At 39.5% G+C, this 72,089-nt stretch overlaps 1 protein-coding gene and 1 long non-coding RNA gene across 3 annotated transcripts; one reads left to right on the top strand and one right to left on the bottom strand.

The window, feature by feature from the left end:
- Positions 1 to 12,338: 12,338 nt before the first annotated feature.
- Positions 12,339 to 18,095, bottom strand: LOC126199178 (uncharacterized). Its single transcript, XR_007540125.1, has 3 exons — positions 17,973 to 18,095; positions 12,729 to 12,974; positions 12,339 to 12,507 (listed from the first exon to the last, which is right to left on the bottom strand). It is a non-coding gene; the product is annotated as an uncharacterized LOC126199178 (long non-coding RNA).
- Positions 18,096 to 18,172: 77 nt separating this feature from the next.
- LOC126199177 (2-oxo-4-hydroxy-4-carboxy-5-ureidoimidazoline decarboxylase-like) lies at positions 18,173 to 71,618 on the top strand. Of its 2 annotated transcripts, none has more exons than XM_049935949.1 (4): positions 18,173 to 18,313; positions 52,150 to 52,419; positions 61,793 to 61,934; positions 71,341 to 71,618. In XM_049935949.1, exons 2-4 carry the CDS (start codon positions 52,200 to 52,202, stop codon positions 71,516 to 71,518), a joined length of 540 nt encoding a protein of 179 aa, XP_049791906.1. In that variant the 5' UTR covers positions 18,173 to 18,313; positions 52,150 to 52,199; the 3' UTR covers positions 71,519 to 71,618. The 2 variants fall into 2 exon arrangements, with proteins under 2 accessions (XP_049791906.1, XP_049791905.1); XM_049935948.1 differs by lacking the exon at positions 18,173 to 18,313 and adding an exon at positions 24,882 to 24,903.
- The last annotated feature ends 471 nt before the right edge of the window (positions 71,619 to 72,089 follow it).

Here is a 72,089-nt window from a genome sequence, read left to right as displayed (position 1 = left end):
TTACAATTTCACCGGTTAATTCTTGTCTGTTGGGTGTGATAGCTAAACTTGTATCATCGGCAAAAAAGTACCAGCTTTGCACCTTCGTGAATATAGAATGACAATTCAGTAATATACAGGGTGATTCAAAAAGAATACCACAACTTTAAAAATGTGTATTTAATGAAAGAAACATAATATAACCATCTGTTATACATCATTACAAAGAGTATTTAAAAAGGTTTTTTTTTACTCAAAAACAAGTTCAGAGATGTTCAATATGGCCCCCTCCAGACACACGAGGAATATCAACCCGATACTCCAACTCGTTCCACACTCTCTGTAGCATATCAGGCGTAACAGTTTGGATAGCTGCTGTTATTTCTCGTTTCAAATCATCAATGGTGGCTGGGAGAGGTGGCTGAAACACCATATCCTTAACATACCCCCATAAGAAAAAATCGCAGGGGGTAAGATCAGGGCTTCTTGGAGGCCAGTGATGAAGTGCTCTGTCACGGGCTGCCTGGCGGCCGATCCATCGCCTCGGGTAGTTGACGTTCAGGTTTCATAACTAACCTTTTTCGTAGGACTCTCCATACAGTTGATTGTGGAATTTGCAGCTCTCTGCTAGCTCTGCGAGTCGATTTTCCTAGGGCTGCGAACAAATGCTTGCTGGATGCGTGCTACATTTTCATCACTCGTTCTCGGCCGTCCAGAACTTTTCCCTTTGCACAGACACCCATTCTCTGTAAACTGTTTATACCAACGTTTAATACACCACCTATCAGGAGGTTTAACACCATACTTCGTTGGAAATGCACGCTGAACAACTGTCGTCGATTCACTTCTGCCGTACTCAATAACACAAAAAGCTTTCTGTTGAGCGGTCGCCATCTTAGCATCAACTGACGCTGACGCCTAGTCAACAGCGCCTCAAGCGAACAAATGTACAACTAAATGAAACTTTATAGCTCCCTTAATTCGCCGACAGATAGTGCTTAGCTCTGCCTTTTGTCGTTGCAGAGTTTTAAATTCCTAAAGTTGTGGTATTCTTTTTGAATCACCCTGTATATTAATAACAGCAGAGGATCCGAGACCGAACCTTGCGGCACCCCATTCTTGATTGTTCCCCAGTTTGATAAATGTCCAGTTTTTTTGCATATTATGTGAACTGCGAAATTGTTAACCTCTTAAATATGTTACTTACACGAATTTATTCCAGAAATGTCATTACAGTACATTAATTGTTTTTTGGCGTTACGTTTTTTTTCCGTCAGTGCATTTTCTGTTCACCGTGAAACACGCTATACAAAATATTCGAGACAGGTCAAACACTTATAACGGAATAGGTTCCACGCCACCGAGGAGAACTTTCGGCTACCGACGACTCAGACCAGCAGATGGCTGACGCCCGCGTTTTAGGCATTTGCGGAGAACAACACGTGCGCTAATATCCTTGCAGGTTGGGGGAAGGCGGGGCAGAGCAGATCAGCAGGCGAGGCACAAATAAGCGAACGCAGTACCAGGTCCTCACGGGATTCCTCTCAAATTTTTATCGAGAACGTCGCAAGATGCGCCCTCTTTTTTGTTCACGTTTATCAAGAATCTGTTGCGCAGAGAATAGTTGCTAGTGACTGCGAAGGAGTGCAGGATATCCCTGCTTTACAAAAAGGGTAAACGAGCAGTGTGGCTGGCGTCCGCTTGCTGCTGGATGCTAGGGCATATTCTGGAGCGCAGGCGTTGCGACATTCCTGGACGATGAGTAGTTTCTCTCGAAGAGTCAGCAGGAATCCAGGAAAACGGTTCCGGTTTAGACGCAGCGTGATTTGACGCCTCGCAAACAGTAGATGCAGCTGAACAGGTAGGTAGCGTCTTCCTGGATTTCCGAAAGGCGTTCGACACTGCACCACCTCGTCAACCACTAACCACTGCCGTGTTGGCAAACCTGTGACTGACTCGAGGAATCTACACTTCTAAGCGATTGCCTGGGGTACGGAACCGGATCCAGTTGCTGCTAACGGCTTGCAGGGGCAACAAAAACAAAATTTTCAGTATTTCGTATAAATAGTGACCGAATTCAAAATCTAGAATGCTGACACAATCTACCCCTTTAGAGGGATGACCTTATGTCAAAAGTTCAAGACGGCAAGACAAGTACCTATAGCCATAAACTTTATATAGCCTGCATGTTGAGGCGGCGTAAATCGTCACGCGCAAATCCAATATCTGACAATGAGAGCACTTGGGTGACTTGCGACAAGCTTTACATTTAATTTCAAACCCTTGTGAAACTTTTTATCGCTGACAGCCTCCTCCCCAAAAATAGATTACCGGAAAACAGTTTATCGCTTACGCCGTTTTTGCTGTCCATATACACACAGCAAAAAAAGTTTTGCATCACCTCGGTTCCGAGACTTCCGGAACCTTTGCAGAAAATTGGAATAGAGATCAACATAAGCATCATTCCCGCCCTTTTTATTGCTCATGCAAACCACACATTGCATGTTATACCACCATCAGCGAGACCTTCAGAGGTGGTGGTCCAGATTTCTGTACACACCGTGGCACGTCCTCTTGCATTGTCGTGACATACTATCCACAAGTTCATCAAGGCACTGTTGGTCCAGATTGTCCCACTCCTCAACGGCGATTCGGCATAAACCCCTCAGAGTGGTTGGTGGGTCACGTCGTCCATAAACAGCCCTTTCCAATTTATCCCAGGCATGTTCGATAGGGTTCATATCTGGAGAACATGCTGGTCACTCTAGTCGAGCGATGTCGTTGTCCTGAAGGAAGTCATTCACAAGATGTGCACGATGGGGTTGCGAATTGTTGTCCATGAAGACGAATGTCTCGCCAATATGCTGCCGATATGGTTGCACTATCGGTCGGAGGATGGCATTCAAGTATCGTACAGCCGTTACGGCGCCTTCCATGACCACCAGCGCGTAAGTCGGCCCCACATAATGCCACCCCTAACCAGCAGGGACTCTCCACCTTGCTGCAGTTGCTGGACAGTGTCTAAGGCATTCAGCCTGACCAGGTTGTCTCCAAACAAGTCTTTGACGATTGTCTGGTTGAAGGCATATGCAACACCCACTGGAGAAGAGAACGTGTTGCCAGTCCTGAGCGGTCCATTCGGCGTGTTGCTGGGTCCATCTGTACCGCGCTGCATGGTGTCGTGGTAGCAAAGATGGACCTCGCCATGGACGTCGGGAGTGAAGTTGCGCATCATGCAGCCTATTGCGCACACCTTGAGTCGTAACACCACGTCCTGTGGCTGCTCGAAAAGCATTATTCAATATGATTGGCGTTGCTATCACGGTTCCTCCGAGCCATAATCCGTAGGTAGCGTTCATTCACTGCAGTAGTGGCCCTTGGGCGGCCTGAGCGAGGCATGTCATCGACAGTTCCTGTCTGTCTGTCTCTCCTCCATGCCGGAACAACATCACTTTGGTTCACTCCGAGACGCCTGGACACTTCCCTTGTTGAGAGCCCTTCCTGGCACAAAGTAACAATGCGGATCGAACCGGGGTATTGACCGTCTAGGCATGGTTGAACTACAGACGAGATGACCCGTGTACCTACTTCCTGGTGGAATGACTGGAACTGATCGGCTGTTGGACCCCCTCCGTCCAATGAGCGCTGCTCATACATCTCATACATGGTTGTTTACATCTTTGGGCGGGTTTAGTGACACCTCTGAACAGTCAAGGGGGCTGTGTCTGTCATACAATACCTACGGTCAACGCCTATCTTCAGGAATTCTGGGAACTGGGGTGATGCAAAACTTTCTTTGATGTGTGGTAGTAAAACTGCCGCATAAAGCACGACGTTTTAATATATTTCTTTTTTACTAGCAGCTGTGGTGGTGGTTGTTGGACTAAACAGCTGAGGTCATCAGTCCCCCAACTAGTAGCTGTGTTGCAACGCATTTTAACGGCACTAACGACATATAAAACTGAATGTAGCTGCAGAATTGTATCTTTGTACAACAGATGATTCAGGAAATATGACGTCAGAATCATTGTGACGCGTGAAAAACCAGCTTTTGCTTAAAAGGGAGTGCAGATTCCTCAGATTGTACTGACAGTCAAGGCTCACAACGACCCTCAACAAACTCTACACATAATTTCAAACATTTCCTACACTTTTTCTCCTTTACATGTTTAACTCAAATATTTGACACATTAACTCACTTGTAAAGTAATGTGTGTTATATACAATACACGTTCCATCGATCATTTGAACAATTCTTTCATCGAAATGATGTAGGACGAGTCATTTTACAGAATATGTATACATGGTTAGTGGTAACATTAACGAACACGTTATTTTTACTCCTTCTAATGCAATTACACTTAAAAGCAAGTTTATTTATTTATTTATTTATTATTTATTTTTTACAAGCTACCATTTTTAAATAGCAATTTGACCATGGAATAGAAGTTTGTCGCTTCATATTGAGCTCTTTCCTGAGCGACTGACAGCTTTATTAATGGGTAATAAAGGTAATTATTAGTTCTAGTGTTGTAGGCACGTATATGATTATTCTTTTCAAATTATAATGGATTATTTACTACGAATTTCATTAGCGAATGTGTGTATTTTCAAGGTGAGGTTAAAATGCCTAACTCCTCGAAGTGGTACCCAGATGACGACCACGAGTGACCACCACGTACTATCCTTATCGTGCAATCCACACTTCCTTTCTGAGAGGTGAATCACACCAGAAAATTATTTCATAAGACGTTACTGAGAGGAAATACGCAACATATGGCAAGAGGTTGAGTCGTTTCTTTCCGAGACTGACAATTATTCAAAGAGCAATATTAGTTGAACCTAATTGTTAGAGAAGCTCGTAATGTGGTTCCTTCAGTTCAACGGTTTTCATCAATTTTTTTGTGCTAAAAATTTTGCAGCAGTCTATCCTATTTAGTGACTACTGTTTATGTGTTATATCGATTGCTGGTATGACTCTGTTTGCTGTTCATGCCGGTATTTAAGTAACGGAACACATTACGTTCTGTTAGTCGGCGGATGTTCCACAGAAACGAAAGTAAGATGGAGTGTGCGACGCGGAAGCTCAGCGCGACCTCTGATCAGTCTCTGGATTGAAGACCACAACAACAACAATAACAACAAGTACAAATTAATTTTTTTTTTTGTATGCATTTTCTTAGCTTTCCTAGTCTGTGACTTCTACATTTTGCTCCCATTGGAATCGGGATATTTGATACATCTAATTTTTCTAGTGGAGTTAATATTTAGTGTTTTACCCTTTATACATACTCAAGTGACTCACATGGTGCAAGCCCAAAATTTTCCTGTTTTTGGGTTAATCAGTTCGACTGCATTATCATGAACCACCTTACTTACTTCCATAGGGCCTTAATATACCGAAAAGAATTTATGACTGTGCACGTTGTTTCTTCGCGTCATCTTCACTGAAGATGAATTCAAGTTCTCTTAATATCCCTATAAATGCCTGTATATTATCTCCAGCTCTGCCAACTAACAACTCCTGATAACGCAAGGGTAACTTCATTGTGCACACACGTATCAGTTCCCATCACTGTATGGATTGTCTAAACACTGATTCTTTTTCGCCATTTCTTCAAAAAATCTAACTAGCTTCTTTTCTCCCGAATTTTCAAATGACGTCTTCTGTAACACTTCACTTTTTTTTCTATTTTGGGGTTCCACAGACCAGTATCGCTCCAAGAACGCAGACTTGAAATGTTCATACGACTGACTCTTTGCAGCGACTCCTTGCATCGTTTCTGCTATTGTGCCTTTCGTATGACCACAAATGAAATCACGTTATGTCTAAGTGGCCAATGTTCTGGTAAACCGATTTGGAATTGCTGTATAAACGTGCCGGGATGTAAGCTGTTCCCGTTTTCCTTGTAATTTTGGAATTTTCTCACTGTCAAAAAATGATCATTGTCAAATTTTTCTGTTGCACCATTTGGTGTTTGTGTTTTCGCAACGTTTTCCTTTGTTTGTACTACCACATTTGGATACTGTGACGACATATTTGAGTCCCATCTAGCATCGCATCTACGCAGTGGTGTGCAATTATCTAAACCATACCGTTCCTCATGTATCGGACTGGAAGATTTGTTTAGATTACATTAGATTAGATTAGATTAATTATTCATTCCATAGACCCATAAAAGAAGGAATCCCCCTGGGTGTGTAACATGTCAGATAAACACATTACAAAAACGTAATTAGAAAAACTTGAGTTTCATTAATTTTAATGATCCTCAGTCAATAAACAGTAAAATTATGTACATGAATTAAATTTAAACTTCTAATATTTACAGGTTTAATACTTACATCTGCTTTCATTAAATCCATCATTCAGACATTTGCTAGTTTCTTGGCTAGTACAACCAAGTATTGTCAAAAATTAAAGTAAATTATTCATTTCAGTGATCCTCAGTTAAGAACAGTCAGATTATGTACAAGATTTAAAATTAAACTTCCACTATTTACAGACTTAAGACTTACATATTCTTTCCATACATCCATCATTCACACAGTAGGTAGTTACTTGGCTGTTACAACCAAGTATTGTCAAAAATTAAAGTATAATAAATTTTCATTAAAATGGTCTACTGCACTTGTTGAGAAACTCATGGATGGAATAGAAGGAGTTGGCCACCGAAAATTCTTTTAAATTATGTTTAAATTGTGCCTTGTCTGAAACTAAACTCTTAATGGTTGCTGGTAACTTATTGAAAATATGCGTTGCTGAATACTGGACTCCTTTCTGGGCAAGAGTAAGTGATTTTAAATCTTTATGTAAATTGTTCTTATTCCTAGTATTGATACTGTGTACTAAGCAGTTAGTTGAAAAAAGAGATGTATTATTTACAACAAACTTCATTAAGGAATAAATATACTGAGAAGCTGTGGTTAATATGCCCAATTCTTTGAATAGGTTTAGACATGATGTTCTTGGATTTACACTACTCATTACTCTTATTATACGCTTCTGTACTCTAAAACTTTTTTCTCTGTTTGTGGAGTTACCCCAAAATATGATACCATATGACATAATGGAGTGAAAATGGCCCAGCATTTAAATGTGCAGCAATTTGCGGAAGGGTTGCACTTCTGTCACACTGAACGATTCTCTTCAGTCGGCGTTGGTCCCGTTCATGCTGGATCTTTTTCTGACCGCAGCGATGTCGGAGGTTCGATGTTTTACCGAATTCCTGATATTCACGGTACACTCATGAAATGGTCGTATGGGAAAAGCCCCACTTCATCGCTACCTCGGAATTGCTGTGTCCCATCGCTCGTGCGCCGACTCAAACACCACGTTGCCTCTACTAGTTTCTTTGGCGCTTCAGTCTATAACATGTGGTCAGTATAGTGACACTTTGTCCGTCGTGCACCATCTTTGGCGTTGTAACAGAAGGTCTGTTAACATGGAACACATATAAAGTATAAATAGCCCTAAAAACATAACAGCATTTTAATCACCATAAAATCCTGTACCAGGAGAATCAACAGTACACACTGTCCGGTCACATTAATGTGACGTCAACGGCCACAAACAGACGGAGGGTGACAGCACTGGCAGTGGAGGGTATATAAAATCGTGTCGGGGAACGTGGAAAACAGTGCAGTCGTTGTCGTAATGTGCAAACGGAATGATTTGTCTGACGTCCTAAAGGGCAAGATCATTGTCTTTCGGGTCAAGCTGGAATCATTTCCGAAAAGGCTACGTTTTCAAACTGTTCGTGTGCCGCTGTGATTAAAGTATACTGTGCATGGCAAAATGGCACTATCCAGAACTGGCGCTAAGGCCACCACATTAGTTCAGCACGGACCATCAATGAAAGAGGGTGAATGACGGCTGCAGAGATGTGTACGGGCGAATAGAAGTGGAACTCTTCAGCAGCTGACCGCCCAGACGAACAAAGAGGCCGCCGACAGTGTCTCCTAAACGACCATTGAGCGAAAGTTCCTGTGTGGCAGGTGCCGCCTGGTTCATGCATCATGTTGACTGCTACTCATCGGCCGCGAAGGCTGGAATTTGCACGCCAATACCGCAACCAGACGTCCACAGGCGGTGGCAGGTGGCCTATTCGTATTAATCACGTTTTATGTTCCATCGGGCAGATGGCCATTTTCGTGTATGGCATGAAACGTCTAAAGCAAACACCCTGCGACCAGGAGGGAGTGTTATGGTCTGGGGAATGTTTTCGTGGCATTCCCTGGATGATCTTGTCACTACCGAAGGCACAATGGATCAACATAATTATACATCTATTCTCGGGGACCATTTCCAACACCATATCTAGTTTGTTTTCGTCCTTGGCACAATGGCATCTACCAGCAAGATAATGCAACATGTCACACAGCTCGCAGCATGCGTCTGTGGTTCGACGAGCACCAGGATGAGTCTAACGTACTCTCCTGGCCACCAGACTCTCCGGATTTAAACCCAATCGAGAATCTGTGGGACCACCTCGATTTGGCTGTTCGCGCCACGGATCGTCAACCGAGAAACGTAGCGCAGCTGGCGCAGCATTGGAGTCGCCGTGGCTCCATCCCTTTCACACTCTTACTGACAAACTTCCTACATGTCCGCACTGCGAAAGGTGGTTGTTCAGACTCTTGACAGGTGGTCACACTAGTGTGGCTGGGTCGTGTCTTTCAGACAGTTTTAATAGATTATACCGCACTTAAATGTGTAGAACGAGAAATATTTACAAATGCTGCGCAAAAAACAACCTCGTGTCTAACAACTACAAAAACTGTAGAAAGTGGCGGAACCTGTTTATAGCGGCCCCTAGTGCGCATTACTTCTTATGATTCTAAAATCGGTACGCAGGCGGAAGCACCCGACAAAAACTAGCGTCTGTTCCTTGGTATACAGTCCTCTAGGTCAGCAGTCGGCAAACTCATTAGTCAACAGAATCAACTATATAGGCATGTACTAGTTGTTAACTTAATTATGATACTCCTAAGTTGGCGTTTGTTAAAAATGTCTTCAGTCTGACTGAGGTACATTCACTGAGGTTGTTCCTTGCCAGCTCCCCCATCCACACTCGTGTTGTATGGTTGTTTCGTCTGTCTCTTGTCATTCATCCTCCCGGTATGTCTAGACCATCTCTACATAACTTTCTCAAGATTTGGAGAATACTCAGTATTGTAGAACACTCAGTATAACGTCGTTTATTGAAACTGAACTACTCTTCCCGAGCTATCACTATATACACACAAAAACAAATAACTTGTAGACGACCATTCATCAAGAATGTCAGTGAGGTCCGTCAGAGCTGGTCCTAGCTTGGCGAGGAACTGGCTGTACTGCTGCTGTGCTGGTCTTATAAAGCTGGCGGAGTACTCCAACTTTACCTGTATCTGTGAGGCGACCTCTGCAGAAAAAGGTTCGCATTAGTCTCTAGCAAGTTCTGTTTATTTTGAAGAATTGTTTTCCTCTTGGTTGCGCCTGCAAGTGCTTTTGTATGTTATATGGTACACAGGGGTGTCTTGCGTGTAGTCTGCCTGGCAGGAGGACACCTGTGGCAGACGTAACAATATTCGACACTAAATCTTCTTTCACTCATAAATGCTTCCTAAAATTAATGTAATAAACTCTACATAAAGTTTTAACTCTTATTTAAAACAAGGGTATGTAGAATAAATCTTGATATCATACTTAATAATGATACTATTTATTAATAAAATCACATTGTAATGTATCCATAAAATTAAATCATGGCAGTGATTGACAAACACTAATGTGTAAAATGGACTAGCTCCTTGTAAAGTTTGGGTAAGTCATCTTTGTATGTTGTTATTTTTAATTTTGGCACGATTCTAGGTTCTCATCAATAATGCGATATCTCAATTTACTCTTGGTAAGGTTCATCCTTGAAAATGATTGTTCGCATGAATGTGTAGACTCATTTTAAGTTCGTGGCCCCCAAATGGAGAGGAAAGTGCCCCTAGTGGGGGAACCCTGCAGGGGAGGCAAAGTGTTTCGCACAGAGATGAGCAGCATGGCCACCTCTAGGTGGGTGTGGCATGCGAATGTTTAACTACACTTTTAGAGTTTGGTGTGGAGGCACATTATAGAAACGATGCAATGATACAACTTGACACTTCGTGTTGACATTCTATCTTTGTGGAAAAGTTCTCTCAATAGATCGATTCAGAGATCACACTTAAAGGGAAGACACATAAACACCAACTACTTTTCTTTTTATAATAGACATAAGAAAACTAGTCATACGTAAAAGTATTTTTATTTGATATTGGACAAGCTTATATTTCTTTGTCACTATCATCGACTGTGTCAGTTATTTCTCACTCAGAACTCAGCATCATTATTAAATCGCTTTCCAGATTATCCCTTGTTAGTTTATTAGTAGCATAATTTTCTTATTCTTTTTTCGCCCGTTCATACGCCTCTTTCCACACTTTCTTGTAAAATGCGGAAAGAGGCATACGATCGGGTGAAAGAAGAATAAAAAAATTATGCTACTAATAAACTAACAAGGGATAATCTGGAAAGCGCTTTAATAATGACGCTGAGTTCTTTTGCTGGAGCGTACGCCTCTTTCCGCGTTTCACAAGAAACAGTTCCACACCTCAACGGAATAGATAAGTATTCCTTTCACTGCTTCATTTTGCATAAGCTTCAGCACGTTAAAAATTCTCTCTCTCGGAGCAGAATCCGCCGCCCCCCCGCCCCACTTTCGAAGACATTGTGACAAGCTACCAAGGCGGTGCGGGTGTCAGCGACAGCACGTGGGCCGAGACCCAAGAGACAGTGGTGGCAATTTCACTTACGCCCCCGTCTAAGGCATCATGTTCAATAGACTCACCTAGGTCGCAAAACCGAATTCTGCACACAGAATAGAAGTTTCAATCGCAATGTGCGCGCGCGTCCATACGTGGTACTTTGTGAAAGAGCGGACAAACAGCCGCATGTGGCTGACCCCTATTCCTGGTTCCTTCTAAACGACAGAATTTGCTAGCAGCCAGTTGGAAGGTATGTACAGCGCTGTAGGCAGTGTAAATAGGTATTTCAATCCGGCAGTCGGATTTCGAAACGTTTCTAAATTGCTACAGGGCTTTAACCCTTTGAATCCCGAAAACATGAAAACAAATATACTTTCGAAATTTTTCACAAATGTAGCCTTTACTATTGTAGTAAGCAACGGATACAGGGAGAAACTAGTCCGTTGTCTTTAGGAGGTGGTTTCATTTTGGAACCACTACGAGATGACGTTGCCAGCCACTCTTCATTTCATGTGATACATTTGAAAGCAAATTCAGATTTGTCTTATACATAGTCACACGTCTGTAATATTCTATGCATTCATAATGCCTGAAACAAATTACAGTTCTAAATAACTATCGAAAATAGGCCCGAAATTTAATAAATTTTGTACCGAAACTACATTCTGTCTGGTGGTTTCATTTCGAAACCACTCGTGAAAGTATTATTACAAGTTCAAATTTTCGCTAGAATAACTTTAGATACACTCAGGCTACTTTCACTGTCGATTATATTCTCGACATAGCCACTATAAAAAATAACCGAATCTCACAATCACGTAGCAGAGTCCCGACGCTGGCTGTTGCTTTAAACGCTGACTGTTAACAATGCACTACATTCGTACAAGTACCTCAGTATATCACTACATCTCTGTGTCTTGCAAATACATAGGTGGTTTCATGCTAAAGGCACAGGTACTTAAAAAAATAATAAAATGGTGGTTTTAGGCAGAAACCAGTGGTACTCTAAGGGTTAATTGAGGCGTTGAAATCAAAAAGGGGATATGTCACTCAATTGATGTTCTGAGATATATTGAAAAAACTGTATAATTCTGAACAGCGTTATTCCCAAACCTTATAATTAGTCCCACAGACTCGCAAGGAAGAATGCAATGTTATATCAACAATCTGTAATCATAGGATGAAGGCAACTAATAGAAAATGGTAATAGAAAATGACTGACAGATCCCCTTTTTGATTTAAACAACAAGTCATTGTACTGAAATATTGACTTAAGCGGCGCAGTCTCTCCACTCGGCGTTTTGATATGCCATGGAGTGCAGTAGTTAAGCTTTCTTGCATACCAAAGTTTCCTTGAAGCCAACTTTAACCTGCAGATACAAGCGTATTAGTATCTTAAAACAAAAATCTACATAATTGTAATACCGTAACTCTATTAAATATAAGCCTTGACTAGTTTCCTTAAATATTTTACAAAACGTGGATCAAAAATGCACATAATTCGGGAACGAAATGGTTAATAAAATAATATTACAGTTGTCATGCTAATTACCTTATAATAATAATTTGCTGTCCTTCCAAGATTGGTAATGGAATTTGGGCGTGGTCTCTTTGCTTTCGGAAAGAAGGGAAGAATGTGAGCGAGCACTCAAGTACCCATCCTGTCCATCTTTGTTGGGCGTATTGTTGAATTCTGTCAACAATAGTTCCTTCTCAGCAAGTGAGAACTTCTCAAAACATTTACGCCGGTATCTGTAAACAGAAATTAGCGTATTATTAACCTACATACTCGGCGAATAACATATTTTTGCCTATTTGTTGTATTAAAACTAAAACATAAGTTTAAACTTTGCGTGCATGAAAGGAATTTATATTCACATTTTTGTACAATGTTTCTACACAACTTGCCTCTGCTACAGAATATTACATTATGTACAGAGAATTCAAACAATGGACATTGTATAACTATTTACCTACAATAAGCACCTGTTTGCCTCCTAGGAACAATGTTTCCTTTCCAATTGGCATGATCCAAACCCTTGACCTTCTTTTGTTTAATCACTTTCCTCTTCCACAATTCGGGGCGTCTTATCTTCCTTCTAAATTCATGTAAATCTTCTTCGGACCGAAGCTGTTGTGGATTGGCAGGGGAGCCAACCCCGGGATTCAAGAGGAAGCCGAAAGGCACGCGTTTTGGCTCACCCAGGCAGGCGTGAGGTCTGGAACAGGACAAGGAAATTAGACTTTAGAAAAACGGACGTAGCTGGTGGAATACTTAACTTTAATCCATAAATGGTGAACGTCGCTCTTGACGATACATTAATCACAAGATCAATAGCAACTGATAATGGCGCCTTACTAGGTCGTAGCAAATGACGTAGCTGAAGGCTATGCTAACTATCGTCTCGGCAAATGAGAGCGTATTTTGTCAGTGAACCATCGCTAGCAAAGTCGGTTGTACAACTGGGGCGAGTGCTAGGAAGTCTCTCTAGACCTGCCGTGTGGCGGCGCTCGGTCTGCAATCACTGATAGTGGCGACACGCGGGTCCGACGTATACAAACGGACCGCGGCCGATTTAAAGGCTACCACCTAGCAAGTGTGGTGTCTGGCGGTGACACCACATTAGCCATTTGGAAATCTCACAGCTGATTACTGCAAACCGCTACTGTGCTGCCCTCACGCCTCACGTTCTTTCATGCAATATAGGGACTTGTCTCTGTGACAAGTCCTCTTTGTGCACGAAACGTAATTTCAACACTGATTTTGACAAGGAAAAATCAGTGAACAAGTCCCATTTTAGAACCAAGAGACGCGGAATCGTGTGAAAATCCCAACTACAGTAATAACTCATATACCCCAAATATGATGACAAGTCTCGTTTCTGATCTCAACGCCTCAATTGTTGACAGTGGAGTAGTGAGAAGTTTAATCCTGCTTCACGGATCAAAACGAGCCTGGCGACCCTTATTTAGACTGTTCTCACATGCGTAGCGGAACAGAATTGAGTCGAGTTGTGACGACTACGATTCTACCCTGTAACTAAGTATCGCCAAAATACCCGAAAAGTACCGTGTTAACTAATCCAGTCAAAATCAAGTCGTATCTAAATAGACGTTTCTCCAAATTTTACTTCCCAACACAATATCTGACCGTGCATTTATCCCAGTTTAGCATAGAATAACCATATTAAATAAGATTTAATGACATTGACAAAAAAAATTTGCTTCTAACATCAATAAACAAAAGAATACCAAAGTTGAGTGATGAACCCACAATTTTACATGACTCTCATTCAAAGTAATCACAACCCGTGTGGTTTAACAGCTACCCACCTTTGAATTACCCACTATAAAATGTTAGCACCAATAGCAAGCGAGCTTCCCTGTCATTGGTCGACGTTTAAGAAATTAATGGCGGGCGCCCTTGTTCAAGTAGCAAAACATTACAATACTTCGGGTAAATGTTACGGCACACGAATTTAGACACATACGCTCCAAAAGTTATAAAAAATATACATGCAGCGGCAGTGGATTTAAAATTTTAAAAAAATGGAAATAATTAAAAGGGAAATGGCTACTGCTAATGAAAGTCAACAATGTCTACATAGAACACACCACTTCGTGGAGAACACTTCTATTCTAAAGAAGACAAACGTTATGTGAATGTCAGCCAAAAGGAAAAGAAATTACAAATTAAAATTGTTTGCAATAATTTTGAGAGGAGAGCGCTGCTTTTAAATCTTATCTTGTGTGTTGTGACGATGGTCGCTATATCGACGGCAGCTGGCTGGTCCTGGTGAAACGCTGAGATCTGCTCCCACGGTCGTGTGATTGCAGCTGATGATTTTTCCTCGTAATCGGGCGGGCGGTGGTATTCATTAAGCTGCAAATCTGATTACAGTGGAGTTTTGCAGGCCACAGGCTGGTCGATGTAATTGTTGTTACAGATGTCCGTATGTGCACTGTATTAATGTTTCTGGTGCACACAATTTAAGTTTACTTATGCCACACACAGTTTATAAAACTTGCCGACCGCGAATTCTGTAGAAAGTCAATTCGTATTATGAGTGGCGCGATCGCGAAAAACCGTCCTGGGCGGGAATGTACTCACACACAATAGACAGTTCACATAAGTTCAGAACGACTGTTACTGATTATAGGCGTCCGATAGTTCATTGAAACGCGAATAAATACGTAAGTTCACAGTACTTGGGTGTACGAAAACACAGTCAAAATACAAGCGCAGTTCAATTCACAGACACAGAGCTACAATACCGTCCATTCTCGGTTGCATTGTCATAGTTACTTCGTCTCACGGCACAGTCTCAGTATTTACTTCGCCCATTTTCTATACTCACTATTATCATATCACGTCCTGGTATAAAACAGTCATTGAAAACGTAAATCGCTTGCCACTAAACTCAATCTTCACCAGCTCGTAAAAGTCACGACTCCCACAGTAAAACATGTGTCCGCCTCTCTAGCTACCCAACAACACACCCCCGCTTTGTTGGATCGACTATCGATATTGCTCTCTCTCAATACTATAGCCCGGTCCACACGCAACGATCTGTCTGCGCAGACATCGGTGCAGATGTCTGTACATGCAAAAGATCGCTGCAAATGTGGTGTGTTCACACGACACAAACCCCAATCTACTACTCGCCCGCCATCTGTCGGTGTAGAAAAGAAATATCAGTGGCAAGCGACTACGCTCCCCGTAAACGTCAAACATTTAATTCAGTTATTTTGAAATATAGAAATGGAGGAAGTTCTGTTGTGGTCTGTGTTCGCAACTTGTGTTGCAAAAAACCTTCAGACCAACCGCAGGAAACAGAGAAAGCGGGCAAAATGGTGTAGACAGTGGCTGCTAAAGCGAAAGCAGTTTTCTCACGTAAATTTACTGAGAGAGTTGCAGGACGAACCTAACGACTGGCGAAATTATTTGCGGATGGATGTCGAAACTTATAATTATCTCTTAAAGCTCGTAACCCTTCATATTATGAGAAAAAATAATTGTATGGGAAGGGCAATTTCTCCTCATGAACGGCTGGCGGTAACGTTGACACTCCAATTTCATCTTCAATTGTACTCCTGCTTGGTCTTCGTGTTTCTTGATCACTAAAAAAGCCAAGCAGATCAAAATACCATAACGTTGGCTGGTATACTTCATCTACTACTACACCAGATCTAGATTTCTGAACTTTGGATAACTCAATTAGAGCATTGTATGCTGCAGTCTTTTTGTCTCGGTCACTATATTCTTTACTTTTAATCTTCCACAAACATGGGTACATTGGTGGTTTCTACATATTTCAATGAATTCACTTACAAACTCTCGAGAACACTGACGAGTATCAGCCAATTTAATGCCCTGTGCGCACAAATACAAACACTAGACTGAGCAAACAGCTGTTTCGCGCCAGATTTGCGGCGATCTCCTGTCCACACGCTCCAACTTGTCTGCGCAGATGTGGTTTGAACCCACAGATTTGAGAGGTTTCGCTCAAACCTCCAACTCCAACTTCCAGGTTTGTACACACCTCAGGTTGGTGCAAATCTTCTGTCCACACGCAACGATCTGTCTGCGCAGATGTGATGTGCGCAGACATTTGCGCAGACAGATCGTAACGTGTGGACGGGCCTTATCGCCCACAGTTTATACAACATCAAAGCAAATTACATATATCTTTACACAACTATTTTCTACCAAACTTATTACAGTAAACGATAAACAAAAAATAAATTAAAGCTTTCCACAATCAATAAACACTAAACATATTTATCTACTTACAAAAAAGAAATAATTTCCAGTTACATATTACACCTAGAAAACAACTTTTATCTCTATATTACAGGACAAACGAAAAATGCGCTACAACATCAAAGATATATGAATAGACGGAAAAAAAACAATATAAATATATATCTATCGCAAATAACGATGTCTTCACAGAGTCCACGAATAAAAGTTTCCGGTCAAATAGGTGAAGCAGTGCGTCGCATAATCTGTGTCGCGTGCCGCACAACGGCGGGAGTACTGCAGATTCTGCCCACAGCGGGTAGCGTTCATCTACGTCATAGTGACGTAACACTACGTCATCGTAACGTAAATAACCTAAGTAGCGATAACGTCAAATCTAAATGTAAATACATGTGCACAAACAAAGTGACAGGAGTTATCTGTTACGCTCATCCCAGTTGAATTATTTATTAAGCTGTAATCCCAACAATTTGGGATGGTATTATGTGTTTCAGGAACATAATGAATGTCTGAACAAAGGAATCATACCGAAAGTAAAAAAAAAAAAAAAGCTTTTAGTCAATTTTTTTAAAATCCGATGAATGGTGCATCAATCGTGTCGATAGAAACGTGAAATAATTAATTATTAAGTTGCAATCCAAAGAATGTGGGATATTATTGTGTGTTTCATGTACATAACGAATATCTGAGTGAAGGAATCATAACCGTAACGAAAGTGTCTTGTTATTTTTCTAGCCTGAAATTTTGTTTAAGAATCCGATGAGGAGGTATTGAAAAGAACTGGGGAGAAGAGGAGTTTGTGGCACAACTTGACAAGAAGAAGGGACCGGTTGGTAGGACATGTTCTGAGGCATCAAGGGATCACAAATTTAGCATTGGAGGGCAGTGTGGAGGGTAAAAATCGTAGAGGGAGACCAAGAGATGAATACACTAAGCAGGTTCAGAAGGATGTAGGTTGGAGTAAGTACTGGGAGATGAAGAAGCTTGCACAGGATAGAGTAGCATGGAGAGCTGCATCAAAGCAGTCTCAGGACTGAATACCACAACAACAACAACAACGAATATCTGAATGAAGGCATCATAACCATAACGAAAGTGTCTAGGCATTTTTTAGTCCGATTAATCGTGCATAAATCATGTGGATAAAAACGTGAAATAGGGAGAAATTAAAGTGTTTCGTATTTTTTATAAAGCCAATGAATTGTACATAATTCATGTGGGCAGAAACGTTAAACTGAGAAACTGAAGTTCGAAGTAATTCCGAATGTTGCTGGAAATATTAAACCATCTAGGCCGATTTAATTTTGCTAAGTTAACTAACAACAATGAACAGTGCAGATTCAAGACGCACACAACAGTCGATGCATACAGAATGCACACAACAGTCGATAGGACAGCTCGTGAGACTCATGTGGCGCGTGCCAACGTCATGTTGACGTAGGGCTCTCCTCACCTAGCGGGAAATGAGTGCTACCCGCCCACAGCCGTGACTGCGAGTCCGCCACCGGAGCACGGAAGGAAGGAACGTTTCGATAGCGCGAGTTGTGTCCTGACGCACTGCAGTGTACGGAGCAGGTCGTTCCAGGACTGAGTGGCAAGGCCTGAGGAGGTGCACAGAGATAGGGGGAGGAACGAAGCGTGCGCGTGACCTCAGGCACAGTGTGTGTGTGTGTGTATGTGTGTGTCCTTGCCGCCGGCTGACCCCACGGCCTGGCGGCTGTCCACACGATAAGGCGGCCCTCGGGCAGCGCAGAGGCCGCGCCACACCAACCCGTGGCTCCAGACGTCCCAGAGGTGAGTACTGCCTGCTGCTGCTGCTACTTTTCATCTCTCCAGTACCAAAGCTAGTCAGGCAGACACTGATCCCTCCTGCTCTACAATACCCTCTGTAACTACCGCAACTTAGCGATTGATGTCCCTGTAGCTTGATCCCTTTCTCTCCAAACTAACCAACCAACTACCGCAACTTATGACCACCGGAAGTCGCTCTACTTCGGCCGTTTATGACTCACCTCGTGAAAATCTTGGGCACATCACATTATTTAAATAATTAGGGGTAATACAAAGAAGCGACACGAAATGGGGTCATCGCGTAACAATAGTATTAGGCAGGGCGAATGAAAGACTGAGTATTATGGCAAGGACTTACCTACGTCCAGTGCTTTATTTCTAAAAAAATGTTTGAGGGTACTCCGACATCGGATATAATGCAGTGAAAATTACTTATAACTGAAGCATGGGATACCACCAGTCTGCTTTAGCCATGACGTCATCAACGAGTCTAACTACAAAAATAAAGTGGTATCGGACTCTTCAGTAGACTTTACTTCAGCTTGAATGAAGGTTTACAGTTTCACTTCCGTCATCCACTGATGTTGAACTTCCTGGCTTTTCACTCGCATACGAATTATTGACAGTTTCTGGTTTTTTAGATGCAGGAGAACAAGTAAAATAGTTTGTTAGTTTTCTACTCACCTCTCACCTTCAACTTAACTTACAAGTTGCAACGAAAGACAGGACACACCGTAAAACTTCGCACAACTGACAAGAACGGAACAGCAAATGCAAACGAATGAAGAACAACAAAACAAAGATGGCAATGAATCGCGACGGATCGTGGTAGTGGGACCTTAGAGACATTTATCGGCAGCTCGGCGTTTGAGCGTACGCATATCTGTTTAGCACTACCGTCGCCCACTATTAGCGGGCGAGGGCACTACATGCTTGTCGAACTGGCTGCCAGCGATTCAGTTGTCGAGAACGGTTGCCGCAGCTTCGAAATGCTTGAAACAAGTCAATGGCATCGCTTTTCCCACCAAAAACTGCATTGGTATCGTTCGTATCGCAATTACCAACACGAAAATATGAAATAAAAAATTTACGCCCGTGAAATAAATCTTTGGCACTCTTCCAAGTTCTCAACATCGTAAAAACATTACTTTGCCGACGAAAAAGTTTAGTGGTACGCATCCCCCAGCGTTCCCCCAGAAAAACAGCACTGTCTACATCTACAGACATAATTCCCAGACTACCGTACAGTGCGTGACGGAGGGTACCCTGTATCACTAATAGTCGTTTCCTATCCTGTTCCACTCGCAAATAAGCGGAAGGAAAAATGACTATCTGTATGCCTCCTTAGGAGCCCTAATTTATCGTACCTTATCTTCGTCTTCCTTACGCAAAATGTGTGTTGGCGGCAATACAATCGATCTACAGTCAGCTTCTAATGCGAGGTCTCTAAATTTTCTCAGTAGCATTCCTGGAAAAGAAGTCACCTCTCCTACAGCAATTCCCATTTGAGTTCCCGAAGCATCTTCATAATACTTGCGTGTTGTTCAAACCTGCCGGTTACAAATCTACGACCCCGCATCTGAATTACTTCGGTGTCTTCCTTTAGTCCAACCTGGTACGGACCTCAAACACTCGAGCAGTACTCAAGAATAGGTCACACTACCGTCCTATATGTGGTCTCCTATCAGATAAATCATGCTTCCCTAAAATTTTCCAAATAAACCTAAGATGACCATTCGCCTTCCCTGCCTAAATGCTCACATGCTTGTTCCACTTCATATCACTTTGCAACGTTACATCTAGGTATTTAAACGACGTGATTGTGTCAGGCAGGACACTACTAATATTGTATCCAAATATTACGCGTTTGTTTTTCCTACCCATCCGCATTAAATTTCGTTTTCCTACATTCTAGGAAAGTTCCCTGCGTCTGTAAAGGAGATCACTTGCAAGACTCTAGGGCGACCATTTGTAGAGTAGTGTACTTTTTAACATTGTAGGCACAGCAGCAGACATAGAATAAATTCAGACATACAGTGCAAGCATTATACCAAGATGGTATAGCCTGTAAGGAAGTCAGGGAATTTACGAAGGAATCCTCAGAAGAAACACACGACGTAGTACTCGTAAAACCCTCTTTGACAAATTTGGGAAACCTCTATTCGAAGAAGGCAGTGCAACCATTATGCTGCAATATCTCGCTTAGAGGTCGTGAGAATGAGAGGAGATTGCAGAACATACAGGAGCATACAGACACTCAATTTCCTTCACTCAACACGTGTACGTGATACAACAGAAAATCGATAATGTTAGTCCCAAGCACCCTCAGCCACACATCGTGTACTGGCTCGCTGAGCTTGTGTAAACACTGGTGTGCAAAACCTAAGAACGAAAGTAACTGTAGCATGATGTGTCACTGCCAAGTAACAAAACTCGACGAAATGTGGATCACAGATGGACATTGGATACAGAAAAAAACTGAAAGAAATACGCATTGTGACGAACAGGAGCGACACTTTTACTCAAAGGCAATAACAACATTGAAGTCACCACAATGCTCCCCTCCATATTACAAAATGCGAAAAATGATTCCTAATAGAGTGTGTGATCATCACAGAGAGCAATGCACGCTCTGGGACGTGCCCCCATGCTAGCCACAAGCTTGGTAACAAATTCTTTTGGTAGGCATTCCATCCCTCCACCAGTCAGTTGGCAACTACTGGATAGTCATTGGTGCATGTGGACATGCTACAATAGTACTTCTCAATGCATCCACCGAGCAAGGCGATGCAGTGGTTAGCACACTGAACTCGCATTTGGGAGGACAATGGTTCAAACATGTGTCCGGTTATCCTGATTTAGGTTTTCTGTGATTTCCCTAAATTGCTTCAGGCAAATGCAGAGATGGTTCCTTTGAAAGGGCACAGCCGATTTCCTTCCCCATCCTTCCATAATCCAATGGGACAGATGACCTCGCTGTTCGGTCCTCTCACCCAAATAGCATGACCGACCGACCGACCGACCGACTGACCGACCTCGATGCATCCCACAAGTGCTCGATGGGATTCAAGTCAAGGCTATGGGCAGGCCAACCCATTCACAAAATACCCTCTCATCCCATGGGCTCTTCCAGCTGTGCTGTTGAACGGGGTCACATATTGTCTTCCATAACAATGTAGAAAGGACGGAATGTACCCCTGAAAATATGCGCAGGGGAGTGTCACAATACTGTTGACTGGTGCATGTACCATTTTAAAGGATTTGGAGGTCAGTACATCCACACAACTTTATGCCTCCAAAATCTTTATGGTGCCTTAGACCAACAAAATGATTGTGTTCGACAATGTTCCTGGGTGCATTAAATGTTCCCACCTATTACCATACAGGGGCATGTCCAGAATCATTACTCAGACTAATTCTGCTCTCATTCTAGAAGAGCACATGCCCCCACTCCCTGTCAGTCCAGTCCCTCTCCACTGGGTGCCATCACAAACAGTGTTACCGTATGCAGGTGTCAATTGATCACAACGCACCAGTCGTCAGGCAAATAGACCACCCACATCCAAGTGCTGTGATACTGTGGTATTGCGTGCCTTGCAGTCCTGTTAAATGCATTCTCAATTGCACCCACTGTTTGACATGGACCCCTTCTGCCTCTTGCGTAATGTAACAGTCATCTGCTGCTGTAGTAGGCTGTGGTCAACCACATGCTCTCCTTTGGGCTGCATTGCCTGTGTCTTGGAATGCTCCCCATGCACCTGAAGCAATGCTGTGAGGAATACCAAACTCCTGGGCTACATTTGTCACGCTTTGTCCTTCTTCTAGTTTCCTGAGGAGTCTCCTCGTGGAATGTCATACAGACATTGTCTCCAGGCCCCTTTGCAACAAATAACACAGTCACATTGACTTTGTGTCATGTGTCAACCACCTTACTCTGCACAAATGGGAGACCTCTGGTGACATATTCCCAAACTTTCATTCATTTCCACCAAGTTGTTAATAAGTTATGTTTCTTTATCCATCTCGTCCTTCTAGAAGTGGATGTGGCATTTTGCTACATGTGCCCTCACCACAGCCTCCTCCAAGCATGTGTTACACACGAGGCAGCCAAGAAGCAAACAACTATCAATGCTAACACATGTCCCCTGAGCTATGCAAGTAATCCAAACTGACAGTTATGGCACATAACGAAGGTCCCATAACAGTGAGATGCTGATTGTTGTTTCCTTTTATGTACTTGGTGCCCAAGAGCTTGTAGATAAACTGCACAAAGCAGTGTGCACCACTCACAAATTTGCAGGCAAGCTTGGCCTTAGATATGAGGGGAACAGGGGAACACAGAATAACACATGTGAAACTGAAAAAATAATTTAAATACAGTAAAAAGCAAATCTATAACCAAAAATGGCAGTATGTTCAGAGATACACATCTTTAGATATCTGTGAAATCAAAATCAGTCACCAGGTAACATTCTGTGCTTTATTGCTCCAACATACTCTGATTTTCTTGGCAAAGTGGTCGCAGCATTACTGCCTGAGCCTGTCACTCTCTGCAACAGCGGATCTCTCGAATACATCCAGTGTGTGTGAGGAGCATTGCTGCAATGATGTAATATCAGTTGCCATCAAATGTGTCCAGTTATGCTTATGCCAATAGATACCACAGAGCAACCCATTTGGTTGATTGCTGCCCCCTGGAGTAAGGTGTCCTCAGGGGGGTGCTCATGTTTTATCTTCTTTGAATGCATTGACAAAATGATGGCTGTAGTGGTACACAACTGACCTTTCTCCCTGCTGAACCTGTGGGACTGCATATCTGAGTCATGCATTGCTACATTGTCACCTCAACATTCTTCTAGAACTTACCAGCCATCAGACAAATCTTTCATGCATTCATGAAGAGAATCCTACACCACTGATGGAAGTTCTCTTCCAGATATTCCATTGCATCCTTTCTTCTTCGTTCACATTAATGGTGGGAAGGTATTTGTGTGGGTGGGGGGTGTGCTTCTAAAATTGTTTGTAATGTACACCTAGAGGCCAAATCAATCATGTGCAGACAGTTGCATACTGTTAGGATTAGGACAGCCAGCCCAGGCCCCCAGTTGCTGGAAAAATGGCAGCATTCAGTCCTGAAGCTTTCTGCTTGGGTTACCTGCAAGTCATAACCGGTAGGTAGCAGTCATCAGCTGGTGTTTTGACTGCTGGACACCTCTTTGAGGCAATCATTCTTCTGCTTAACTGCAGTGAGAACACAAGCAAATATAAAACCATTTATTTGAAGAATGCCTTGATCAGGAGGATATATTGACTTTTTATTGGATATGATTTTGTATCTGGATGTGCATGTATATTATTTTGTCATATACATATATACTGTACACTGTCTTTGTGTGCCAAGGAGTGATATGAGGTTGTATAATTGCTATGCCATTTATAACTGGGGGACCAGTGGAAGAAAGTGCTAAAACACAAGAGTATGTTTTGAGCTACTGCATATTATGTGCTTTGTTAAACTTAAAGACAAGAATATAAAAGCAACAAGACAAAACAATTTATATAGAAGACAGTGTTTTCTAGTGTTACAAGTAGAATTATTGGTTATCAGCATGTGGTGCACTGGACTACACAACAGCTAACTTAATTAAACTAACCCTTACTAAATTGAGGGTAAGCACTTTGTTCTGCTGATCCCTTCACTCAGGGTAATTGGTGTGTGAGCATTACTTATTCATCAGCTTGGTCATCAGTATTAATTATATACGAAGACAGTAACTTGTTCTCAAAAGAACAGTTACTGTTGATGACCGTGCAGCTTTTTCCTGAAATAAATGATGACTAACTGACAACCTGAGCTGCAGAGAGGTGTTCTTGTTATACCTCGATGTGGACAGCTGAAAATGTGTGCCCCGACCGAGACTCGAACCCAGGATCTTCTGCTTACATGGCAGACGCTCTATCCATCTGAGCCACCGAGGACACAGATGAATAGCGCGACTGCAGGGACTTATCCCTTGCACGCTTCCCGTGAGACTCACATTCCCAACTGTCCACAAATTCTACATATGTATTGTACCTTATAGACATTTGCCCACCCACTCATTACTCGCGCACGCTTTGGCGATTCCCGTAAGAGTTTGGGCAACCTGTGCGCATTCGCACAGACGAAGGTCAATGGCTGGGTAGCCTTTAACATTATATACAAAGACAGTAACTTGTTCTCGAAAGAACAGTTACTGTTGATGACCATGCAGCTTTTTCCTGGAATAAATGATGACTAACTTGTGGAGAGTTGGGAATGTGAGTCTCACGGGAAGCGTGCAAGGGATAAGTCCCTGCAGTCGCGCTATTCATCTGTGTCCTCGTTGGCTCAGATGGATAGAGCGTCTGCCATGTAAGCAGGAGATCCCGGGTTCGAGTCCCGGTCGGGGCACACATTTTCAGCTGTCCACATCGAGGTATAACAACAACACCTGTCTGCAGCTGAGGTTGTCAGTTAGTCATCATTTATATCAGTATTAATAATTGATTTATCATCTGATGACATGTTTTCAGTGTCCTCTGTGTGCTGCCATACAGTTGATTTATGAAAAGTAAGGACAACACAGATTATATTTTATTATTGGTGAATAGTATTATCTGCAAGGGGGACACGGGTTGTTTAGACAAGTTCGTATTTGCCACACACCTTGGAAGGAGCCAGCCAAAATGTGCTGGGTTTTGGCAAGTACAGTTGTCCAGTGTGCTCTTCAGTGACATCACACCTTGTGGGCCTATACTGTCAGAGGTGCAAATGCCTGGGTGTGCATGTCACTGGCCTATGCAAACTTAATTCTGGGCAAAAACTTGTTGCATTCGCTACTTTTGTCTTTCATAAAACACCTTTCAGTGCCACAATAAACCTATAGCTGAAGGTTGCAGTGTTGCGTTTCTATGTTGTGTAATAGTAAATATAAATGAATTTGAGATTATGCAATGTACCACACAATTTTGGAAATTTTATGGTTAACTAATAGCATACACTATGTGCAATGAATGGGATAATCATATGGCATTATTGGCTTTGAGACCTGGGGTTGTTCAGCCTCCTGGTGCAGGTCTTTCTATTTGAAGCCACTTTGTGACTTACCCGTCAATGACAATGAGATGAAATGCCAGGACAATACAAACACTCAGTCCTTGAGCTAAGAACATCTCTGACTCAGCCAGGAATAGAACACAGAACCCTTGCAGTCTAGAGGCACCAATGTTAACCATTAGACCAGAAACTGCAAACTTGCAATGAAGCATAGATACACATGATGACTGTAAGAAAAGTCCAGCACCCAATTTATATGTGGGAATGTCTAAATGTTGTCAATTATTAGGCTTAATTTCATCCAAAATTACTGCAACAGACAACAAAACATCTGCAATGGGTGAAAATATTTGTGAGCTGAAATTTTTGGATACTCAGTTAAAAATATACATGAATGGACTTTCTCTGGGACTATCATTCACAAAAGAGTTTGACATCCACATATATTCTCCTCAGAAGGAGGGGTGGGGGAACACAGATTTGGACTTCAGTAAAAGGAAAAACATAACTGAATCCATCAATTATCCAGAATTAAGAAACAGGTTAAACTGAGCTTAACAGTGGTACATGCAGAACTGAAAATAGTTGATCAGAACTGAAAATAAGGTGAAAAAATTCTAACAAAGGGCATCATTAACTTTTTCATGACTGTGATCATAGTGACCACAGTTGTTTTACACTACCAGAAGATACACATTTATATTAACATTACATTTTGTTTTCTTCTTCTTCTTCCTTTTTTGCTTGTGCCTTCCCCCACAATTTTGGCAGGGTCAGCATTGTTACAATCAGACTGGGCATTGTTAGTCTGAAGGGGTGACCGGATGCCCTGCCTGCTGCCACCCAAGCCCCCCAGGACAGAATCAGTGTATCCCAGCTGTCTGCATCTAATGTAAACCATGAAATAGTGCAAACATGTATCAAATATCTGTGAGCCTTGTTACTGAGGTGGGACATGGGGACCAGCCCAGTATTCCCCTAGTGGGATGTGGCAAACCACCTAAAAATCACATCCAGGCTAGCCAGCACACTGACCCTTGTTGTTAATCCACTGGGCGGATTCGATCCGGGGCCGGCGCACCTACCCGAGTCCAGGAAGCAACGCATTAGCACTCTCAGCTAACCTATTGACTCAAAAAATTGTTCGTGATATGCAATGAAATATGTTTACAGTTTTTGTTTGCTTTCTAGACTTATGTTTTCAATGTTAGAAAGCACGTCAAAAATAGTAAATATGTTTCACTGTGTACCACTATAAAGAAAGTAGCCTTATGATTTTTCATAACCCACTGCAGAGGGTTAAATGAGACATAGACCCAAACAAAACTGCAGATACTAAATATGATTCATTTTTCACAGAACATAAATGTTGTGTTGATGTTGCCTTCTCCCTTAGAAAATAAAAATTACCCCCAAATGTAATTGATGACTAACTGCAGAAATTAAGAAATCTGCAGGCACTTTTAGAAATCTCAACAGGCTTACAAACTGTAATGCAGCACTAAAGGCACAGCTCAGCATATAGAAAGGTTATACATGCAGCAAAGAAGATGAACAGTGACTTCCTCATCAGAAAAGGCAGCAATAAAACTAAGTCCATTTGAAGTCATACACTATAATCTAGGTAACTCCAAAGTGATAAACATCTGGTTATAAAAAAGAAGGAAAAGTTGTTGAAGATCCTCAAAATGTTGCTAATATATTCAATGACTACTATATTAACATTGCTCAAAATCTTACGAAGAACTTGTGAAACTCAAAAGTAACAAACATAAAAGCTCCTATAAATGAAAGAACAACCTTTTTGTACTCAGTTACACATTCAGAAGTAAGAAATGCAATTAATAAGCTGAAAAATAAAATATCTTGTGGATGTGATAGTGTTCCCAAGAGGGTCATAAGACATAGTTTAGACAAAATAATAACTGAACTAAGGTACATAATTACAGACCATAGCCACAGCTATCAGGTTTTGCTAAAGTTATTGAGAGAATAATGTATTAGAAACTGTTAAGTTTTATGAACAAATGTAAAATTCTTACCAACGCACAGAATGGTTTCAGGAAAAACATGTCTACTAATACAGCAGTGTATCGCTTCTTAGAACAGGTTTCAATTGCAGCAGATAATGATGAATTAAACTGTGAATATTTTTAAATCTATCCAAGGCATTTGACCTAATTAACCAAGGCATATTGCTAGAGAAGCTGTCTTGCTATGGTGTCTGTGGAAAGGTATACAACTAGTTTAGATTTAGATTTACTTTCATTCCAATTAATCCGTAGTGAGGAGGTCCTCCAGGATGTGGAACATGTCAGAAGAACAACAATACATGACAAATATTTACAACTAAAACAAATAAGCTAATGTACCATTCCATAGGTCCCAAGTGGAATGATCGTCATTTTTTAATGAACACTATATGAAAGAGTCATTTTACAAATACTAATGCACTGCATTTAAAATAAAAAGTTTTTTTATTTATTTATAAGGTAATAAACACATAATACAACTACTATGATACTTATTTACAATGAACACATTACTGCACTGAAATGGTGCAGAAGTTAGATTGTACTTACACACACACACACACACACACACACACACACACACACACACACACACACACACACACAATTTCAATGAACACATTACTGCACTGAAATTGTGCAGAAGTTATATTGTACTTATATACAAATCAGATGGTTTTACTGAGAAATTCATCAATGGAGTAGAAGGAGTTGGCCACCAATAAATCCTTTAGGCTTCTCTTAAACTGAATTTCATTGGTTGTTAAGCTTTTTATGCCTGCTGGCAAGTTATTGAAAATGTGTGTTCCTGAATAATGCACACCTTTTTGTACAAGACTAAGTGACTTTAAATCCTTGTGAAGATTATTCTTATTTCTAGTATTGATTCCATGAATTGAGCTGTTGGTTTGAAAAAGTGATATATTTTTAATGACAAATTTCATTAAGGAATAAATATATTGGGAAGCAGTAGTTAGTATCCCTAGTTCCCTAAACAGGCTTCTGCAGGATGTTCTTGAGTTCACACCATATATAACTCTTACTGCACGTTTTTGTGCTCGGAAAACTTTAGCTTGGCTTGATGAATTATCCCAAAAAATAATCCCATATGACATTATGGAATGAAAGTAAGCATAGTACGGCAGCTTTTTCATTTTTATATCCCCTATGTCTGACAAAATTCGCATTGCAAACAGAGATTTGTTAAGATGCTTCAGCAGTTCTGTGGTGTGCTCCTCCCAGTTGAATTTATTATCAAGCTGTAACCCCAAGAATTTAACACTGTCCCCTTCTTCTATCTTCTTGTCATCATATGTTAGACATTTGTGGGACACCCCTTACAAGTTCTGAACTACATGTAGTGTGTTTTTTCAAAGTTTAGTGACAAAGAATTGGCTAGGAACCAGTGATTAATGTCCACAAATATTTTATTGGCTGATCTTTCTAAGACTACACTTATTTGCTATTTATTTCAATGTTTGTATCATCAGCAAACAAAACGAACTTGGCATCTGGTAATGTTACTGATGAAAGGTCATTGATATACACAAGAAAAAGTAAGGGCCCTAAAATGGAACCTTGTGGGACCCCACATGTAATTAGTTCCCAGTTGGATGATGCCTGATAGCTTGATACATGTCTCGTTCCTAATAACACCCTTTGTTTCCTGCCAGAGATATAAGATTTGAACCATTTTGCAGCATTTCCTGTTACACTGTAATATTCTAATTTACTTAAAAGGATATTGTGATATACACAGTCAAATGCCTTTGACAGATCACAAAATATACCAGTTGCCTGCAATTTTTTGTCTAATGAATTAAGCACATTTTCACTGTAAGTGTAGATAGCCTTATCAATATCAGAACCTTTTAGAAATCCAAACTGTGACTTTGACAGTATGTTATTTGAGATAAGATGGTTGTAAAGCCGACTGTACATTACTTTTTCGAAAATTTTTGAGAATGCTGGCAACAGTGAAATTGAACGGAAATCTGATGCTATTTCTTTATCTCCCTTCTTAAACAATGGCTTAACTTCAGCATATTTCAGCCATTCAGGAAATATTCCGCTGATAAACGACTGGTTACACAGATAGCTTAATATGTTACTTAGCTCAGAATCACATTCTTTAATTAATTTTGTTGATATTTCATCATACCCACTAGATGTTTTTGATTTTAAAGATTTTATGATGGACATTATTTCTGTTGGGGTAGTGAGGGTCAAATTCGTATTATGGAAGTTACTTGAAATGTCTGGTCTGAGGTATTTGATAGCAGCATCTACCGAACCTGACAACCCCATCTTTTCAGTAACAGTTATAAAATGTTTGTTAAAAAGGTCTGCAACACTATACACATCTGTCACCAATGTATCATTTACTCTCAATGCTCTTTGTTCCTCTTCATGTCTGGTTCTACTGGTCTGCTCCTTCACTATATCCCATATTGTCTTTATTTTGTTATCTGATATGACTTTTCCTTGTAATATATTTGCTTTGACATCTGTATTACAGTCTTTAATATTTTGCAGTATTTCTTACAATGTGCTATAGCATCAACATTGGAAATGTTTCGGATTGAGAGATACAGTTTTCTTTTTGTTTTACAAGATACCCCTATTCCTCGAGTAATCCATGGCTTCTTTGTAGACTTTGCTCTAACCTTGGTAAGTTTTGGGGGAAAGCAGTGTTTGAATAAGGTAAGCACTTTGTTAGCAAAAGTGTTATATTTTTCATTCATGCCATGAGCACTGTAAACATCAGTCCAGTGAATGTCTCTGAGGAGTGTCCTAAAATAATCAGTTTTTGGCTTACTGATTACCCTCTTGAGCTCACATTTAACAGATTTTATATCCTGTTCAGTATTAACATTTAACAGAAGGAACTGCATGTCATGGTCTGAGAGGCCATTGACTATTGGTTTTGTAATATAATTTTGTTCATTGTACTTTTCTATAAAGATATTATCAATGGCTGTTTGTGAGCAAGTGGCTATCTTAGTGGGGAACTTAACAGTGGGAATTAAGTTGAAAGATAGTGTTACTAACTCAAATAAGTTCTTATCGGGAGAGTCTTTAAGGAAATCTACATTGAAATCACCAGCAACCACTATTTCTTTGTTTTTGGTTGTTAAATGGGCCAGTACAGCTTCAAGGTGGTTTACAAACAGATTAAAGTTACCTGCAGCTGCTCGATATACACTTAATATTATGAAAGATTTTTTGAGAAATTCTAATTCTGTTGCACATGCTTCCATATGCTGTTCTAGGTAAAATTTATGAATGTCTATGTTCTTAAATTTATGACAGTTCCTGATGAATGTGGCAACTCCTCCTTTCTCCATTTCTGATCTACAAAAGTGAGATGCTAACCTAAACCCTGTAACACTTAAAAGTTCTATACCAGTAGTCACATAATGTTCTTATCGGTTTGACAGGTATCAAAGTGTTAAACTAACTCATAATGGAAGAACACATTACTCAACATACAAGAAAGTTAACTGTTGTATACTCCAAGGTTCTGTTTTAGACTCCCTGCTCTTCTTGGTTTTCATTAATGACTTTCCAAACCATCTAACAAGAGCTGAATCAGTACAGACGAGACAACCCTCTCTATCAAAGGACAGAGTGAAGCCAACAACAAATGAGGCAACAAAATGGTTGAGAGACAACTATTTAGTTATAAATGACAAAAAAACACATGAATGGATTTTAGGCACATAAGGAACAAAGGAAAAAATAACAATGAGTAGAGATAGGGAACAGTATAATGGAACAAACATCTTTCACAAAATTTTAGGTGTATTGTCGGACAACAATTTAAGATGGTGAAAAACATGTTGAATTGTTGAATAAAAAACTTAGTAAATACTGTTATATATTAAGAAATCTTAAAGAATACTGCAGTTTTGAAACAGTATTATGTTCCTACTACTACTATTACATAGCCTTATAAGGTATTGTATTATATTCTCAGGGATATGGTATTTAAAAAAAAAACTATTTTAAGCTCCAAAAGAGAGCAATTTGAATCCTCAGGGGTACTGCCCACAGAGAGCCATGTAAAGAAAGAACCATTTAAGGACTTAAAAAATTTGACTCTTCCTGGTTTATTCATTCATAAATCTTTAGGTTTTCTTAAGTCACATCAAGAATACTCTATTCTAAACAGTGAAGTACACACCTATGAAACCAGAAACAAACATGATTTTCACAGAGACATTCATTCAAATGCCCTATACCAAAATATTTTGATGTATGTTCCAAAAATAATGGTCAATGCCTTGCCTAAAGAAATCAAAAAACTACAAAATTTACATAAATATAAAAAAGAATTAAAGAAACTATTGTAAAGTAAGAGTTGTTACTGTATTGACATTATGAATTAAGTCCAAAAAGCTGCTTCTATTTTCAGATGTTTATTTAATCACGACAGGCCTGTTTCAGCACTATTGCCATCATCAGGCGATAGTGCTGAAACAGGCCTGTCGTGATTAAATAAACATCTGAAAACAGAAGCAGCTTTTTGGACTTAATTCATAATGTCTTTACATGACTTATATCGAGCTGCGGGCCCATTGGAAACAAAATTGTTATTGTATTGATGAATTAATTTGCCATCAAAACAGATAGGTCTTATCATTTGACTTATTTCTATGAACTATTGTTATTCAACCTATATGTACAAGGAAGACAAGAAATTTGTGCAAATGTGTAAAGTGTAATTTTAAAAAAATTTTATTCCCCCCTCCCCTTCCTCATTTCAGAGAGAAACCAAACTATTCAAACCATCCACAGTCTGAAAAAACCCAATAAAGACTGAACTCCTTAAAAATTGTGTTAGCGGTGTGTAAGAAGCACTGAGATAGGATATCAAAATATGGCAGTATTGCTCTGTCAAGAACTGTAATGAATTACATACTGAATCCATTGCACAACTCACTGATGACAGTATGTGTTGATCACTAACTACCATAAGTTCCACATTTTCTTATATAATAGGGCCATTATTATGAGTGTAAAGGAAGTAAAAATTCAAGTGTGCTGATACTGCAAACAAACAGAAGATTTTGAGAAACTTTTCTGTTTCAACACTAAGAACCACAAGCTGTCAAATTCAGATTCCATGTGATACATTTCCAGCATTCTCTTCTTTTCGACATTAGCACAATTGTCATTAGTTTGTTCACATAATCACTAAGAAGTTTATTTGGAGAAAGCAGTGACAGTTAACTTAATGTGCAATCTTTAAAATTCCCATTTTACAAATGAAGTGTGTCAGGAAGAAAATGGCTCTGAGCACTATGGGAGCACATCTGAGGTCATCAGTCCCCTAGAACTTAGAACTACTTAAACCTAACTAACCTAAGGACATCACACACGTCCATGCCCGAGGCAGGATTCAAACCTGCGACCATAGCAGTCGCACAGTTCCAGACTGTAGCGCCTAGAACTGCTCAGCCACTTCGGCCGACTGTGTGTCAGGAAGAAACCCAGTTTGTACAAGATTGTTTTACAAGTTTTCTCTAGTTATTTCAGCTCAAAAATTCAGTCTTATAGCTAGTTTCAATCAGTTTCTGTACTGTTATGTGGTTGTTCATGACGACATTCTCCATATCCAAGTGTTGGTACGGCAATCCTCTATTCATATCTGTTATTAAAATAGTATTATAACCTTATCCAGAGCCTTGGCTGAAGCACAAAATTCATGCATCAGTCTCTCCAGAGTAATCCAAGTACAACAACCATATAAATATGTAAGAGGGAGAAAGACTGTGAGATTGCTTTCATCATCACCTCTCACAGAAACAGTTACATTCCAATATGAAACTGGATAGAAAAGGAAAGAGGTTATCAAATCATGTCTTACATTCAATTTGAGAGACTTTTATTAAAGAAATTAAGTACTGTGAATCTGGAAATATCTCTAATTTGCAAACTTTGCCTCAAGAACATCTGTCTGTATTTCACTTGGCAAAAAATACTTGAAGGCAAATTCACGAATACAGTACTTTGTCATTTAAAGTGACCTGCGAGAAGTACTTCACGTGGCCCAATAGGTCTCTCACGGCCGGCAGTTGTACTTTACCCCCATTTCAAAAATTTATTTAGAAATTATCATAGTCTCCTTCCAGTCAAATCTTTCAGATGTTCACCTTTATATATTGTTTTAATATCCACCACTGACCACCCCTATTTAATTAAAAGTAACAAAACCTGCAGTACTCTTTGTTCCTTACTTAAAGTGAGAAACCCTACACAGAATGTGAACTGAAACTATATTTTACATTTTGCATTTCAAACTTTGGTGTACAGAGGTACTTCATCTACAAACCATTGGATTCCCTTTCCAAAGGATGGATCTTCTTCACTGTAAGCTATGAAGTCAAATTTGGTGCCAGTCTTTTCCAGGGTTTTCAAAATTAAGATATGAGAAGACCTGCTGTGAATTTTTCTGGTTAACTCAGTTGTTCACAATGCTTTTGATATGTGCACACTATCAGACATAAATAATGATAATCAAGGGTAAGCAAAATAGGGATGAGCAACACTTTTTTGGTGGTTTTGAGAAATATGTCACACATTTTCTGTTTGTGGAATTTTTATCACTCACAGTATAAACCACTTCAAAATAAAAATTGTGCAAGCTCATCACAATATTCTTATCACAGGTGAAATCATCACGTCTCATGAGTTTTCGCAGGCAGAATGTGTACAAGCTCTTTAGAACAAAAGAGAAAAGTCTCTGGATCATAAAAACATATACACAGTTAGCTGCAGTGCTGCCATTTTTAAAGTTGTCCCTTATACACTGAAGAGCCAAAGAAACAGGTACACCTGCCTAATATCACGTAGGGCCCCTGCAAGCATGCAGAAGTGCTGCAACACGATGTGGGTTGGACTCAACTAATGTCTGAAGTCCATACATCCATAAGAGTACAAGCTGATGGAGATCTCTTCTGAATATCACGTTGCAAGGCATCCCTGATATGCTCAATAATGTTCATGTCTCAGGAGTTTGGTGGCCAGTGGAAGTGTTTAAACTCAGAAGAGTGTTCCTGGAGCCGCTCTGGACGTGTGGAGTGTTGCATTGTCCTGCTGAAATTGCTCTAGTCTGTCAGAATGCACAATGGACACGAACAGATGCAGGTGATCGTACAGGATGCTTACATACATGTCACCTGTCAGGATCATATCTAGACATAACAGGGGTTCCATATCACTCCAACTGCACATGCCCCACACCGTTAGAGCCTCCACCAACTTGAACAGTCCATGGATTCATGAGGTTGTCTCCATACCCGTACACATCCATCCACTCAATGCAATTTGAAATGAGACTCATCCAACCGGGCAGCATGTTTCCAGTCATCAGCAGTCCAGTGTCAATGTTAACAGATCCAGGTGAGATGTAAAGCTTTGTGTTTTGCAGTCATCTAGAGTACATGAGTGGGCCTTTGGCTCTAAAAGCCCATATCGATGATGCTTCATTGCATAGTTCACATACTGACACTTGTTGATGGGGCAGCATTGAAATCTGCAGCAATTTGTGGAACGGTTACACTTCTGTCACATTGAATGATTCTCTTCAGTGATTGTTGGTCCTGTTCTTGCAGGATCTTTTTCTGGACGCATTGATGTTGAAGATTTGATGTTTTACAGGCTTCCTAACATTCACGGTACACTCATGAAGTGGTCCTACGGGAAAATCCCCACTTCTTCGCTACCTCAGAGATGGTGTGCCCCATTGCCCATGCACCGTCTGTAACACCACATTCAAAGTCACTTAATTCTTAATAACCTGCTATTGTAGCAGCAGTAACCGATCTAACAACTGCACCAGAAACGTGTTGCCTTATATAGGCACTGCTGACCGCAGTGCCGTATTCTGCCTCTTTACATATCTCTGTATTGGAATTCATGTGCCTATACCAGTTTCTTTGGCACTTCAGTGTAGCTTCAAGCTAAAAACATGTGCGATGTTAGACACAACTTAAAACAGTGTAGAGAAGTGCCACAGATCAAGAACAGACCCTGTAACTAAAGAAATTGTGAAAATTCATTTAAGAGCATTCATAACGTATGTGTACCTTTATGCTTATTGATGAGCAATAATGGCTAAATTGTGTCACCAATAAATTAATGTTAGAAAATTTAGCACTGAGTCTGGCTGGGATACATACATGTAACCTACAAACTGCAAAACATTTGGTGATGATATTATGTAAATTGAAGGTGGAGGAGAAAAGGAAAGTAAAGGAAGGGGAAGGAACTATTGATATCAGCTACATCAGGACTTTATGTGGAATCTGCATCAACAAGCGAATAACATGTATCACAGCAACGGATTCCGCGTGGTGTTCATATAATTTACTGATGTAATTGCAAACGTCTCCCGAGTGGAAAAATTCAAACATTCTTATGAGATTATTGAACTGGAAGGCCTAAATCAGTCCACCATAAGGTGTGTGGCAGAGGGTACATCCCATTGTATGAGTTATTAGGGCTTCTTCCTGTTCGATTCACATATGAAATGTGAGGAGAACGATTGTTTGAATGTCTCTGTGCATTCAGTAATTATTCTAATCTCATCCTCATGATCCCTGTGTGAGAGGTACATATGGGGTTGTAGTATATCCCTAGCATAATCATTTAAAGATGGGATTTGAAACTTTGTTAACAGACCTTCTTGGGATAATTTATGGCTGTCTTCAAGAGTCTTCCAGTTTAGTTCCTTCAGTATCTCTGTGACACTCTCTTATGGATTACACAAACCTGTGACAATTCTTACTGCCCTTCTATGTATATGTTCAATACCTCCTGTTAGTCCTATCTGATACGGGTCCCAACACTTGAGCAATACCCTAGAACCAGTCGCATGAGTGATTTGTAAGCAATTTCCTTTGTAGACTGATTGCACTTCCCCAATATTCTACCAATAAATCGAAGTCTACAGCCCCAATTTAATCCTCATACCACTGAAAAGATTAATGAAATAAGTGGAAGGGACACTCATGTTAAGAAACAGCTGAAATCGTTAAAACTAAACTAAGTTCCAGGCTCTGATGGAATCCCTGCCAGATCCTATACTGGATTTGTGGCTGAGTTAGCCCCTCTTCCAACTATAATCTATCATAGATCCCTCAAACAAAAAACTGTTCCCAGTTCTTTGAAAAAGGCCCAAGTCACACTCATCTACAAGAAGGGTAGTAGAAGTGACTCACAAAATTACCGTCTAATATCATTGACATTGATTTGTTGTAGAATCTTACAGTACATTCTGAGCTCAAACATAATGACGTATCTTGAACAGAATGACCTCCTCTATGCCAACCAGGATAGATTTCAAAAACATCTATCATGTGAAACTCAACTTGCACTTTTCTCACATGATATACTGAAAGCTTTTGATCAAGGCAACCAGGTAGATGCAGTGTTTGTTGATTTCTGAAAAGCATTTGATTTAGTACTGCACCTACACTTATTTTCAAAAGTGCAGGATATCTACTGAAATATGTGACTAGATTGAGGACTTTTTGGTAGAGAGGACACAGCATGTTATCTTGAATGGAGAGTCATCATCAGATTTAGAAGTAACTTCGAGTGTGCCCCAGGGAAGTATGTTGGGACCCAAGCTGTTCATTATATGTTAATGACCTTGCAGACAATATTAATAGCTTTTTGCAGATGATGATGTTATCTACAATGATGTACTATCTGAGAGAAGATGTATATATATTAAGTCAGACTTTATAAGATTTCAACATGGTGTGGATATTGGCAACTTGCTCTAAATGTTCAGAAATTTAAAATTTTGCTGTTCACAAAACAAAAAAAATGTAGTATCCTTTGACTATGTTATCAGTGAGTCACTGTTGGAATCAGCCAACTCATACATAGACCTAAGTGTAACACTTTGTAGTGGTATCAAATGGAATGATCACACAGGTTCAGTCATGGGTAAAGCAGGTGGTAGACGTCAGTTTATTGGTTGAATACTGAGGAAGTGCAATCAGTTTACAAAAGAGATTGCTAACAAATCACTCGTGCGATCCATCCTAGAATACAACTCAAGTGCATGGGACCTACCAGATAGGACTAGCAGGAGATATTGAACCTTTACAGAGAAGGGCAGCATGAACCGTCACAGTATCATTTAATCCTTAGGAGAGTGTCACAGAGATTCTGAACGAACTAAACTGGGAGACTCTCGAAGACAGATGTAAACTATTCTGAGAAAGTCTATTACCAAAGTTTCAAGAACTGGTTTTAAATGATTACTCTAGGGATATACTACAACTCCCTATGTACTGCTCACACAAGGACCATGAGGATGTGATTAAAATAATTACTAAATGCACAGAGGCATTCAAACATTATTCTTCCCACAGGAAGAAGCCTTAATAACTGGTGCAATAGGATGTACACACTTCACAGTGGTTTGCAGATTATAGATGTAGATGTAGAGTTCCTTACTTAGAAAAAATCTCAGTGGATGTAGCCAGAAAGCTTAAATCCAGGAATTAAAACCATCATTTTATGTGCACAACACACTTGGACACTTTTAGTGCAATGGTACAGATAGCACTCCAGCTTACTAAAAGAGTGAAGTATATAAAACATTTGCAATTCAAGGCAAATTCTATATAGGTCAGTCTGGAAGGGCAATATGCACCCGCTGTAAGGAACACAACAGAAGTTGGAAACTTAGGAAAGGAGTCTCTACTTTTGCAGGCCAGCTGTTTAAGGAAGGCCATAGTTACAAGATGAAACATGAAGTTTAACATCACAACAACAAAGGAAGGAAGATGAACTATCTAAAAATAATGGAAATTAATAAACAAATGTTCATCAACCCAAGCTTATTATCGAATGACCAGACACAGTTCCCTCACGCGTTATTTTCAACTACAGATGGTATTCATAATCCCATCCAGGCCATGTTGTAAATTACCCCTCTTACTTACATGTCCCATTTTCCTTTATTTCAGTTACTATAACTTTTTTCGTTATGTCAAAGAAGAAAAAATTACTTTGTTTAATCACAGCTGTTTTACTCCTGTGCTTAATCTCACTAGTGTATCTTATCTGTTTGTAATTTAGGACCTATTAAAGACAACATTATTTTCTTCAGCCACATCTTTGGAACATATCACCAAAGTTTATTGTTCAATTTTTTTTTTTTTTTTTTTTTTTTTTTTTCCGTGAACAACTGTGGTAATTTATATAAACAGCGTGGTCCATTGATAGTGATCCGGCCAAATATCTCACAAAATTAGCATCAAAAGAAAAAATAAGAACAACAAATCTGTTCAAGTGTGATGGGGGAAAACAGATGGCACTATGGATGGCCCACTAGATGGCGCTGCCATAGATCAAATTGATAGAAACTGTATTTTTTAAAAATAGGTACCCACATTTTTATTACATATTCATACAGTACATAAATAAATAGGAGTGTTTGAAAATTTGTTTCGCTTTGTGATGGGCAGCGCTGTAATATTCCAACACTTATAATATGCCGTGCCAATTTAGATGAACAGTTGGTAACTATGCGGTTTTTTAAATTAAAACACAAAAAGTAGTCACGTTTGGACTTTATTTCTATTGTTCCAATGTGATATATTTACTTTTGTGACTTTATCACAAATTATGAGAACGCATGCTGTTACTGCGTGAGCAACCGTAATGACCTCATTAATGTAATAAATGCTCAAAATGATGTCCCTTAGCTTCAGTGCATTTGGCAATACGCATAATGAAATTCGTCTCATCAGCAAGTAGACCGCCTTCAGTAATTGTCGCACATGCATTGACAATGCACTGACGCATGTTTTCAGGCATTGTTGGTGGATCACGATAACAAATATCTTTCAACTTTCCCCAAAGAAAGAAGTCCAGAAATGTAAGGTCCGGTGAAAGTGCACACCGTGGTATGGTGCTTCTACGACCAATCCACCAGTCATTAAATATTCTATCTAATACCACTTCAACTGCACATGTGCTATGTGCCGGACATCCGTCATGTTGAAAGTACATCACCATTCTGTCATGAAGAGAAACATCTTGTAGTAGAACTGGCAAAACATTAATTAAGAAATCGGTATACGTTGCACCACTTAGATTGCCATTGATAAAATAAGGTCCAATTAGATGTCCTCCCATAATTCCACACCATAATTAACCTGCCAGGATCATTGATGTTCCACTTGTCACAGCCATTGTGTATTTTCCATTGCCCAATAGTGCATATTATGCCGGTTTACGTTACCTCTGTTTGTGAATGATGCCTTGTCACTAAAGAGAACTCTTGAAAAAAATCTGTTATCGCCTCATAATTTATTTTGTATTCAGTGCCAAAAATTTATGTGACATTCAAAATCATCACCCTGCAATTCCTGGTGCATAGAAACATGGTAAGGGTGAAATGTATGATGATGTGAATTCCCAAAACCAACGTTTTTGAAATTCCCTATTTCTGCTCAGTTTATCTGCTACTGGTGTGCGGATTAGCCTCATCTGGAGCTAAAACACTTATTCAGGCATCTTTGCAGTTCTTGGTTGCATCTTCTTCTTTGGCTGATCACTTCTGGTTTCCTTAAATACACTAACTATCTGACAAAAGGTCCAGACACTTGGATACTGTCTGTCACGATAACGATTGACATACATAGCACATACTTGTTGGGCATTTTGATCACAATAGCCATAAATAAACACCATAGCTACCTTTTCTGCGACTTCTGAACGTTCCATTTTAACAAATTATGACTTTTGCATAATTATTATAACTGGACAAGCATATTATCATACCTAATTTAAGGAATGAATTGCACACAGTGTTATCAGGTGTGTTGCTACATTTGTGAGAATATTACAGCACCGTCCATCACAAAGCAAAACAAATGTCACAAATCAAACATTCCTATTTATTTGCATACTATAAGAATGTGTAATAAAAATGGGGGTACATATTTAAAATATGCAGTTTCTATCAACTTGGCCTATGGAAGCACCATCTAGTGAGCCATCCATAGCACCATCTGTTTCCCCCATCACAATCAAACAGATTTATTCTTCTTATTTTTTCATTTGATGCTAATTTCATGAGATATTTGGCCCGATCACTATCAACGGACCAACCTGTATATTTTATCTTAGTAAAATAATCTTACATCACATTTATGTTTAAATAGTCCTTCTTGTTTTATTCCTAAACCTGATGCTAACAATTTTCATCTCTGGAAATGGAGATACTCTGTAAATGCACTAGTTTAAAATCTTTGATCCAACAGAATTTCACTGCACCACATACTTATCTTTGTACCTGATGATGCCCTAACAGCCAAAAACTGGTTTCTGAAATAAATAATAAATATTCTAGAATATTATAACAGTGTTGTGTGTGTGTTTCATTCATGAATCAGGAAACTTTCCAGAGTATTTAAAAAAGGCAAGAGTTGTGCCTCTAATAAAAAAGGCAATACTGAAGATGCAGAGGACTACTGGCCCATTCCTCTGCTATCATCATGCTCAAAAATAACAGAATCAATTACAAACACAGATTAATGAAATATTTGACTAAATATGACCTTTTAAGTGCTTCACAGTCCAATTTATATAGTGACAGAAGCAAGGAATCAACCATAGCAGAATTTACGAAAATGATACTTGACACTCTTGACAAGGATGAGCATATTATAGGCAGATTATTAAATATGTCAAAGGCTTCTGATACTGTTGGCCACAAAATTCTGCTAAGTTAGCTATAATCATTTGGAATAAAGGTGTAACTAATGATTGGTTCTGATCACAAAGAGTACAGATAACATGAACCTCAAATAAGGTCAAACATTTAGTGAAATGTTTATCAACAAGAAAATCTTTTAATATAGGAAATCCTTAAGGTCTCAGACTATGACCAACACTGTTAATAATGTACATCGAGCACTTTCCCAACTACTTTACTATTGGGGAAAAAAATTCTCCTTGCTGATGACAGCAATAATATATTCAGTGAAAAACAAGACAAATCCTTGTAGAGAAAGCAATTGAAACCCTCAGTGTAGTTAACAATTGGTCAATATGCAATAAAGTTATAAGGAGCATTCAAAAAGAAATGAGCCAGACGCGTAATTACAGAAACCAGTACCTGTTTGTTAGAAGTATTGGCCGTGGCTGTTGAGACACTTGTCCCACTGTGAAACAAGGCGGTGAATGGCTGTCTCATAAAATTACCGGGGCTGTGATTTTAACCAGTTCCTCAAGTACAACTGGACATCGTCATCTGAGGTGAATCATTTGCCGCTCAGAGTCTTTTTAAGGGGACTGCAAATGGTTGTATGGAGGGCGGCCGAGACCTCCCACTTGAATTTCTGCAGAAGTGCCACGACTTTGTTGGCCATATGAGTCTTTGAATTGTCGTGGAGCAGAATGACCCCATGGGTGAGATTGCTTGGTCATTTTGATTTGATCGCTTGGCGAAGGGTGGTCAAGGTTTATGAGTTACACTGGTCATTTACTGTCGTCCTGCACTGCAGGAAGTGAATCAGAAGGCGGCCATCTTGGTCAAAGAAGAACGTCAGCATAACCTATCCTGCACTTGTGTGGATGGCCTTGGCTTTTTTGTTGTTGTTGTTGTTGTTGCTGTTGTTGTTGTCGTTGGTGGTGGTGGTGGTGGTGACCCTAGATGCTTCCACTGGACACTTTATCATTTTGATTCTGGTTTGAAGTGATGACACCATAATTCATCTCCAGCCACCACTTGTGCCAGGAACGCATTCCCTTCACAAGCATAGCGCTGCAGATGAGCAAGACAGTGGGACATTCAACATGCTTCCTGGTGTTGTTGAAGACTGTGGGGCACCCATTGGGCCACACTTTGCACACATGCAGTCATTACTTCGTGATGGTGAGAACACTCCCAATGCTCAATCCGACCATGGTAGCTAAGGCTTTCACTATCACTTGGCAGTCCTGAGTAATGAGTGCATCCACACCTGGATGATGTCATCTGTAATGCAGTGTGGTGCTCCAGACTGTGCATCATCAGCTAGTGACACCCGTCCTTCTCTGGAGTGCTTGTGCCACGCCTTGGCCCTTGCGAGAGACATGCAGTGTTTGCCGTACACTTGTGACATTCGTCAGTGAATGTCCATTTCTCCCCTGTCAGAAAATGAACAACACCTCTTTGCTCTTCATTTGATGCCTCCATGTCACTGTTTGCAATTCGACTGGCACTGTTGGATGATTGATGCATGCTGCTGCTAGCTCTGTATAGTCATGTGACATGTACTGCCCTCTAGCAATGGGCTGTGAACTTCCATGCTCTGTTTGGAACCACACCTGATTACACACACCACAATATTGCTCTCCTGTCACCGGTTTGCACATTCCATACTCTGGCTTGTTTCTTTTTGTACACCCCTTATACATCAAACACAAAGAAAACAAATGCTGTGAATTCCAGTATGAAGAAGTAAAATTATGATTTTAAATTAAATGCAGGTGGACTCCTACAAACTAAATCTAAATTTATATCGACATCTACGATCCGAAAATCACTATGCAGAGCATGGCAGACTACATACTGGCATGGTAGAGGAATGCATACTGATTCTCAGCTGAAAAGGTGTGAATATAAAAAAGATTCTTGCACACAGTATGTCATCAGCATGTTATGCCCTCACAGACCTGGCATCAGTGTGTAAAAGCCAGTCATTTAGTTAGATGCTATCTGTATACTCAATACTCAATTCTTAGTTTTGGAATACTTTTGTGGGAAAAAATGCAGAAAAATTGAAAACAGTGTTCAATATACAGAAAAGGGCAATAAGAATGACCAGAATGAAAAATGCTCTTCTTATAGTACAAAAAGGTGAATATGTCCTGGGAAGAGTTAGTGATGTAAAAGAAAGGAGCTAGCTTTTTGAGTTATCTGGTAGCTTCAAACACATTTAAGACAAAACATCATGACATATTCCACATTCACAATTTTTTTACTTGTTACTAGTAGGACTCATGTCATGCAATGTAATGCATCATGACAAGTAAAGTAACATGATACATGATGTGTCGTATAATGTAAGACATGCTACAGTGTCGTGCAATGTGACATTTATCACTTTGTGCAATATTCTTCCTACTGTAGATGCAGCCTACTCTCTAGAAGCACACAAATCAAGTCTGTATCTGTTTGTTCTTACATGTCTCACCATATATGTAACAGAGAATAGGTTTTGGACAGAAATGGTCCTGTTGGGGAAATCAGCCCCCCCCCCCCTCCCCCCAAACCAGAAACAAATTCGTCCACAGAAATTTTATCTGCCCCCCCTCTGCTGCCACCAGAAAAGCTTTTTTATCTATTTCCACTGAGCCATGATGTTATTGCACCTGGTCTCCAGTACCTGTTAGTGGAAACACAAACTGACATTACAGTAAACAAAAACCATATCAGTTTTTTCGACTCTCGGATATGTTGTGGAAGTATAAACAGCTTCACGATCAAGTTTTCTGATCATTAGAATGGCAGAGCACATCCTGATTGGCTTCAAGCATACAGATAAACACACAATCTGACAGCAGCATCCTCACTCCCAGGTGCAATACTATTGTGGTCGACCAGCACCTGTACCTGTATGCTCTTCAGCCATACAATATTATACATTGCTTACTACAGCTGGTGAATCTTCTGGATTTTGGGCAGTGTCAGGGACTTAAGTCTATAAACTTTAAGATACAGGTGGGCCAACACCTTGCAGCTAAGAGAGCTTGTCACACTGGGGAAGTAGTGTTAACACGTTAAAAAGTGTGAATATTTCAAGATGTTTTGATTTAAATTTCTTTGAAGTTGCTAGATAAGTCAAAAAGGTAGTTCCCTTCTTTTACAACCCTCTGTCTTCGCGGTACATATTCACCTTTTTTGTGTTTGGATGCAAGCATTTTTCATTCTGGTTCCCAGCTTTTACTCTACCATAGTTTTCATATTGGACTGCCATAGCTTGGCAAACAATGCATATTTTTGTTGACTCAGGTGAAGACTGATCTGGTATAGGTTTCTTTATTGTCTTTCAAAACCTGTTGCTTGAGATGGGCAGTGTTAGTTTGGCTCCACTATGGTTACCTACCCGATATGGTCAAACCTGTCAAGTGCAGCCTACTGTGCACTCAGAGAACACAAGCCACAGTACCACACCAAAGTCACAAGCCTGTGGGAGGTTTTCATTGTATTTTTGTTTTGTTTTATATTTTTTAATCTTCTAAAAATTGTGCAACTTTTTTTTATATAGTTCCATACATTTTATACATATACACATGAAACTGTACAAACAAGTGTAGTGATGCATAGTGAACGAGTGAATAAAAGTTACTGTTCTGTCGTAAAAAAGGAATCCTGTGGAAACTGTAAAAGTGAACTCGAAAAACTAAACGAATGCATTTCAAGTCTACAAAAAATTGTAGATGTTCTAAGACGTGAGATTTCGCATATAACTAATGAAAACTGTGAGCTGAAGAAGTTGCGCCATATTCTAAATGATAAAACAATTATGCCACAAAACAGGAACCTGATGAGTTATGAGAAGTGGAAAGGAAGCGATAGACAGGCATCAAAGGCAGCAAATGAAATTATAATTGCAGATAAAAACAGGTATAGTGTTCTGTCGAATAGTAGTGATGCCTGCAATAAGGATAAGTAAAACGCTAGTGAAGTGATGCAAGACAGTGAAACAACGTCCAAGTGGATAAAAGTGTCGCTCAAAGGTAATACCTTGTCCACTAAAAGAATAACAAACTCCGTAAAATCTATCACATTTTGCGATAAAAACAAATACGACGTTTTGCAACAAAGTGAAAATACAAATACACAAAAACTGACGTGCGTGACAAAGAAGAAAGAATCAAAAGTCGACGTCTTTGGAGATAGTCATGCCAAAGGAATTTCTCAAGAACTGCAAGTAAATAGTAAATCAACAACAGTCACAGGCATGGTTAAACCAGGTGCTGGTTTCAAAGAAGTGACGAAAAACATCATAAAATATAACTATGACAAGCAGGACAGTGTTGTAATTTGCACTGGAGCTAAAGACATTTACAAAAACAATGCTATGAAAATGTATAAACAGCTCTTGAGTGTTTTGCTAGTACTGTCAAATACAAACATTTTACTGGTGAACTTTACCCACAGGCATGATTTACCTGAATGGTCATGTGTGAGTAAGGAAATTCACAGAATTAATGCGAAACTTAAAAGTAGTTGTAGGCTATTCAGCAATGTGAAATTAATTGACTCAAGCACACTTGATAGAGAATGTTTTACGAAACATGGGCTTCACCTTAACAGAAATGGGAAGGCCAGGTTAGGAACCTTAATAAGGGAAGCAATTAAATGTAATTACAAAGTGACAGCCACTGAACTGGGATGGTATAAATCTCCAATAGCAGAAATACCAGCACAAACAGCAGCAGCACACAAATGGACTGTCCAAAAAACAGTAGCAACAGAGGAACCTACTACTGGACCAACATTAGCAGCAGCAGAACTAACAACAGAAGCAATAGTTACAGCATCAAAAACCAACCATCCAGAATCATTAGCAGTCACAGCAACATCAGAAGCAGTAGTTCCAACATCAATAACCAAGCAACCAGAATCACTGGCATTCACTGCAACAGCACACAGCAGCAGCAGTGGTAATAGGAGCAGTCATCACATCAGAAGAAGGCAGCCACCCTTGAGAAGCCAGGATTTTTGCTGGGGCAAAACAGTGAACAACAGCACATAACAGGGAAACAGGGAAATGTTTGCAAGCAGAGGAATCTACAACAAGGTATGAAATCTTGTAACAGTGTAAGAGAAAATGCATCAACAGAGTGTAAAGTCACAGGTCAGTCGGATTGTTCAAATCAGCTAAGAATTATGAGTCTGAACATTCAGTGTCTTAGAAACAAGTACCTTGAACTTGAGGTAGCAGCAAATAGTGACCATATTGATTGTTTATGTGTTACGGAACATTGGTGCAGGGACAGTGAACTAAACAGCATAAACTTAAGCCAATATAAACTTGCCAGTCAGTACTGTAGGCAAAATGCCAAAGTTGGTGGTGTATGCATTTATCTAAATCGGAAGCTTAAATTTAAGTTAAGATATGAGGCTAAACCATTAATCATAGAAAAGGATTTTGAGGCAGTAGCCATTCAGTTATATAGTTTAAAGAAGAAAATAATTGTTGCAGCAATTTACATGTCACCATCTGGAGATACTGAAGTCTTTCTTAAGAATTTGGAAGAAATGCTCAACATTTTCTCAAATGAGAACTCTACCATAAGTCTTTGTGGTGACTTGAATATTAATCTGTTGGTCCAGAGTCCAGTAAAAAAACAAGTTTTTAGACATACTAAAAAGTTTCAACATGTTCCCCCACATATCAGCTCCCACTAGAACAACAGATTCCAGTGAAAGCCTAAGAGATAACATCTCAAGTGTGGACACACATGAAGTTGTAGTTACAAATGTGAATATAGGATTATCAGATCATAATGCACTAACCTTTAATCTCACTGCAACTCCCAAGGAGGAGGAAAATAAAAAGGAGTACAAACGATTTTTCTCTACTGAAAATTGTAATCAGTTCAAAAATAATTTAAAAAATGCAGTTTGGTCAGAGGTCCAGGCACAAACAAACACAAATGATGCTTACAATATATTTGCTTCCACTTTTATGGCATACTTTGAAATGTGTTTCCCAAAAAAGCTTTTGAGTTATAGATCATCTGGATCCAAAGGGACCTGGATTAGACCCAGAATTAAAAAGTCAAGTGAAACCATGAAATTACTAAGTTTAAAGTTAAAAACATGTCATGATCAGCAGTTTGTTGAGTATGTGAGGACATACAAAAAGACTTACCACAAAGTAATAGCAAAAGCAAAATTATTAAGTAATGATAGATTAATAAGGCAGGCTAGTAACGAGTCCAGAATGATGTGGAAAATGGTAAAAAAAGAAACTGGGGGTCAAACTAAAGAACAGGAAGTCAATCTTAAAAATAATGAAAATATTCGCATAGAAAAAAATGCCATGCCAAACTATGTAAACAATTATTTTGTAAATATTTCCCTTACTTTAAGTAGTAAATTTAAGCAACAACCAACAGTGACGACTCCAATGGTAAATACCAGCATGATGGCAATCCCAACAGATGAGCATGAAGTTCTAAAAGTCATTAAATGCTTGAAATCCAAAATAATCCTCTGGGTTGGATGATGTACCTGTATCAATAATTAAGAAAATTGCTCCATGTGTTGTCAAACCTATAGTGCACATAGCAAACTTGTCCCTTAGTGAAGGGATATTTCCGGACAAACTTAAAATCTCTAAAGTGATACCTCTATACAAAAATGGTGACAGACATAAAATAGAAAATTACCGACCTATATCTCTCCTCCCAGCCTTCTCCAAAATACTTGAGGAATTAATGAAAACCAGGGTTACAAAATATCTAGAAAAACATAAACTAATAAATAACAGTCAACATGGCTTTCGAGCAGGGCACAGTACAGAAACAGCCATATTGGACTACACAACAGAAACAGTAAGAAATTTGTAGTCAAATAAACAGGTTGTTGGAATTAATCTACATTTATCCAAAGCCTTCGATACTGTGAACCATGTAATATTACTAGAGAAACTTGAAGCAATAGGCATCAGGGGTACTGTTAAAAAATGGTTTGAATCTTATCTGCAAAACAGGTCACAAGTTGTTGAGCTGAGGTCATCCAACAATCTTCACAATTTTAAACTTATATCTGAACGAAAACAAATTGAAATAGGTGTTCCACAGGGCAGCATTCTGGGCCCATTGTTATTTCTAATTTATATCAATGATATACAGGCTCCAGACAGCTCAGCCAAAATTCTGCTGTTTGCAGATGACACGAGTATCATGATTAGTGATAAAAAAAGAATCATTGTGTACTACAGCAGAGAAAATGCTCTCATACATACAGTCATGGTTTTATTCAAATAAGCTGACATTAAATACAAAGAAAACAAACTTTATACAGTATGGAAGCAATTGTCAAGGGGAAAATATGTGCCTTATGCTGGATAGCAGAAAAAGTGTGCACCACAAAGTTTCTGGGAATGCGAATTGGCCAAGATTTAAACTGGAATGAACACAGTGTATATCTTACTCAGAAACTTAGCTCAGCATGTTTTGCCTTAAGAGTAATATCCAAGGTATGCAGCAAAGAATGTATTAGAGTGGTGTATTTTAGTTATTTCCAATCAGTTGCAAGCTATGGCATAAGTTTTTGGGGAAAAACCAGGTCAAGACTAAACGACATTTTTATTATGCAAAAAAGAGCTATTTGTATCATGACACACAGCCCACCACAAACTCACTGTAGACCCTTATTCAGACAGCTAAAGATACTTACAATACCATCAATATATATTTTCAAATGCCTGGAAATGATAAGTAAAAATAACTGTGATCTCCAAACCAACTCAAGCTACCATGATCACAATACAAGGCATTGTAAAGACTTCCACATTCCCTATGTAGCAAAAACTAGAAGTCAGAAACATGTTAGCCACTTAGGAATAAAGCTTTTAAATGCACTTCCATCTCAAATTAAAGAATTGAAAGGCAAAAATAAGTTCAAGCATGAAGTAAAAAAACACTTGATGGAAAAATGCTACTACAGTGTAAATGAATACCTGTCTCAGACTGTGGATTGAAACCTGTACTTATTTTTTAAAAATTCAAACTAATTTAATGATGTTTTCAACTTTGTAATTATGATACTTAGGAGAAATCTGTTAAATATCCGTAATACGATTTGTGTATATCCGTAATATGTTTTATGTATAAGGCATAGTCCATGATCTAAAATTGTTTATCATGAGCACGTACTTTTGTTTTTTGGGTAATAAGTTCTTGTACACTACTTATGTACTATGTGTATGTAATTTGTTTGCTGTTTGTATATGTTTGTCAATTTATTATGTGTATGTGTTGTTATGTGTTACGTGTAATCAAATGACAAATCCTATATCACATGTGTGATCTATTGGATGCTAAATAAGTAAATAAATAAATAAACAAACATGAAAAATAGATCAAAAACAAAATTTAAAACATATCTTAAAGAACATTTATGAAAAAATAGCTTTCACTCATAAAGAGTTCCTGCAACATAAAATTATCACAAATAAATAGGTGGGCTGACCAATTACAAAGTAGACAAAGAGGATGGAATGTGCTTGTAGTAACACAATACATTTTAGTTTGTAACAATATTGTGAAAATTACTACTCACTATATAGCGGAGATGCTGAGTTGCCGATAGCACACAACAAAAAGCCTGTCACAAATATGCTTTTGGCCAACAAGACCACCACGCAAACGCAGCTCACATACATGACTGCAGCCTCTGGCAGCTGAAGTGACATAATATTGTTACATTCCATCCTGGATTTTCCGGTGTTTAAATCTATAGTTTGTAATTAGAGACTGTGGTCATGTGACCGAAAGGCTATTTTTTGACAGTCTTTGTGTTGTGGCTATCTGTGACTCAGCATCTCTGCTATATTGTGAGTAGCAACTCTCCTTTTCATAATATTGTTGCAGTGATAAATTATGTATGTGTATATTTGTATTACAAATTTCTTATGTGTATCCTTTTTACCATTACCTCATGTACCTCTATTATAAATGTGCATGTGCAGTGTGAACATTAATAAAACTGACAAACTGTAGGTATGGATTCCTGACTGGGGATGGAGAAAAAAAGGCACTCAGAACATATTTCTGGAAATGCATCGTTACCATGGTAGATGGTGCTGATGAATGACAGTTCTGCTGATCATGTGCCATGTGTTTATTAAGTGTTGCAGATGATAGGGACAGTAGTGGTTGTCATGCAGGATACACATAGCTGTACGTTGGCTTACCCCCATGTTGGCAGGCCACTTGCCTGGAGCATGGACTAAGGTTCGTCTCAATATCCTGTAGAACTCAGTCTTCCGAATTTTCTGTATGCACGGTCTGTCACCTCCCTGCATGATCCTCTGTCTGAAAGATCCCATGATCACACAAAAGCCCCTAATGGGCTTGAATTGTGCAATATGATTGGTGTCTGTGAGGGTATTTGTTTTGGTATAGCCATGGTGCCTCTCAACCATTTGAATCTTATGAATTTTGAACCAATTCACCCAAGTTTGAAACATAGCAGCAGCATGCTTCAAAAACCTTGCAGAAAAACATGTTATTTGCACATAAAATCCAAATGTGACAACAGTTTTTTTTTTTTTTTTTTTTTTTTTTCCCCTCCCCCAAACAGTTAAAACTTACATTAGGCTAATGCCCAATACATCAGTGGGCCAAATTCAAACCATCAGTCTCATTCCAGTCTGGAGTTATTTAAGGGTAAAACCTGAACAGTGCATATACAAATGGTGCCATTAGCTGAATATTAATTTCTGCCCAAATAAAATCTTTTCCAAAAGGAATTAATCTATTTGCACAATTTGGCCACATGCTAGTTCCAATTTGTCATTCAAATCTTGCTTAATATACTGTAACATAGTAAGACAAATGTTCCAGTGGGCATATAAATGCTGCTGGTCCAGGCTAGAGCAAAAACTTTTTACCTCTTGTTCCATGCTCAAAGAGGAACCGAGAACATAGACCCCTCCAGACCATGATTCTGCTCATGGCCTTTCCATACATATCTGTTGCAGCACTTCCGCACTGTGATAATAACCAAAGACAGAAATCAGTTTTGTGGTAACAATCTGTTAAGAACATTAAGAATTTTAACTACATCTTGTGAGTACATTTAAGAATCAGTTATGCATATCAAATATAACCTTGATGATTACAGCATAAACAGTGCTGTCCATAATCATGGAAAGAGACCTAGACTGAATTTAGGTTTTCCCACAAAAGAATGTATTTAAAACTTGGCACAGCATTTTCTACCAAGGAAAAAAATTATAAAATAGCTTATTTAAGGTGATTCAGGATATAATGACAACAAACTAGTTTAAAAGTAAGTATTATTCTGTACAGTAAAAGCTTACTTAGATAATACATAGTAGATGGTCTGGTAAAATGTGTAATACAAATAAATAACAGTAAAAAATCTGTCATTTTGCAACATGCTTTCACATTATAATATTTTTTCTTCTCTGGACAACCTTACTTCAAAGCTCTGTAATGGGTAGTACTAATATCTTATACTCTTTATGAGGTCAACATTCTTTCATTATGGAAGGATGTTGATAATCTTTTTTTTCCAGTAAGCTAATGGGAGTTTATGCTACAAGAAATTGAAACCAAATGTCTTTGGCACAATCTTGATGTCCCCTGATAGTGTGTGGCATCCCACCTTATTAAATACTGAGTTTACAGTATGTGGAGTGATTGGTATTAATAAATGAAAGAACAGTATAGCAGCATTAAATAACTTCTTTGAAGAATGTATAAATAAGACAGTATTGTACAGTATGGATAAGATAAATGAGATTGGCTGTTTTAAACAGACTGGCCAAGTGTTCAGAAAGATGGAGGTTCCACACTCTGTCCTGTCACAATGATTTATATGTCCCACAGTTTCTGTAAATTACTTCTGGCAAATGCTTCTACAACTACCTGTCCTATCATTGTCTTCTTCTACTGCTACTACTACTGATACTACTGTAACATTTCCCAATTTTTAGCCAAGGCACGGATTTGCTGGAGGTGCAGAACACTTTATCAGGTGTTGGAGATGGCATTGGCATGGCTGTGCCCACACACAAAGAAGACGCCAACAGTACGGGTGCGTGACTTGAATGCCATGACTGATGGAGACTGTGCAGCGCTGCTGCTCAACGTGGTGGAGCGCTGGCCTGCTGCTGCCGAGGCCATCTGCTCTGGCAGGCCCTACCAAACTGCCGACCATGTGACCGCTGCTGCTGGTGACTACCTGGACTGCTTGGCACCAGCAGGCAAGTGCTCTAGGCCACCACCATTTCTTAGCACCATTACAGCACTAGAGCCAGTTTCCGAACTGTAATAAGTTCTCTCTACAGAACAGGGAAGAGGAATAGGAGTAGGAATACACATTTTTGGGACCAGTAATATGTTTGGAGTATACAGACAAATGTTTTCTGTCAATGTAGATACGCAGCTCCAAACCTTGTATGTAGATGTGTGCGCCCTGGTAACTACCAGTTCCTCACCTCACACCCACATAGGTGTTTGTGGGTGCTGAGACAACCAGTGATCCTCACTTGCTGACTGCACTCTGGATGTGTCAATTCAGTGCATGAGCTGCATACTTTACCCTGCTGACTGCAACAACTTAGCCACTTCTGAGAGGACCAACCTCAGCTGAAGACATCTCTCTCTGCTCTCCAGTCACTGCAGATGGTGTTTGCAGTTATTTTTTCTGCCTAACTACAAAATTTTGTTTATACTTTTAGTGTCCCTTTTCCTATTCAAATTAACCACTTGACATATATAAAATGCAGTCCAATACACCTGTTTTACTTTCAATGATATTCCTCTTGTAAACTCTTTTCCAGAAACTGCCCATTCCATTTGACTGACTTTCTACTCCATTGACATCACTGACAAAATTCCAATATCAGTGGCAAGCCTTGAAGTTTTTATTTCTTCTGCCTGAACTTCAGTTCCATTTCTCATCTTTTCCTACATTTCCTTCTTTGCTTGCTCTACATCCTTCAACTCTTATAACAGTATTTCTGAATAATTTGAGACCAAACATTTTTAAGAGGAGGACAGTGACATTTGCATGTAACATGTCACACTGTCAAATGACTTTGTCCATCTCAAACTTTTGTGGTGTATTCCCACAGTGAGAATACATTCCTGACATGGAGGTCCAGCTGCACACGTAACAGGAGTGAGACCAGGTTGTCCCAGAGACATCTCTCAGTTTGGTGATGACATCTGCCTCCCATTCTCATCCAGTTAGCAGTTGCTTTTGTATGTGCATCCAAAAGTCACAGTGCCTGTGGACAAACCATCAGTGCACAGGACTCAGAGGGTGTCATCTGTTCAAGAAGTTGTGACAATACATTCACAAACATGGAAAGGTGAGACAGATATTTCTGTGTAGTGGCTTTGATTATGTCAGGCAGTATCTTCCACATATTACAAGCCTGTCAGCATGCAACTGTTCTTATATGTTTATGGGTACTCAATGGCTAGGTTACCAATGTCCATAATTGTTATTGTTCCTTTCTGTTATAGCATTCATTTATTGATCCATGTTCCACAAATTCTAACACCAAAAAGAGTGTTCTGTGATGTAGAATCAGTTGAAGTACATATTAAAAAAGAAAAGTTAGTGCACCAATGGTTAACCATCGTGAAACTGCTACATTGCCCTGCTGTTGGGACTTCTTTGTCATCAGTCTTAAGAGCATTTAATGTAACCTGCCATGAATTCCTGTCTTGTGTCAACCTCTTCATCTCAGAGTTGCACTTGCAGCCTATGTTCTCAATTATTTGTTGGATTATTCCAGTCTCTGTCTCCCCCTGTAGTTTTCACCTTCTACTTCTTCCTCTGGTATCATGCAAGTTATTTTCTGATGTCCTCACCTCCTCATCAGTTATCAGTCCACCCAATTTTTGTTGTTGTCCTACAGACTACATCTCAAGCATTCTCTTATTTTCCAGTGTTCCTATAGTCCATGGTTTCCTACCATATTATGATCCTGTGCTTCAAATAACAGTCTCAGAAATTTATTTCTCAAATAAGGCCTATGTTCAATACTAGTACATTTCTTTTGGCCAGGAATGCCCGGTTTGCATGTGCTAATATGCTTTTTATGTCCCTGTTGCTTTGTGCACCATGTGTTACTTTGCAGCCAAGCTGGCAGAATTCCTTGTCTGCTTTGTTGACTCCAACTTTGACATTAAGTTTATCACTAAACTCATTTCTGCTACTTCTCAATACTTTTTCAATCTTCAGTTTGCTCTCAATCCATATTTTGTACTGATTATACTGTTCATCCCTTTCAACAGATTCTGTAATTCTTCATTTTCACTGAGGTTGGCAGTGCCATATGTGAATCTTATATTGATATGCTTTCACACTGATTCTAATTCCACTCTTGAATCTTTCTTTCTGTTTCCATCATTGCTTCTCCTGTGTATAGGTCGAACAGTAGAGGTAAAATACTGTATTTCTGTCTTACACACTTTTTAATCTGAGCAATTTCTTCTTGGCCTTCCATTCTTATTGTTCCATCTTGGCTCTTGTACATACTGTATATTAGCCGTCTTTACATATAGATTTTCCTGAGAATTTTGCACCTCTTGCACAACTTTACACTGTTGAAGAATTTTTCTAGGTTGACATACCCTATGAATTTTTCCAGGTCGACATACCCTATGAAGGTCTCTTCATTTTTCTCCAGTCTTGCTTCCTTTATCAAACGCAACATCAGAATTGCCTCTCTGGTGCTTCACCATTCTTAAAGCCAAATTGATCATCATCTAACAGCTCCTCCATTTTCTTTTCCATTCTTCTATACAGTATTCTCATCAGCCAACTGGGGTATACAAGATGTAAAACAAATTATGCGATAGTTCCCTCACTTATCGCCCTTGCTGTCTTTGGGATTGTGGGGATACTTTTTCCAAAAGTCTGATGGAATATCTCTGTTCTCACAGAATCTACACACCAACTTTAGTAGTCGTTTTGTTGCCACTTCCCCCATTAATTTTAGAAATTCTGAAGGAATGTTATGTATTCCTTCTGCTTTATTTGATGTTAAAACTTCTAAAGCTCTGTGAAACTCTGACTCCAATACTGGATCCTCTATGTGTTCCATATCAGCTCCCATTTCTTCTTCTACTACTTCACCAGACAAGTTGATCCCATTGTAATGGCCTTCATGCACTTTTCCCACCAAACCACCCTCTCCTCTGCATTTAGAAGTGCAGTTCTCATTGCCCTCTTAATACTGATCCTCTTGTTTCTAATTCCACCAAAGACTATTTTCAATTTTTTATATGCTGAATTAGTCCTTCCAAAGACCACTTCTTATTTTTCTTTGTCAATTCATTCACATTTTCCTGCAGCTATTTTTCCTTTGTTTTCTTTCACTTTCTATGTATTTCCTTTCTGCGTGACTTACATTGCTGTATTCCTGACTTTTCCCTAATATTTTTATACTTACTTCATTTATCAATCAATTGAAATATTTCTCCTGTTATCCAAGGTTTCTTCGTAGTTACCTTCCTTGTATGTATGTTTGTCAAACCAACTTCCATGATGCCCTTTTTAGAGTCACCCATTTCGTTGCAGCTGTACCGCCTACAGCAGTATTTATCATCACAGTAACTACAGCCTTAGCAAATTGCAAATAGATCTCATCCTTCTGCAGTATTTCAATATCACAACTCTTTCCACAATGGTTCTCTTAAACTTCAGTTTACTCATCATCATCATTACTAAATTGCAATCTGAGACCATATCTGCCTTTGGCTGTGCCTTAAAATCCAATATCTGGTCTCAGAATCTCTGTCTGATCATGATGTAATCCAGCTGGAATCTTTCCGTGTCTCCATGCCTTTTCCAGGTATCCTCCTTCTTTCATGATTTTTCGCTATTATGAACTGAAATTTGTTGCAGAACTCAATAAGTCTTTCTCCTCTCTGATTCCTATTATGAAGCTCACATTCTCCAGTATCTCTTTCTTCTATTCCTTCTCTAACTACCACATTCCGGTCCCCTGCAATTATTAGATTATCATCTCCTCTACATACTGAATCACCTGTTCGGTATCCTCATACACTTTCTGTATTTCTTCATCTTTTGTTTGTGACTTTGGCATGTATACCTACACTATAATTGTTGGTATTGGTTTGTTGTCTATTCAGACATCAACATATAGCTGGACCTTCCTATTCATAATAAAACCTATTTCTGTTAGACCATTTTCTGTTACTGTTGATATTACGCTATATTTATCTGACAAAGACGCATGGTCTTCTTTCCATTTCACTTCACTGACCCCCCCCTCCCCCCTCCCCTTATATCTACACTGATTCATTCCATTTCTCTTTTCACATTTTCTAGCTTCCCTACCACATTCTAACTTCTAACATTCCATGCTCTGATTTGCAGAGTATTCAATCTTCTTCTCATAGTCACCTCTCCCTTGGCAGTCTCCCTTCTCCCTACACTACCCACCCCCTTCCCTCCAAGGTATCCAACTGGCAGACTAATTGGAAACTTTTGCCAATGGAGAGAACATTTCCATTTAATTCCATATCCTCATGCCATTCATCTTTAGTGACTCTTCTACCTTTTGGGAACTGTTTCCCAGACCAAGGGCAAGAGGATGCCCTGAAACTGTCACTAGTCCTACACCCTCATTAACAAGGCTGTTGGCAGAACAAAAATGAGACCTTGTACCACAAGTCTTCAGATGCAATTGCTGATGATTTTTATTCAGTTTTTAAGCAGTGGTTGGCACCCAGTATGTTTCAATTGCTAGCCAAAGAAACTATCCCTAGATGATGTACATGCTTACAAAAACAATTTTAACATAGTATAGTTCACAGTAAAGCAGCTTCTTTCAAAACAGATACTACTTTCTCAGGTATACTAAATAGTTGGCATGTGTCTGTCTGCAAGGGTGACCTTCCTTTAAGTGACTGAGTGTACACAGGGTGTCTCAAACCTTTTGGGTCAAATTGAAACAAATGATCTCGCTTCCCACGCCCGGGTTCCCGGGTTCGATTCCCGGCGGGGTCAGGGATTTTCTCTGCCTCGTGATGACTGGGTGTTGTGTGACGTCCTTAGGTTAGTTAGGTTTAAGTAGTTCTAAGTTCTAGGGGACTGATGACCATAGATGTTAAGTCCCATAGTGCTCAGAGCCATTTGAAACAAATGATAGTGGGTCCACAACTAATTATATTGAGATAGGGAACCAACTGTCAGATAAGCATATTTATTGTGTTATGGACATACAGGGAATATGCTGCATAATGATTATGTACCTCATACTAATTGTTCAAAGTGATGACCATCAGTCTCAGTGCGTGTATTGGAAGGGTGCATGCTGTTCTGTTCCACTCTCACAAAGATACCAGGTGTTTGTCGTACTCTGCAACATGCAGCGCATAATAACAGTGGACATCGCTGACCACCAATGGTTTGGAAGGTGAGATCCTCTCCCATGGCCAGCTTGACTGCTGAATCTCGTGCCTCTAGACTTTTCATCTGGGATTACGTCAAGACAATGGTGAACGAAACCCTCATTGAGACAGATAAAGATCTGCTCGCTAAGATCTAAGCTGCCTGTCTCAGGGCACAACAGACACCAGGGACCTTTGAGAGAGTGTGCACTGTTGCCATGCATGCACTGAGACTGGTGGTTGTCCCTTTGAACAATCACTATGAGCTACGTTATTGTTATGCAGTGTGTGCTGTGTATGTCCCAGTCTAATCAGTTGTGGACACACTATCTTCAATTTCTACTGGACTCAAAGGGTTAGAGATAATCTGTACATGTTTCTCCTGTTAGATAAAACAGTTATACCTGGCAGGTACTGTACAGTAGCTTGCAAAGTGTAGAAGTCGATGCTGATTACAAAACTGTGTGTTTCCTCTGTCTCACAATAATTTTGGTAAAAGAACACTGTATTCTAGAACATGATTTCTTCTACGTACAATAATATGTGAACAACAAACAATTTAGATGCTGGGAAATCAATATGCACGAACACAAAAAATCACAGTACCAAAAAATAATTAATGCGGTGTAATGCTGTTTTGAGAATACATTTGTCTAGGTAACATATTTAAATGATTAACAGTACAAGATCACAGGTCAATCCAAGTGCAGAATACGCCATTGCAAAAGTAAAACACCAGTACATTAACAATCTGTGTAACTGCCAGAATGTTGAATGCAAACATGCAGACTTGTGTTGTACAGATGCCAGATGTCAGTTATGGGATAGAGTTCCACACATGTTGAACTTGGTCGGTCAATATAGGGATGGTTAATGTTGTGTGTGGATGATGCTTGAGTTGTCATCCAATGATGTCCAATATGCGCTCAACTGGAGGCAGATATGGTGATTGAGCAGGCCAAGGCAACATGTTGATACTCTGTAGAGGATGTTGGGCTACAACAGCAGCATGTCAGCAAGCTTTTCCTTGTTGGAAAACATCTCATGAAATGCTGTTCATGATTGGCAGCACAACAGGTCAAATCACCAGACTGACACACAAATTAGCAGTCAGGGTGCATGGGACAACCCCTAGAGTGCTCCTGCTGTCATACGAAATCACATCCCAGACCATAATTCCAGGTGCAGGTCCTGCATGTCTAGCATGCAGATATGTTGGTTGCAGGCCCTCAATTGTTCTTCTTCTAACCAACACACTGCCACCACTGGCACAGAGGCAACACCACCGTTCGTCATAAAACAAAACAGACATCCACCCTGCCCTCCAACAAGCTCTCACCTGACACCACTAAAATCACAAATGGTTTGGCATCAGTGGAATGCACACTAAAGGGTGTCTGGCTCGCAGCTGTCCCTGAAGTAACCGATTTGTAACAGTTCATTGTGTCAATGGTTAAACTCAGTGAGGTGTTGATAAAGGCATATTTGTAGCCTTAAAGGCATTCTTGGCTAACATCAACTCCTCATGTCCGATCTCAAAGGTAACTAATACTCATGACTGTTCTGTCATGTATTTAAATTAAACCTGACTTGCATCCCCATAGTGGCACTACTAGCGAATTTTGACTAGATATCATCTTTAATATGTAGACACATACCTCTACACTTTCATTTATGTCACACAACTCTGTCTTGGTATTACAATTTTCATTTTTTTGCTGTCAGTGTGATTATAGACATACAATATTTTGTGTTATCTGACACTGTATAATGTTCCAAGTGTTGTAGTGCCATACATGAAAATGTGTAAATTGTAATACAAAAGATCAGGCTATAAAACCCAGTTCCCCATGCACACATGATGGTCTTGTGAGGATTAGTTCCAAGTCACTCATTTTAGTGGACTGTAATGAAATCAAATGGAATGATAACATAGGTTCAGTCGTGGGTAAAGCAGGTTGTAGACTTCAATTTATTGGTAGAATATTGGAGAAGCGCAATCAGTCTACAGAAGAGATTGCTTACAAATCACTCATGCAACCCATCCTAGAATATTGCTCAGGTGTGTAGGACCAATACCAGATCGGACTAACAGGGAATTTTGAACATGTACAGAGAAGGCCAGCACGAATGGACACAGGCTTTTTTAATCCATGGAAGAGTGTCAAGGAGATAGTGAAGGAACTGAAAGGGAGGACTCTTGAAGACAGACGTAAACTATACTGAGAAAGTCTATTAAAGTTCCAAGAACTAGCTTTAAATTATTACTCTAGGGATATATTGCAACACCCTACACATCACTTGGCTCAAAAATGGCTCTGAGCACTATGGGACTCAACTGCTGTGGTCATAAGTCCCCTAGAACTTAGAACTACTTAAACCTAACTAACCTAAGGACATCGCACACATCCATGCCCGAGGCAGGATTCGAACCTGCGACCGTAGCAGTCGCACGGTTCCGGACTGTGCGCCTAGAACCGCAAGACCACCGCGGCCGGCTACACATCACTCACACAGGGATCGTGAAGATAAGATTAGAACAATTACTTCACACAAAGAGACATTCAAATAATTGTTCTTCCCACACTCCATATGTAAATGGAACAGGAAGAAACCCTAATAACCGGTACAATGGGATATACCATCTGCCATTCACCTCATGGTGGTTTGCAGAGTATAGATGTAGATGAAATACTGAGGTATAATCTCTCTCTTCTTCTAGCAGTGTTTCGAACACAGATGACTGTGACAAGATTTTGCTGTGGCTTCAGTTTTGTATTGCGAATGAAGATACTGATTAAGGACCCAAACACATCTACGTTAGACACAGACAGGAGGCTAATGCTGCATACATATGAAATTATTTTTGTTTCTATTGCTGTGAGGATGAATTGTGCACTTCATACTAAATGTGTTCTTGTTAATAACCACGAGTGCCGCTAGGGAGTATGTGTACTGGCAAAAGAGTGTAAGGATCCCTATGTCTTAGAAGAACAAGATGTTCAGTTATCACGTTTACATAATAGTCTTCACTATATATTATGATTACATTAAGAACGGTATTGAGGGGAAAACAGGCTAACAATCTCATCTAGTGACCTGCACACAGCGAGAGATTTCTAAGTGCAAAAAGAAGCGAAACTGAGCAATATTATTAAGCAATGGAAAATCTAGGATGGATGTAACAATATTAGGAAAAAGATAATTGCTGCTCACCACATAGTGGATATGCTGACTCGCAGATAGGCACAACAAAATGCTGTCCAAAAGCTCACTTTCCGACAGTCTTTTTGTTGTGCCTATTTGCGACTCAGCATCTCCACTCTATATGAGCAATATTATTTTTGTTCCATCCCAAATTTTCTGTTATTTGAGGATGCCTAAGAACTTCACACACGATACCTCGTATAACTAGTGCCAGTTGAACTCTACTTCTAGTACCTGCAAGTCATTTTTATTTGTTTGGTATTTCATAATGTGGGTCTTTTTAAAATTAAGGTCCAAGCTGTTTGCTGTGGACTAGTTGTAGGCCTGTTTCACTCTTCTAAAATAACTGAGACAGAATTACTGGTCATTACTTACCTTCAAGCACCAATGTATAGTACTACTGAGACACATACAGCAATAAAAGTGACACTCTACATAGTTTCCAGAACTAATAGTTCCTTGCTATCATGTTGAGAACCTTAGCTGCTGTACAATTATAAGGTTTATAATTTAAACAGCATCCAGCCCACAAGTATTATTTTAAGAAAAATATTTAAATCAAACCATTACTGTCTTAGGATTTACTACAACTCTACCTTCATGCTGGGGCCTTGTTTTGTACTCTTAACTGGTTTTGAGCACTAAGGTAAACAAGAAGTTTTTTTGTTTAAAATGGTAAATGTACATCTCTTGTAAGTTAACTGAATTTTGAACAAAAAACTTTGTTTTTCTTGGTGCACAAAATCAATTATATGCACAAAACAAGGGACCAGTGAGAAAAACTTTAACAGCCATTTGAAGCTGGATTTTTAAATAAACACCCAAAACTGGAAATTATTGAATTAAATAAATGTTTTTAAACTGTGCATATGGCTAGTTGTTGTTGTTGATGAGAGGGGGGGGGGGGGGGGGGGATGAAACTTCGCTTTCCTCATGTTACACCAATTCTCTTGTGCTACGAATTTACATACTACACAAACATTTCCCCTGTAGACAAGGAGGAGGTTCTGTGCAGCCACCCAGACCTGGGCAGCAAGGAGCAGCTGACAGAGGAGTCCAATAGGGAGCAGCACATGGCTGGCCTGCAGACAAACTCCAAGGCAACCGTCAGTGGTATACATGAGCTGAGCCTCAGGTAGGCATTCCATGTTTATTTTCTTTTACCTCTCTGTATTATCTCAAGCACTCATTGTCTTTGTAAAGAAGAAATGAGAAATACTATTGTGTCAGTAAAACAACTTTTTTTTTCAGTACACAAAACACAGAAGTTCCCACATCATGTAACACTGGACTCAGACAGGTTCACTCAATGGTAATTCCCAGAGTTCATATTTGTACGGAAGAAATAATTACACTTCCTAATACACATTCTTCTCAAATTATGTAACTCATGCAGATGTTGGAGCTTTCTGTCAGTCTAATTGTGATTTTCTGTGTCGCTGTCATTCATGTTTGGATTTGCAGTACCATGCACTATACTACAGTCAGAATTTTCTGTTAGACTTTCTTTGTGACTGTGGAGTCTTTCCATATCCTCAGAAAAATCTGCTCTGGTCTTCCTCAATTTTTCTGTCCTAGTTACTACTCAGTTATGTTTTTTTTGTGTAAATTTTTTTCCATGTTGTACCCACACCTCTGTCAGGGCTTTGCCTACTGATGCAATCCATTTTATCACCTATATTCTATCTTTACTGCAAGTCTCATAGAATTCCACAACTTTCTTAGTTTTTAAAAATTATTAATTCAATCATCATGTGAGATAAATGTTATGAAGTATATCCTTCCAGAATGTACAATGAGTCACAGTATACATTAACAAAGACAATTTTAATCTGTATGCTGTATTAAGAATTATACTACCACTATTATGCTGCTCACATTTACACCAGTTAAATCTAACTGAGTAAATTAGTAAGAAAGCTACAGCTGATACTTGAAAGAAAGCTGCTGCTTCCTGTATGATATTAAATCACTGCTGTTCAAGTTTAATATTCAATTGATCAGACTGGTATTTTTCAATGAAAAAAGTCACCTGCAGCTGTATATACAAAGCCCTATTTACAATATATGATTACTTGTCATGCAGTTTTTCAAGGAACCTCGCTATTTGCCATGTAGCTAACAGAACTTTTCCAATTCTTGAATCTAGATATTCAGATAATTTAAAGGTGGTGTGGCTAATGAGGTACGTTTTCTTTTGAACCATTATGGGTTCCTGACTTCTACATCAATGTCAATACTCCACAAGTCACCAGACAGTATGTGGCAGGGACTACTTTTTACTTTTGGTATGACTATCTGACCTCTCCAGCCCCTCCCCCCTCCCGCCCCCTCCTCACGCCCTTGTTTGTTGCATTCATGAACAGTGTGTAGAAAATTGGATTTAATTTCTCAAATTTTCTCACTATGGTCATTTTGCAAGAAGTGTGTGGGAGGAAATTACCCATTGTCGGACTCTTCCTGGAATATACCCTCTTGTTATTTCAATAGTACAATTCTCTGTGATGCACAATGCCTCTCTTGTAGCACCTGCCAATGGAGTTTGTTCAGCGACTCTGTAATGCTATCCTATCGACTAAACACTCCCACAACAAAATGCACCACTCTTCGTTGGATCTGGTGTGTGTCTGTCTGTCTGTCTGTCTGTCTATCTAGCTATCTATCTCTCTCTCTCTCTTTCTCTCTCTCCCCTATTAAACCAACTAGGTGGTGGTCCTAGACTTATGAACAATGCTCAAGAACGAGAACGAGCCACTTGTTTTGTGAATTAGTTACCTTAAGATTCTCCATGGGAACCTCCTTCCGGCATCTGCTTTTTCAACTACTTGTTTTATGTGGTCATTCAACTTAAGGTTGCTCCAGATGGTGGTGGTTGTTGTGGTCTTCAGTCCTGAGACTGGTTTGATGCAGCTCTCCATGCTACTCTATCCTGTGCAAGCTTCTTCATCTCCCAGTACTTACTGCAACCTACATCCTTCTGAATCTGCTTAATGTATTCATCTCTTGGTCTCCCTATACGATTTTTACCCTCCACGCTGCCCTCCAATGCTAAATTTGTGATCCCTTGATGCCTCAGAACATGCCCTACCAACCAGTCCCTTCTTCTTGTCAAGTTGTGCCACAAACTCCTCTTCTCCCCTACTCTATTCAATACCTCCTCATTAGTTATGTGATCTACCCATCTAATCTTCAGCATTCTTCTGTAGCACCACATTTCAAAAGCTTCTATTCTCTTCCTGTCCAAACTATTCATCGTCCATGTTTCACTTCCATACAAGGCTACACTCCATACAAATACTTTCAGAAACGACTTCCTGACACTTAAATCTATACTCGATGTTAACAAATTCCTCTTCTTCAGAAACGATTTCCTTGCCATTACCAGTCTACATTTTATATCCTCTCTACTTCAACCATCATCAGTTATTTTGCTCCCCAAATAGCAAAACTCATTTACTACTTTAAGTGTCTCATTCCCTAATCTGATTCCCTCAGCATCACCCGACTTAATTCGACTACATTCCATGATCCTCATTTTGCTTTTGTTGATGTCCATCTTATACCCTCCTTTCAAGACACTGTCCATTCCGTTCAACTGCTCTTCCAAGTCCTTTGCTGTCTCTGACAGAATTACAATGTCATCGGCGAACCTCAAAGTTTTTATTTCTTCTCCATGGATTGTAATACCTACTCCAAATTTTTCTTTTGTTTCCTTTACTGCTTGCTCAATATACAGATTGAATAACATCATTTAACCACACAATAAAGCTGCATGCCCTCGGGAAAAATTACGGCTGTAGTTTCCCCTTGCTTTCAGCCGTTCGCAGTACCAACACAGCAAGGCTGTTTTGGTTAGTGCTACAAGGCCAGATCAGCCGATCATCCAGACTGTTGCCCCTGCAACTACTGAAAAGGCTGCTGCCCCTCTTTGGGAACCACACGTTTGTCTGGCCTCTCAACAGATACCCCTCCTCCTAGATATTTTACAGTAGCTACTGTTTCCAGCAATTTGTCACCAACAGAGTAAGTGTACAGTAGTGGATTTCTGATCCTATGTATGCTCAATATGTTACATTTATTTACATTCAGGGCTGACTGCCAGTGCCTGCACCATTCACCTATCCTCTGCACGTCTTCCTGCAGTTCACTTCTGTTCTGACATTGCTACAGTCTTGTAGATAAGCACTTCATCTGCAGACAGCCTCATGGAGCTTCCAACATTATCCACTAGATCATATACGTACACTGTAAACAGTAATGGTCCTATCCCACTTCCTTGGAGTACTCCTGAAATTACCTTTACACCTGTCAATTTTGTTCCATTAAGTGAAGTATTGACCCCTAACTGCAAGTAAGTACTAAGTCCACTCACAGATCAGGTCTGATACTCGATAAACTAGTTCACTGGTGATTGTTTCCTTTTTGGGAACCATTCACTTTTACTCATTCACCATTTGTTTTCATCTCATTGTGTGGGCTACAAGGCTTTATATTAATGTCCAGAAAAAAATCAAGTACGCACGAGTGGTACTAGGGACAATCAATAAGTACTGAAACAATTATTTCTTGGCTAATTTCAATTGAAGAAATACAGAATTTGTTGTGGAACATCGTGGAATATTCCCGCTTCAGGTCTACAGTGTCATGGAGTTCATATAGGTGGCAGCGCTATACGTAGCCTTCAAAATTGAGTCTGTGGTGGATGTGCATTCCAAACACAGAGTTAGTTGCCTTTGGAGGAAACCGGACCATCACAGATATTCATAAGTTCTTGCACAGTGTGTACACACACATGGAAGTGAACAAAAGCTCTGTGAGTCATTGGGTGAAGCATCTGTCATCATCAAACGAGGTCACACAAATCTGATATGCCGCGTACCATGTACACACACATGGAAGTGAACAAAAGCTCTGTGAGTCATTGGGTGAAGCATCTGTCATCATCAAACGAGGTCACACAAATCTGATATGCCGCGTACCAGCCGACTGCATACAGCTGTAATTCCTGAAGCGTTGTAACATGCGTACATTCTCATTTGAGATTATCAATGGATTACAAATAAACACCTCACTGCACAGCTGCACTGGGACTCTGAGGGTGTTATTCTGTTTTATGGTGAAATGATGAACTCTGAAGTTTATTGTGCTACCTTCAGGAAACTGGAGAAACAACTTTAATGTGTTCATTGCCACAACAATGCAAATGAACTTCTCCTCCTCCAAAACAACACAACCCTTGCTCACCTGCAAGGAGATCACAAAAATTCATTGGACTGTTCTTCCTCATGCACCCTACAGCCCAAATCTTGCACCTTCGGACTTCCATCTGTTTGGCCCAATGAAGGACGCATTCCACAGGAAGCAGTACATAGATGGTGGGGAGGTTACTGATGCAGCAAAACGTAGGGTCTGACATCAACCAGTAGAGTGGTGCCGTGCGGGCATACGGGCACTCATAGTAAGGTGGCATAATGCCATCGCCTTGGATGGAGATTGTATTGAAAAATAGGATTTTGTAGCCAAAAGAGTGGGAAAAAATATGGTGTATTGGAATCTTGATGGAAAACAACCTTTTCTCAGAAAAAGAAATGTGTTGCATTGTTTATTGAATGATCCTCATATTTCTGCCTGTCAAATTCACTGATTGCCTTATGTAAACTCTTTGTGTTGTTCAATCTCCCTAGCTCAATACCTCCTTTTCTGCATTAGTCGACAGACGTAATGGAAAAGTGGCCGCAAACCAAGTAAAGAGACAACAGAGCAGGCTGCTCGGAAGTACGAATTAAGGAAGCTGTTTCTGACCCAGCTTGGACTATGCTAATCGTTATTCACTGTAGAGGGAAGCTCGTAATTGTACCAGGTACTGTTGATTGTTTTCATTTCATTTACAGAAGATGATATATACTTGCATAGGCACTGCTATTGTGAAATAACTGAAAGTAGACTGTCATCTGTAAAACGAACATTAATAGTTTCTTTTTACAATATGTGGGTGTGTAAATCAACTACACATCAAAGTTCCGCACACTGTGTGGAATAAGAAAACTTATTTGAAAAGTCACAGCTTCCGACACTGGAACTGAGAAATTGTGTACTGAATAGACGCTTTGTCAGCAGCAGGGCTACTACATAAATGCACTGGGGGGGGGGGGGGGGGGCGGTATGTCGGAACTTCGTAAATGAAAAGAAACAAGACTTATTAATCCAAAGCCTTGACAATCTAGCACATATCATTGTTCTGAAAAACTTAACAATTGAGATAAGTCAGTTTTTGATTAGATATCAGTTGAAAGAGGCTGTAATGTACATGCATGGAATCAATCATCAGTTAGTTGATGGCTCTCAGCACTATGGTATCAGTTAGTTGAGAAAGAGAACTTGTGTGCCGGCACAGGCAACCATTGACAGACGAGAGTCAAACCAATATGAAGTTCAAGAGTTATGTAAATACACATTATTTTACTTAAATAGGAATTTTGCACACACAAACGTATTTGAAAAGAAAAGTTCAATAGCGATAATTGTATGCATATTTCGTTCATTTAACTCACCACTGAAAGGGCAAGAAAAAGTCATCAATGAAACTCTCACTGAATGACTTTAGTAAAAACATTAATTTGTCACAATGACATAATATACAGCCTATTTTAAAGGTGCTTTTGTTTTGCCTGAATGCGTTTTGAAAAAAAGATCTCTCATATTTATCTTGCAGGTGTAAGATATATGAGAGGATTATACTGATAGTTTTTTTGAATTTACTGTGAATTTTCTTCTCAAAGGGTTATCTTGTGGAGTGTCTTTCTGCACTCCAACAGGATTCATCATGCAGGATGAAAGGTGAAAGTCTTTAATGTATTCAAAAAGTTTAATTCCAGATGAAGTTGAATTTCAACCCCATGATGAGGTTGCAATTTGTCCTATTTGCATTTTCCTTACCAGTATGTATTTCAGCATGATCCTGTGACACTTCAGAAACCAAAGCACCTTATTTCGATTTCAAAATTCTTTCAAAACTTCATACACGTATATCAGATTGTTGATACTGATACTGCATGTGTGGCTTAACAAAAACTGGAAAGTCGTTTGTGGCTCCTGACCCCTTTTCTATCGTCTCAGTCTTCTAAATAAAAAAATGAAAACAGCCACTACACTGAATCGTGAAGCAGAACCAACAGACAAAAATTTGTAGGGATTCAAGCTAGAATCGGTCCAATCCCAAAATTATGAATGATGGAACAGAACAGTTCATTTCTAATAAAGTAGAGGCCTCTGTAAACAGATTTGATTTGAGTGACTTTTTCGAGATTCTTCACAGTGGTATGCAAATGAAGATGTCATTAACGGTTTACACCTAATTTCTAAAGTAAAATTAGTTTGTAAATTATCTGGTTAAAACAGGTGTCAAGCCTACTGAACACAGTAATAATAATATAAAAGAGAAAGAGAAGTTATATGTGCTTTAGGTTGTGTCTCAGTATTCCCATAACATTCTAGAGGGGGGAAGAAAAAATATGTTATCAGAGAACAAGCATGCGTGATGTAAAGTGTGATTTTCTCTTCATATTTGCCTCACACACTTAGTGAACAGTAGGTTTATCAGTTATATTATTAAAGTTAATCCAGCAATACCATATTTGTAATCATTTTGAAAGTAAAAACCAAAATTCATTAAAAAGCTACTTCTGAACAACATTTTTTACAGGTGAAATGTAAATAAAATTTTACACCATTCTACAATTTTTCAAATAGAGAGGTACCCCTTCCCCTTTGCCAGCTGGGGAAAAATCATGAACGACTCACCCTTTTATGCAAAGAAACCAACTAGGAGGTGCCACAAGGAAACAACCAAACTTTAAAGTTATCTTAAAAACTATTCGTTACAATGCAAGCAGTCAAAATTTTGAAAATCTACAAATAAAAAAAGCAACAGCTTCTCATAAGTATGTGTTCCACAGTTGACAGAAAAGACGAAAAATATGATTTCATTACAAATGACTTAACTATTATATATGTTCCATAATTATAAAACAGTTGAACTCGAATGAGGAATGAGTGATTACACAAGAAAGGACACCCAGATGGGAAAGACAAATGGAGGAACTAGACTGAGGAACAACACCAGCTGAAGTGACCTTAAATGACCTTTCCTGTGAATGAGACTGACCACGACCAAAGTGAATGGTGAAGAACCATTCCTTGTAAGTCGTTCCTAGGTCTTTCCATCACTTCAGTGAACCATTCCTTCAACCCATTTGTTCACGAATGACCCCCCTCTATGCAGCATCACACAGAGATATTATCACTGAACTTTTACAACACTAGATGGAATACTTCAAAGTAAAATCAACATATTCTATGTTCCTACTGCTCACAAACTGAAATTTTCTTTCATCCATAGTCAATTATTAATTTCTTAAGGTCATTGTTTTATTTAGTTGCCTCCACATTCTTTCAACACTTTTTTTCTGTTTCTTCCAGCACTCACTCACTGCAAGAAGAAAGTGATTTTATACCACCCTCCACAGTTTTTTCATACTATAGGTATTTAAAGGGAACAGTAATGCTTTCCAGTCATACTACTCTGATATCTATAATTCCATGACAGTTGTCACATTTTTGAGTATTTATTCCTTGTTGTATATAAAATAGTCAAAGTAAAGTTATTTGCAGAAGTAACTCGAGCACAATGTCATTTCATACCTGCACATAATTTTTTATCTAGTACACAGGAATGGGCTGTCTTTTCATCTCAGGGGACTGAAGTTACACAGCAAGTCGATTTATTATGACTTTGTTCTACTTTGTTGTTTATTTCAAGCACGTTATGTGAAGTTCTGACAGAATGTAAATACAATGCCTGACAAAATAAATGTGAAGAAACGAGAAGATAAGGTCAGATTTCAATACAACTTTGAATGCATGCACACCATCACCAGGCACATAAATAATGATAGTTGCAATTATCTGTTGCAGGTTGAATAGTCAAAACATGTATTGTTTGTGTTTAACATTGTTACCATGCCTGGTAGGGTATATAATGGGTGTGAAGAGGATCAGATGTTGAGTGAGCACTGAAACACATGAAGATGCAAAACACTAGTGTGAGATAGCTTTATCAGCATCCACAGGAGTTTGAAAGCATCCTCATTATGGATCTCCATTTGGCCGGCTGGTCGAATCGTATAGTATGCCAAATTTGCAAAGCAATTGGATGAGACAGTGGCCGAACATTGTACTGCACTTGAACGTGATGGCACGCATACTCGTTGTCAAGGTTCCGGACAACCACATCTGACCACCAAAAGGGAGAATTGCCTTTCTGTGCTCCAAGCACATTGTAACCCCTTTACATCTGCATCTGCAATTCTACAACTAATGGGCTCCTTGCAATATTCTGTGTCATCCCGCACCATTGGTTTGAGACTAGTGACAGCTGGACTAGGGACTAGTGTAACATGCTTTGGCTGCCATTAACACCATAACACAAACAGCTTCATTTGGAGTGGTGCCATGGCCGGGAAATATGGACTGCTGATGAATGGCATCAAATTGTGTTCAGCAATGGATCACGGTTCTGCACTACCCCGGATGACAATTGTCAGTGAATATGATGGAGAACTTGGGAGATGTAGTGTTCTTACAATGTTTTGGAGGAGCACAGCCATGTTACTCCTGGTGTCACTGGTGCAGGGAGCCATCAGGTACAACTTCAAGCCACAGCTGATGGCAAAATGGTGTGTCATGGACAGCGTGTGTCCTCACGTGTTACTCCTCAAGCGACAGAATCACGGTGCCATCTTTCAGCAATACAATGCTTGTCCACATGTGGCACTTCTATGCCATAACCAGCAAGATCACCAGAATCGTCCCAAACAGTACACAGGTGAGACTAGTTCAGATAGCAACTTCGTTCCCCAGTGCCAGCATCCAGGATATTGAGGACCAGTTACAACAGTAGTGGACCACCTTGCCTCAGAACCCGACAGGCTTCCCAATTGCATCAGTGCGCTGACATTGCCAAGTTCTTCGTAAATTTGACTCTGTACTGTAATTGCTGAAATAACATCACACACACGCTATCAACCCATGAAGTTTCATTTCTTTTCCTGCTCCCCTTCTGGGACCTTCACTTTTTTTTGCCAGGCGAGTAACTTAGGAATAACAGTAACAACTCACGAAATAGTAGAAGCAGTGAGTCATCGACAGATGCACAAATAAAGACCGAAAACTCGGCTAACTTTTGGACGAATCCTTTTTCAAACTAGAGTACGCGCACGTGCACGCACACACACACACACACACACACACACACACACACACACACACACACACTCTCTCTCTCTCTCTCTCTCTCTCTCTCTCTCTCTGTCTCTCTCTACACACACACACACACACACACACACACACACACACACACACGCACACTCTGTCTCTCTACACACACTTCTACTACTCGGTGAGTTGTTACCTACACTCATAAAATATTTACTTTGTAACTACTGGAACACAACTTTGATTTACATGTATTTTTTTAATTCCAGCTATAAATCAAAATTTGGATTCCCATTTGTAATTTGTGCACGGGAAAATAAACCAGACACAATTCTTGAAGGGTTGAGGAGGAGGTTACAGAATTCTAAGGAAGACGAACTGGAAACAGGTATTTCTGAAGTAAAGAAGATATGCAATTTAAGAATAAAAGATTTAGTTGAAGACTGAACTTTTGCGTCATGTATATAACAACTTGTTATTCAATGTACATGAAATAAAAACCAATATTTCCCTTCAAATAAAAATAAAGGTGTATCAGCTAGAAGTAGCACTACACTGGTTAAATTTATTAATTCATCATGTTTCATGGATTCCAGCATCAGGAACAGTGCTCATGGACATACAATGAATGCATTGTGTGTTCCAAAATTGCACAGCTGACAGAGGAATCAAAACGGTTGAAGATGAGATTAAGCAATGGACGCAACTAAACAACGTCTGTTTTCTATGCAGTATCTTGTAGACAAAATGCAGTTTCTCGCTAGGCTGCCAATTAATCATGCTCCGTCATTGGTTTTTCTTATAACGGAGTCTATGTGGTCATTCTGAAATAGATACATCGGTGCTCTCTAATACTAGTGCAAAATGACACACTATTTAGAACTCATTAATCTGGTAGTCAAACGATAACAAAAGAATTACCAGAGAGAGGCAGTCAACAGCTTCTTCCTGGCTTGAAAATTAATTACCACTAACATTATATGTAACATATATGTTATATGTAAAAACCACTTGCCAC

The sequence above is a fragment of the Schistocerca nitens genome, chromosome 8 (genome assembly GCF_023898315.1).
Source record: "Schistocerca nitens isolate TAMUIC-IGC-003100 chromosome 8, iqSchNite1.1, whole genome shotgun sequence".
Classification (NCBI taxonomy): domain Eukaryota; kingdom Metazoa; phylum Arthropoda; class Insecta; order Orthoptera; family Acrididae; genus Schistocerca; species Schistocerca nitens.
The sequence above is the reverse complement of the archived record's forward strand: the minus strand, read 5'-3'. Positions and strand labels throughout refer to the sequence as shown.

Bases quoted from the DNA above. Each gene is read 5' to 3' on its own strand.
- LOC126199177 (XM_049935948.1), top strand. The intron at 52,420-61,792 runs GCAAGTGCTCTA...TTTCCCCTGTAG, and splicing joins GGACTGCTTGGCACCAGCAG to ACAAGGAGGAGGTTCTGTGC. The intron at 61,935-71,340 runs GTAGGCATTCCA...TTTTAATTCCAG, and splicing joins ATACATGAGCTGAGCCTCAG to CTATAAATCAAAATTTGGAT.